This window comes from Sebastes umbrosus, chromosome 13, assembly GCF_015220745.1.
Source record: "Sebastes umbrosus isolate fSebUmb1 chromosome 13, fSebUmb1.pri, whole genome shotgun sequence".
NCBI lineage: Eukaryota > Metazoa > Chordata > Actinopteri > Perciformes > Sebastidae > Sebastes > Sebastes umbrosus.
In genome coordinates, this window is record NC_051281.1 from 7,196,994 (window position 1) to 7,257,941 (window position 60,948).

Here is a 60,948-nt window from a genome sequence, read left to right on the forward strand (position 1 = left end):
AGCAGTACAAGCTGAGCACCATCTTGTTCCATTATATTCGAGGTAAGGCAGACATCGCTTCGGATCCCCAACATTTGGCAACTCACACCAAAACAATTTAGATTGATAGATAGCGCAACAAGTAAGAGGAAAAATGTGTATTTTGGATTTTTGGATGAACTGTCTCTTCAATGTCACATTTGATGTGCCATAAAAACTGTATGTGCTACTGACTGACATGTTGTGGCCTTGCTTACAAGCAGTAAACATAGCAAGTGAATCCACAGTTGTAACAATTCAAGGTAATAATCACAAATAAAACATATGTTACATACATTGCATTTAGTTCCATTGGCAGCTGTAGCAAGTTTCTCTTCACAAAATGGGCACATTAGTTCACAATGAATTTGTCCGTGACAGTAACTCATCAAGACGCATCATCCTCTTGCATGACAGATACTGTCATCGGCTGGAATTGCAATTAAGCCAACAGGAGGGTTAGAAACTCCTGTAAATTACTGTAAATTACATTTAAATATAGCTCTGGAACTCGTGGAGAAAATGACGTACTGTTTGTTCATATTCAGTGAACATTTTGAGAAGAATAACGGTTCATCACATCGACACATTCCAGGAGTTTTCTTTTACAGCTATCATGCTGCTGTTACTTTTCAGTAAAAAAACAACAACAAAAAACATCAGCCTTTTTTTCTTACCACCTGTTTCCGCCATTTTATATTATTTCTATGTATTTCTCTCAAATGTTTCTGTGTGCTCTTTACCGGCTTCACTGTCATCAGTTGTGGTATATTCATGGTCACAGCAGGGAAATGGCACTTCACTGAAAATTCAGAAATACATCTCCATAAAGTCAGACCATAACAGTTTTCTATTATTGGCAACCGAGAGCACTATAGCATACAGCAGCCCTCCCTGAGAGCTGCTGAAGGTGATAAATGATTGTCTTCAGTGAGAGGGTCGATGCAGCAACGACCAACGCTGAAACACTCATTTTAGATGTGTACTGTTTGTTGCATTTCATCTTTTGGCACCTCACACTCCTACAAAATATATCCATATGCAAATCATCTCCATCAGCGATCAACAACATCTAACACCGAGGCTGAAATGTTTACATGGCGAGTAAGAAGTGTACCTGTGGAGGCTTCAGAGGTTAACAGACATTTTTAAACATCTGCGGCAGGGTTTTCTATTTTTTAACCATGGATTTTATGTCCTTTTTCACAAGGGGGGTTCAAGACATTTTTCCATTACTTGTACATACTGTCAGCGGGCAACCTCCGGGTCTGAGAAGTGAAGCCACTGCTGAAGTGTCTTAAACTTGCATTCTTTCTAACAGCCAGCAGGGGGCGACTCTTCTGGTTGCAAAAAGAAATCTGATTTTAAAGAAGTCTACGAGAAAATTACCCTACTTCTACCTTGATTCATTACCTCAGTAAACATTGTAAACATGAGTTTATGGTCTCAATCACTATTTTGAAGTCTTCTTCAATACAGCATGATGTTCATTTAGTAAATTATGGTCCCATTTAGAGTCAAATAGACCATAAAGCAGGGGATGCTTTAAGGCGTGGCTACGTGGCATGACCACTACCAGGTCACTACTATGGGGTTGTCCGGTCTGGGAGTTGTCCGTGTTTTCGTCTTACAACTTTACGCCCTTTCACAGTGTGTTTTCAGTTCATGAAAGTTAATTGTAACATTTTGGTCGCCTAAAAAGGCCAAAAACCAAAATGCCGAACTCGAGGCTTCCAAACGGCAGTCCACAAAGCAACAGGTGACGTCATGGTGACTACGTCCACTTCTTATATACAGTCTATGCATACAGTCAAACATTTGTTTTCTTCAGAGTTTGAATGACAGTGGATTGGGTTGGCACAGCTCCACCTACAAACTTTTTCATCAGTCTCTCCCGCAAGTTTTGACGTTAGACTACTGCTACAGCGTTTCCTCCTCATCCTCAGCTGTTGCACTGGTACTAAGAACAGGAAGGTTTTCCTTCAGCGAGATATCGTCCACCTGCTTGGGGCCGCTGTCCTCGGGTTCTTCAGGTATGGATGGATCCGAGCTACTGATCACGTATCCTGGGAGAGTGGCGTGCATGCTGATCATGGGGGTACCTGTGCTCCGATAAACACGGCTTGAAACAAGCGTGGTGGAGCGCGTGGAAAGGCCACCCCCTGCCAGGTGGGACTGGCTGCTGGTGCTGTTGTTGTTGATGCCGACAACGACGGAGCCGTAACGGTAGCGGCCGCAGACCACCGGGCCCTCCCACTCAAACGCCAGGTTCCAGCGTGTCCATGTTTTCTTTATCTCTGTCTGGACCTGTGGAGATGGGAAAAACAAAGGCTAGAAATATCAAGAATTATATTACAAAATTATCATCACAGTGCGACATATGAGTTTTATTTTGAAATATTGTATTGCAAATATCTGGATCATCCTGATTTGATATAGGGTAATTATTATTATTTTTTTTTATTTTAAGTGTCTACAATGCTGTTTCAACCTGGTTCATTTGTTTTAATTTTTTTCGTGTCAGTGTTGTTGATACTTCTTTGGCAGGAGACCGCTGTTCTTGTCCCATGTGTTAAGTTTCACTTCAACATTACAAACAGCTAGTGCTATTCCTAATACCATTTTTTGGGCTTTGAAGCTTCTGTGAGAAATATTCGAAGGTATTCGAAGCTCCGGGACAGTTCCACTGTTGCATTACTGTACACAAGCACCCCTATGAATAATGTATGATTTCATCAGTTATTTGGGGATTTATACATTATCATTACATACTTATATAAAAACAAAACAAAAAAAGGAAGCATTTGAATATAGATTTGGAGGTTGATTACTATGGCAATGGTCGAAGATTTTAAGCATTCAGTTTCAGCCCTACAATCAGCTGATCGTTTGTGTCCCATCTTCACGACGTCAAGTCACATTTTCACTCAACAAACATAGTAGATTTAAGCCCAACATGTTGTTTTTTCCTAAACCTAACTAAGTGGTTTTGCTGCCTAAAAATAAGGAAGTGTTTTTGTTTAATTCACAACGTTAAGCACGCGTTTACTGCAATCGTAAAGTGACGCCGAGGGGTCTGACCAAGCGTCAGTATGTGACGAGTTGGGATGAGAACGTGTTGTTTGGTCTCCACCAACTCCCGAGAAACAATAGGATGGTTTTGCATTCGCTAAATGTTTGCCTTCACCCGCATCATATTTTCAATCTCCACCACTTAACATTATGGCAGGAAGCTTGTTTGTCTGTTTTCTGTCAGCATGTTGATGAAATGGTACGTTTCAACTTTATTCTCTGTGTGGGCCTAATAACTAAAGCAATGCATTAAGAGCAGCTCAAATATGCGTAGCTGCAGAGTAAGGTGTTCATTCAAAGTGTTGGCTGAGACCCTTTCACATTACATGAGTCATTTGGTCCAGTGTTTATAAAGAAACGATGCTTTATTGAACTCAGATTCAACAGAAAATAAAACTCGTCTGTTTGATTTTGAGTTGCTTGAATTGCATTAACTCCAAGAGGTCCTGGAGGATGAAAAGAGTGCTGCACAAGATATAATGTGGATCACAAAAGGCAAGAGAGAAAAGGCATAAACACAGGGGGTTTTGTGAAGATAAAACTGGCAGAAAAAGCTATATCTATTGCCAATTGAGAGTGCTGAGTACAAAGTGTATGAGATAGTGGAGGGAGACAGAGGGAGAGAATGACTGATATCATGAGAGCTCTTTTTATCACATTTCAATTGTCACTTTTGTTATTTCTTCAGCCAAACCCTCTACGATGTGTGCCACTGGAGTAATTATACCCCTTTTCAGCGGCTATGATTAATTTGAAACCAAACTAAAGGTTTTGTACGTTTTTTTTTCTTTTAAATTGCTTAGTGTTGGTGTGTTCTGTGTGATCAGTGGCATTTGGAGAAAACAATCCACTCACCTCTCCGTTGCAGAAGCAATAGATAATGGACACAAAGAAACCCTGAAATGAAAGAGATTGAGATACAAGTTGTGAGCCGAGATTTCAGTGGGAGCAAAAGAGAACAAACGGCACACACAGATTACATGTCATCCTTATCTGACTTCAACACAAACCACTATCTATCATCAAAAGAAGATGATAAGGATGTTCCAGATCACCAACTATCTCTTGGCCTCAAATACAGCAGTGTTTATCTTATGAAAAGAAAGACAGAAATAGTAATGGCTGTTGCTGTTCCGACCTGTTTCACTCTGTGTTCCTGCTTCCCACCACGATACGAAGTTTAAGGGAGGGACACAGTGTCTTTGAAAATGATGGGTTATGGGAAAATGCAGGTGTGTGCCCATGTATGTGTGTTTTTGTTTATGTCTTTGCTGGTGAGCGGCGACCACAGAAGTCTAAATCAGCACAGTGTACGCTGATTCATCCTAACAATTGCTATTCAACTCTCATTTAAGACCCCGACTGGTCAGAAAATCACATTTATTCTTGAATGTTCTGGCACCATTTGAAATAAACAAAACAACCAAATTCAAAGTCAAACCAAAGTCATATTGTATGTACAAGAAAGGAACACTCTGATCTAACATTTATCAGTCGCAGTCTGAGCATCTTTGTGAACATATGTGAGTGGGTGCGTTAATTATAATCTGTTCATGAAGGCACATGCGGTTCTCATCTGTTGGGTAAAAGATTTCAGATAAACCAAATACTGCTGAGAGCAGAGTCGGGCTCGTTATAGCCCCTTAATTTGGCTGTGATGGAGTGAAAAGTAGCATGTGACTTTGGATTTTCATCACTATTAACATCTTTGTGAATGTCTTTTAGTAACCTTGGTCCTTGTTGTTTGTCATCATTTCAATACTTGTTTAATATACTATAGAGCCTTGGTTCCATCATGTACTTGGTTCTTTTTGACTAGATATCTTTTCTGCTTGCATAAACATGCAAAGATAGCAGGAGCACCAGCCTCCCAAAGTACATTGTCTCACAGGACACCGTTGTGGGTCCTCGTTTTTCTTTTTTTGGCGTCTCTCTCAATGTACACTGAAATAGATATAACAGCAAGGAACAAGGACAAAGCTGGACAAATAAAAGTAAAAAAAAAAAAAAAAGACTGGATTGTGATGTACACAAGTTGTGAAAAAATAAGTGTACAGATAAATATTATATAAATATATATAAAAAGCACCAATGACCAACATTAAGATAAGAAATAAAACATTTATATATAACTCAAGTGTTCTGTTAGTTGTAAACTATACAAATAGTGCAAAGAATTAAATACTGAATGGATATACATGGACTGGATGATTATGTACATGTAAAGATGTATTTGTGACTGTATGACTGTTATGAATATGTACATATTAAAAAGAAAAGACTGTAAATTATAATCTATGAAATATATTGAAATCAAAGTGTTTTTAGAAACGCAATGGACAAATGTAATGAAATGTAAGTAGTAAATATGAATAGCAAGCGGAGTCCTTTTTTTTTCAGAATATTGTTAACACTTGGGGGCACTAGGAAAAATGTTTTATACATAGATTTCCTTGTTTGTTTGTTTTTTATTTTCTAGTTCTATCTACTTCTAGCCATGAGTGTGCTGTTTAATGGTGCAGGACTTCTGTATTGATTTATAAAATGTGAGCAAAAACACCCTTAAGCGTCTGGGGGTCAAGATCTATGTTTGATGATGATAACAGACGTATGATCTGTAATTTACACACAGGTGCAAGGCCATTTTCATCAGGGACATCCCATGTTTTTGCAATTGTTTGGTAATAATATGGCTTCAGGCAAAGCTCCCCATGCTCAGGTGGGTGGATTGATGCAGCTGAGCGGGTTTTTTTTTTTGGCACATCGGGTGGCGCAGTGCAATTTTGACATTAAATGGTGCTTTTGTTGCGTCACCATCACGAATGCAAACACACAGAGTAATTTTTTGGCTTCAGTTGGCTGATGCACACACGCAGAGATCTCTCCAACACCACAAAACCCTGTCATGTGTGTGTTAAATTGGCTTCTTTCACTTTGATATAACTTATTTAAACTAGCAAACATCTAAATACACATCGAAAATAAAATTACTGTGATTTAAGTTCCATCTCGTTTGGTTAATTAAATACCCGTCAGATTTCACCAAGAATTATGTGCGCTCCATCTGCAGTCTCTAATTTAAGGAATAAGCTTCTGCATCGCTGACGCATTTTGGGTGCATTCATTAATAAGATAAATCTTCAGACTGGCGTCTAAGAACACAGGTACATGAACTTATGTGATTTTTACAGACTCTTGCATTAACAAAGTAAACATCGTCAACATGAGTCATACTTCCTGTTTGTGAAGACACCTCTCTGTGCTCTTAAGTACTTGTCATGTTTTTGTCCATTAGCCATAAATAGTGACTCCATTTTTCCTGGAAGATAACCGGTGTAAAGATGGCTGTTTTGGTCGGTTTCACTTCCAGCTCTCTATGTGACAGACCCCTGCTCAATCTGCTTGCCCTGATGGACGTTGCCGGCAAATATGCTTACTTAATGCAAATATATGTATATATTTATTATTGGAAATCAATTAACAACACAAGACAATGACAAATATTGTCTAGAATCCCTCACAGGTACTGCATTTAGCATAAACGAATATGCTCAAATCATAACATGGCAAACTGCAGCCCAACAGGCAACAACAGCTGTCAGTGTGTCAGTGTGCTGACTTGACTATGACTTACCCCAAACTGCATGTGATTATCATAAAGTGGGCATGTCTGTAAAGGGGAGATCCGTCGGTACCCATAAAACCCATTTTCATTCACATATCTTGAGGTCAGAGGTCAAGGGACCCCTTTGAAAACGGTGGCCCGTCGGATTTTTAAGATGTTAATTAAAAATCGCAAGTTGCGTTCACGCGTTAAAGAAATGAGTGGCAGTAAAATTCATTTGTGTTAATGCGTTATTATCGTGTCAACTTTGACAGCCCTATTATTCATACATATTCAGGATCTTTTCCTAAACCTAACTAAGTAGCTTTGTTGCCTGAACCTAACCAAGTTGTTTCCTGTGAAGATGGAAGTTTATTTTGAAATCACTGGAGCGGAAACTGATGCTGGGCATTCTGAGGAAAATGCACGAAAAATTAGAAATAACTTTTCGTAAGATATCATACGAACCTTTGAATGAAAATACAATGAGATGGTGGTGGTAGGAGTTGGACTGAGTTACTATGCGGACACTTAATGTGCACGAGTCAGCGACAACAGTAAAAAGCCTGAACTGATCTGTGAATGTGAGAATCAACCTTGAGTTGGCTCATGCTTGTGTGAGCGCTTGTTGTACAAATAGTGAGTTATGTATGTAACTGCAGAAGAGAAGGGCGTACCTGAAAGGAGTTGAAGAAGAGCTCACAGTACATGCGGATCTCCCAGCTCGGTCCCTCAAATGTATGAGGCATCCCAACAAAGATGATGTAGTGGATCCCAAACACCAGCACCAACACAAGGGTGGACTTCGCCAGTTTCCTATTGACACACACACACACACACACACACACACACACACACACACGTAAATATGTATACAGAGCACAGACAAGCTCTTACATGTTTATATTTGATATGTTAGTTGGTATATTTATAGTGGTTTCTAACATTCTTTATATTGTGTATGTGTATATATATATATAGTGTTGATGTGTATATTTACTTAATATCTATCTATCTATCTATCTGCCAACATATACATCAACAACACTTGACTAATAATACTGGCTGTAATATAGGTTTGATATGTATGTGGTTGGAAAATTTGCAGTTTGATAAGGATTTATTAGGTATTTATAGGAGGTATAGGAGGTATTTATTTGTCAGAGAACAACCTGCCGAAGTGACATACTGTATCATGGCACAACTTTGCAAAACTTGAACTTGGTCAGCTTCATGTGTGAATGCAAAACAAAAAAACACTGAAAACAATTTGAGTTTCACATTAAACAAGAATAAAGCAACCATGTTTAGTGTGTAGGGAGATAAATTATTAGCAAATTAGTTTCATGGTTACCAGGTTAATTGCTTCTGACACCCGAGATACGGAGATCAGTGATGCTTTTTTGTTGCCGAGCTCACATTCCTTTCACAGTTGTCCTTGAGGGAATATTCATCTCTAAGAGAATTTGCTCTGCTTGCTCAGCTCTATAGACTGCACTGAAGTGCAGGACTTTTTTTCAGCTTGTTGTTTATGCTTAGTGTTCAGGGGAAACCTGCATTATAAATCCTGCAAACTAACTCTGGGTCTCTATTCCAAAACGTATAACACCTTTTTGGTATTTTGCTGACTTCAGTCAGAATCCAGTCGGCTAATTTACACATCTAAATCAAAAAGTGACAGATGTTTAGATTTGTTCTGTAAAATAACTTTTTTCTCCAGGGACTATTTCCTGGCGGAGACATACATATTTTAGTTGAGGCGTCCATAAAGCTTTGAGTAGTTTTGAAAATTCATTATAATCCTATAGAGCATTTTGTTGTGCTGTGTGTGCTTTAGGTTCTTGTTGTGAAATATCTTGCAGCCCTGACAGACAAGAAATAAATATTTTCATTAGTTTTCTAACAAGCCAATCACTGCGGACCTCAGTCATACAGTATTTACCATAGACTGTATATAAGAAGTGGACGTAGTCACCGTGACGTCACCCATTGGTTTGAGGAAGCCTTGAGTTCAGCATTTTATGGTCTATTTGACTCATTTTCTCATAGGCTTCTATACAATCTGACTTCTTTTTGCAACCAGAGGAGTCGCCCCCTGCTGGCTGTTAGAAAGAATGCAAGTTTAAGGCACTTCAGCATTGGCTTCACTTTTGAGACCCCGGAGTTGCTCAGTGGTATTTACACACTAGAGGAGGTAACAGGTGTGTTATATGTGCACAGTGATCCTTTCAAGCAATATCTGAAACAGATGAGCATTACAAACACACAATGCTAAACTTCATCTCATCCTAGCTGTCTGATTTAAGAGCATCAGCATACAGTCCGTCTCTCTCGTGTCCAAACCAATCTCAGTGTCAAACAAGGGCAGGTAAAACTCAGACGTCCCTCCTGAGAATGTAATGCAGGGTTCTTCTTCTCCTCCTTTTAATTTATGGAGACCATGAGGATTGTATCTAGCAGCAGCAGCTCGAGGCACGCAATCAACCCGACAGAAGAGACAGATTCCTGATTGGAAAAGCAGTGTTTTTGCAGTTTGTCCCCAGAAAGAATTCAGATATCGACTAGTTGTTGCCTGTTGGGCTTGGGTTTGCCATGTAATGATTTGAGCATATTTTTATGCTAAATGCAGTACCTGTGAAGGTTTCTGGACAATATTTTTCACTGTTTTGTGTTTTTAATTGATTTCCAATTATAAATATATTCATACATTTGCATAAAGCAGCATATTTGCCCACTCCCATGTCATTAAGAGTATTAAATACTTGACAAATCTCTCTTTGAGGTACATTTTGAACAGATTAAAAATGTGCAATCAATCCCAAATTAAATATTTTAACCAATTGAAAGCCCTAATATATCTATTACACAGTTTGGGTGAAGTCTTTAGCTTCTTGTCTTCATGTAATGATCCATCCTGGAATGAAATAAAGTGCTTTTTAGCTTTTTGTTGCATCCATCCAAACTCTACTGGGAATTGAAGCAGTCCTGTGTAAAGTCCAGGAAAATGTTAATGACAACTCCCGGCAAAGAAAATTCCCTGAAGGAGGCTGACCATCCTCTTTACAACCTCTCTCTTTATCATGAACGAAAGGAGAGTATATGCATGCATTTACCATACTGCCTCCAGTCACTGAACAGACGTGATCGCTGTATTTCTCAGCAGGCTGTTACCTTTGTCAGGGAGAGGCAACTGATCTGTCTCCAACGGTAATACTCTGTTGCCCATGCATGTCCATTTCAATTTACTATGAGCATAACAGATGTTGTCAGTTCATTCAAAGCCTAACTAGCTAGGCCACAATGCTAAAAATCTGCATACATTTTAATAATGCAAAATGAAAATTAATTATAGGATGCATATTCATGGTTATTATGATTTACGGGCTGAAAAATAAAATGCTTGCCCCAACAAACAGGAGGTCAAACAGCTGCTGAAAATGTGAAAATATAGAATAAACACGGTTCCGCCTGTAAATAGGGGTAATGTAATGCAATCCGAGATGCAATTTGCAGTCAGTTTCACTACTCTTTTTTTTTTTTTTTTAGCAATCACATTATTTAAATTGCTTCCACAACATCCATGATAAACAGGTTGAAGGCTCCTGATTATTATTCATCAGGTATGGTTTGGCATTTAATAAGAGAAATGGTCATACACGCTTAAGTAACCATACAACTATATATCTTTGTAATTGAAAAATTAAATGGAATATTTACAATAATGTAAGCAATGATATATGAAAAGTTTTAATAACAAACATCAACATCGACTCAGTCTTTGCAAGTTGTGAGGGTCACTTTCCACTCAGCGGGCATGTTGGGTTAATTATCTCTGAGGAGAGGCAGCTGTGGAGCGTAATTGTCCGTGATGAGGATCAGGTGGTTGAAGCCTAAATCTACCCCTGGTATCAGTGCTCAGGTGCTGACTCATTGTCTCTTTGTCAGAAGTAGTGAGAGTCCTGTTTTTGCTTTATCTGTATGGGTGTGTGAATCTGCAGAAGTACCACGTGAACCTATCCGTGGGACTTCTTCTCAGAGCTGGAGTCTCTTAGAGTGGGTTAGGTCTGCGTGCCTTCGCTGGTTCTTTTGTTTCATTTATGTTCTAGTCAGCTGCTGGGCAGTAGTGTTTTAGTCTTTTCAAGATATATTGAGTGTAGGGAGCCTTCCTTTTAGGCCTGTTTTCATTTGGTGTTTCCCCTCTCCCTTTAAATCGCTTGCAATTTTTTTTGTGATTAACCTTCAGGATTAACTTTTAGACTCCTCTGATCCACAATTGTGTTTCTCTCTCCGTTCCTCTGACACAAGTTCTATTCACTTTCACATTTTTTCAAAAGAATTATGTGCCAGCTATTATCCCTCAACTGCTTCCTCTCTCTGTATTTCCTTTTTTTGGGGTACTCTGACTTCGCCTTAATGTTTCTATCTACGAAATGTGCTATATTCGGTTTACATTCATCTTCCAGCGTGGCTTCCAGTCTACTGCACCCGATCACTATCATCTTTTCTGACAGACAGCTCACCCACACAAAGCAACCTCGCTTGCAGCATTCAATATCCTGAAAATACTCTGTAATTATAATGTATTTATCGGACACATTGATGCCCGCCCCAGCAGGGGAGGAGAATAGTGATAATTGCAGATGTGAAAATGCTAGAACACATTATGTCTGTGTGTGTGTGTGTGTGTGTGTGTGTGTGTGCGTGTGCGTGTGCGTGTGCGTGTGCGTGTGCGTGTGTGTGTGTGTGTGTGCGTGCATTGCATTGCCACTATAAAAAACTTTTGGCTGTTTATGAAAGTTCTTGGTCTTCGCTGAACAGCTAAATCTCTTCCTTTGCTCTTCTTTCAGTGGGCTAACAATAACTTCATCTGGCAAGGACATATTCTGCTTACTCCGCTTGGCCTCAACAATTTAAACCTCCATTCTGTCACCTTTCCAATCACTTATTACTTAACATCAACACACAAAATTTTGCACACAATTCTGCAGCACACAATTTACGTCAAACTCCAACCCTGGATATAAATTGGGCCGCTGGTTTTACAGATACAGTCAGTTGAGTACGAACCTGTACTGTTTCCTGGTGTCATATCTCCCTGCGTTTGTCTCACGGATTTTAGTGGCCAACACCCGAACGATGTTCACAAACAAGATGAAGTTGAGCTGAAACAGAAGAACAGAGATGGAAAGCTCTTAATTTATGCAGTACATGTAAATGTTGTCAGTTCCTGTTACTATAGTTGATATATTGGGAAAATAAATAATTTTGAATTGTTAATGACTGGCTTTATACCATGCATTGATTAAAGAACATCTACAGGTTGGATCCAAACATGTACAGTATACTTACATACAAAACACATTACTGCAATTTGATCAAATTAAATAATAAAAAAAAACATATTATTAAAGCTAAAATCTGTAGATTTCCATGTTGTTGACTCGTGAATAAGATAGGGTTATATCTAGTTTGGAGCATTTCCAATCATCTCCTGGTTATAAATATCAAGCTACAGTATCTAGCAGAGTGAAATAGTTAATCGTGATTAATTGCATTTTTTATCTGTTCAAAATGTACCTTAAAGGCGGATTTGTCAAGTATTTAAACTCTTATCAACATGCTAGTGGGCAAATATGCTGCTTTATGCAAACGTATGTATATCTTTATTATTGTAAATCAATTCACAACACAAAAAAAATGATAAATATTGTCCAGAAATTCTCTCAAATATTGCATTTAGCATAAAAAATGTGCTCAAATAATAACATGGCAAACTCAAGCAGGGAGGTCAGAGGTCAAGGGTCCCCTTTGAAAATGGCCATGACAGTTTGGAGCGTTATTTAGCCTCCTTCACGACAAGCTAGTGTGACATGGTTGGTACAAAAACTGAGCCCGCTACAACTTCCGAAAGATCGATTTGTGTTAATGCGTTAAAGAAATTATGCATTATTATCATGTTAACTTTGACAGACAAACTTTAAAACAATCTTTGCTTAACTCCTTAGTTGTTAAACAAGATAAGATATTACAACTCTTTCAGTTATTAGAAGCCAATTTCTCACAAATATTTTACAAGGACACAGAAATAATAACTTTCCTGAAGTGAAGAGGGCTCAAAATATGTTAGAATTAATTGTAAGTAATTCACAACATGAAGATTGTTGAATCGAATCTCAAACATAGTAAGTAGTCTTTTTTCTGATTTCTGACACTTTGTGTGTCTTCAAGAGAATCTGTGACAGCCAGCAGTGCGTTAGTCCTGATAAAGCAATGCTGTCTCATTAGAATCTGCAGGAGATTTTTTCCAATCACAGCTTGGCAGCAACTTAACTCAAACAGCAGGCTCAAGGCAGAACATGTCTTTCAACAAATTGGTATACATTTTCGATAGTTAATTCATTCTGTTGTCAACACAGCAGGAGACTGCATAAACAAAACACTTCTGTCTCTATCTTCTCTTTCCTTAGTTTATGCTTTTATGGCATGCTCTAATGCCAAAAGAATCCTCAGCACATAAAAGAGTTGTGCGTCGTATTGAGAGTAAAAGACAGAGAGAGAGGGGGTTGTTAATCCCCATTGATTTGCATGATTTGCATTGGCAACAGATACTGATGCTTTGTGCCATAGAGCTTATTTGAATTTGAATTATAGGAAGATAAAGAGAGAGATGAGAAGACAAAGAGTATTTTCTGCATATTAAATATTTTACTTAATTACTTGATGCAACTCTACAAAGCACTTCCATACTTGCCAACCCTCTCAATTTTCCCAGGTGACCCCCTGTTTTTCATTGACCTCTCCTGGGATCATGCTTCTCACCTTTTTCTCCAAATTTTCACACCTTTTTTTTTTTCCTTTTCGTTATCTCAACCTGTTTCTGGCACTGTACAGCGTATATAAGCCTGATACTGTTTCCACCCGGACGACAATAGTGCTTCACCAAATGTCTTTTCCTGGCAGATGAGAGCTGCTCCAGACACACTCGCTGCACATCACAGTGTGCTGCAGCCAAAGTCGGGCTTTGCTCGACACAGCGAAAAGCCATTGTGGCGTGGCGCAAGCCATTGGAAATAACAGGTTTCAGAGCGCAGTGGTGCCGCTGTCACGTTGTGTCTGAAAGGGCCTTCAGTGAGAAGGAGAGAGAAGTGGAGAGAACTAAGAGAAAGAAAAATTCAAGCAGGGGCAAACAAACTAATGACTCAGTAAAAACTGATGAATATTAGTTTATGCCAGAGAAGTTTAGCCAGAGGGGCAAACTTTATGTTTGTTACGTAAAATAACTACGTTAGTTACAGTACGGAAAGTACGTAACAAAACTAGAGTAAAACCTCTACGTTGACTCCTGAGTGAAAGTCCTGTGTTTGTGTGACCCGTCCAACCGTGTTTCACCACTCCTCCATGAGGCTTCAGTATGTTGAATGCAAACAAGAAGGTCAACAAGCAGGAAACAGTTTGTAACCATTTAACAATTGTGAAACAACTTGTTGGACACTGGTACAAAATCCCTGCAAGACATGAAAGCTGACTGCTGAGTAATTGAAAGGAGAATAACGCGACTCAGCTACTTACATTAATTATATACAATTAAATATAATTCAAATCATTAATGCAATTAAAAGAATATTACAAATTATCATCACGATTAAACGATAGACTTTCACCTGTTGTAACAAAATGCTGCACCATGCTGTGAATTCATAATGATTACAAAAAGTATATGTGTGTATCTGCTGTGATAATGATTAATAACAATAACTATTAATCAGAGTGGCAGGCCTTTTATGAAATTATAATAGTGTTTTTGTTGAGCTTACTATTATAAGCAATTATAAGTTCATGCACGTCATAGACAGAGGGCTGTTTTTTGATAGTTACTGCTTGTTAATTTGGACATGCATTTTTACACACTACGTACTTGAACTCTTGCTTGGAATACAGCAAAAGAAGGGACCCGGAAGGGAAGTTTATACGAAGATTTATGTTGTCACAAGCTGAGAAAACTATTATTTGGATTTATACCCTCAGTCGGACATGCATACACAAAAAGGTCTCCAATTTGGGATGACTGTCCCCGTTCAAAAGGAGTTCATTCTTACTTAAGCCTCAGTAAGAACTTCGAAGCAACTTCTCAAGCTACAATCACACATAGTTATAGCACACTCTGTATTTCACACTCTTACCCCAATGGCTGTCAGGATGGGAACCTGGTAGATCCACTTAATGTTGCCAGCACTTAACTCCCAACACCTGCAGTTGACACAAATACAGAAGAGAGGAGGACGAGAGGACGAAGTTAGAGAAGCAGGAAAAATGACAATTAGGGCTGGGTTATTAAAAAGGCACACTGGAGGTGGTGCAGAGAAAGATGAGACAGAGTAGTAAAGTAGCACTAAATAAATTATTAAGTTCAATGGGAAAGAGAAAAAGAGAGGTTAGAGATTACATTTTGATGTCAAAAGTTCAAATTGTCAAATTCAAATTGTCCCAAACGTTTTGGTTTGTTAAAAGAATCATAGAAAAGATGACAGAGAAGAAGGTGATGTGGAAAAAGCAGATGCAAACAGTGGCAGAGAACAGCAGGAGAGGTGACTTTGTTTACAACCTGCATAAAAAGACAAATGCAAAAGTGAGAAGATAGAGAAATCTAATATGTTGTATGTTTTGCAGCTCAATGTCCAGGTTTCCTTTTCCCCTTTCCCGTCTGATATTTTCAATTTGTGGTTTTACATATTTTCAATCCAAGTTGTTATGTTGATCATTTTCCATTATAGATGTTTCATCTTCTTTCACTTTCCATTCTAAATTGAACTTTTTTTCATACCGCATAGTGTTTTCATTTCAGTTTCATGACATAACTTCCCAATCATGGGCAATCATGAGATTAATTGGAATTCAATATTTGAATCAATGAACAGCCCCTAATGACCCACATCTATAGTGCTTATAGCGACCGATAACGCCTATGTAATGGCCTGATAACAGTCGAATTGGGTGCAGCAACAGGCAGAGACTCCTTCAATTAAAGTTAGATGTCATACTGGAGGTGTGAAGGACTTTAGCCTGGCATTCTCTCCATATGTGAACCATCAAAAGGAAAATGTGCATCATAACACAAACATATAGCTTCCCACATTGCGGCTGTTCCAGAGGATTATGCAAACATGATTATGCACTTGTATCCCAAACATTGAGCAGATATCAAGCCAACCAGAGTATGTGCTTTGCATGATACACAAACATATTCTGTAGAAACATATTCTCATTGTAATGAATGTGGGGGAAATGGCCTGAAAGTAGATTTGCATGCATTACACGCAGAAACGTCCTGAACGTTCATTGGGATTAGAAGAGTGAATCCATGTCAGCTTTAAAAACTTCACCAATTCACCTACTGAAATAGTAGCCTAAATAACACTGAACAAAATGTGTGATCCATTCATTCACTACAGTACAAAGCTGACTGTAGTAAATCAATGTATTGACTTGAAAAATAGCAACCACTGTACAATGTAATGCAGTCCAATACATCAGCACTAACCATGGCCTCAACAATTACCACTTATGTCAACTCCTCTCTGACACCGTGTCAGTAATATCAGTAGAACGCAAATTAATCGCACATTTTTTATCTGTACAAAATGTACCTTAAAGGGAGAATTGTCAAGTATTTAATACTCTTGTCAACATGGGAGTGGAAAAATATGCTTGCTTTATGCAAAAGTGTGTATATATTTATTATTGGAAATCAATTAACAACACAAAACAATGACAAATATTGTCCAGAAACCCTCACAGGTACTGCATTTAGCATAAAATATGCTCAAATCATGGTAAAGTCAAGCCCAACAGCTGTCAGTGTGCTGACTTGACTATGACTTGCCCCAAAACTGCATGTGATTATCATAAAGTGGGCTTGTCTGTAAAGGGGAGACTCGTGGGTACCCATAGGACCCATTTACATTCACATAACTTTAAGTCAGAGGTCAAGGGACCCTTTTGAAAATGGCCATGCTAGTATTTCTTCGCCAAAATAAAGCGCAACTTTGGAGTATTATTTAACCTCCTTTGTGAGCCGGTATGACATGGTTGATACCAATGGTTTCTTTAGTTTTTGTAGTTTCATATGATACCAGTATCTTCACTCTCGCCTTAAAACTGAGCCCCCTACATCCTCCGAAAAATTGATTGCGTTACTGCGTTAAAGAAGTGCATTAACAGGTAGGCTCTACTAAATCTATGTATGTGCCTAATAAATCCTCCCAAAATTGAAGAATATGCAGATATTTTTTAACAGGAAGCAATAATTCATACTCAACATCTTACGACTTAGCCCAAAGCAGCTTGTCCAACCCAAAACAGTTCTCAAACTGTTTAAATTGTATGCTGTCATTTCTCATATCTATTCAGCTGCCCTTCAACAACTCTTGCTTCAATAGTGTGGCCCGTGTACAGAATCAGTATGAGAGGCCTTTTTCAATCTTTGAACAGGAGTGAACCAAATAATGAATGCAATCATCAGTTACTGAGAGGCAGAGGAAGGTCATATTTGGCAGGAAATACCATTACATCAGAATTTATGAAAATCAACACTCAACTCGAAACCGCTGATGATTTTCCTGTGAATAGATGATGAAAGCGGACCAGTGCAATCCAACAAATGCAGTACAAATTAAACTATAGTAGATTGTCTTGTAAAACCTCTGGACTGCTCCTATAATTTGATCTTTTGTGTTTCTGAAATGCACTTCATGACCAAAAGTTTGTTTACATTTTTCATCGTTTGGTTTAAGCCCCTAGGTTCCAATTAAGGGAAATCTTAATGGTACAGCATACAATGAAACTTAAGTCAACCGGCTGTGGTAACGGTTTGGGAAATGTCCCTTCCTGTTTCAGCATGCAGGCATGTGATTGGAAAAGGTCCAAAAAGCAGTAAATATACGGAGCATTCCGCATCCACCTATGCCCCGCACAAAATACAACCACGCCCTGGTCCTATACCACCCTCTTATATTGCTTTTTGTTGGTGGAACCTGCAATTCTATCTCTGTAGCACCACACATAGGGCTCAATATTAAAGGGATAATTCTAGTGTTTTGAAGTGGGGTTGTAAGTACCTCAACTTATCCATAGTCAGTGTACTGTACAGTAGACGGCACTCAGCACACCCCCAGTTTGGAGAAACAGACAGGAGTACCGACACAGGAGCAAAGCAATGTACTGTACTATATTTAGAATATTTTCACAGCTTTATCTTGCCGTCAGACAGCCCTTTCTGACGGGGAACTGAACTGAAAGTGAAACGTATGCTCTCTTCAAAGCAGGAAGACCACGCTAACAAAAACAGTATGATTCACTATCAGTTCAGTTCCCTGTCGGAAAATATTCTAAATATAGCGCATCGCATACATCAAGTGTATATATACACTTAAACTTATATTGATTTCTTAGGTGAGCCTTTCTTTTAGGTGGCTAAAATACGTTTTTCTGCCATCCCTGTCCACAACAGTATATTACTTTGGTTCTGTGCTGGTACTCCTGTCTGTTTCTCTTAACCGGGGGCGTGCCGACTGTCATGAGTACCCAAAACAACCCCACTTCAAAACACATGAACTATCCAAAAAGCTTTTTCATAATTGTGAAGGGTCACTTGAGAGGTTTTCCACTTAAAACTATGCAATTTCACATTATTTTTGGACCATTATTATTACCATAGATAACGCCCGAAAGACAAAACTTGCTATAGTTAAATAAGGATTTAATTATTTACACATATCACAGCCTTCGTGTGAATATTTAATTCTTCTGGCAATGTTTCCCCTGAAAAAAATCCTATTCTGTAATACAAAAGAGCAGATTCAGAAAACTTTTAATTAATGTGTAAATTTAAAAAAAAAGTAATGACAAAAAGATAGATGATATGCTTTTAAAAGCATTGCTGCAAATACAGAAATTAATTGCCTGAAAAATCTTGAAGGCCGAATGCATAGCACTGTGAAACAGTCGGGAGTTGAACCGCTGACATTGCAGTATGTGGTCATTTGCTCTCACCACTCTGAATGTGTTTGTTTTTCAGTGTGGAAGAACGAGACATGGCTTCACAGCACCCCCTGACCTCAAACCCATACAACGCCTTTGAGAAAGCCGACTGTGAGCTGACCACACAATGAGAATGGGAGAAAATCCCTGCAGGCAGGCTCCAAAAGCAAGTGGGAAGCCTTCTCAGAAGAGTAGAGGCTATTAAAGCAGCACAATAATGTCCATTGTTTTAGGGTGAGATGTTTAACAATCACTTATAGGTGTTATGTTCAACGTCTCCATACTTTTTTTTTTATGTCTGGATACCTTTTGGCCATAAAGTGTACCTGATATGACGACTTTTAAATGAGCTCTTCTAACAAAAATCTATTCATGGTTCTTTTGCATATTAAATCATGCATATTTAATTAGATTTCACTGATGATTCAAATGTCAGCACAATTAAGCGATAATTATCCCGAAATTCTCTTTGTGTCTCTTGTCATGTTTCTATTCAAGCTCATGCTTCAGACTCGTTGACCTTTTTATAAATCTTAAGTCTATTGTAATTGTTTTTGGTGTAAAAGCAGACCTGCGTTCAGACACAGTATGACTTCCTCTCTCTCACCTTGCATCTGCTAGCGTTGCCCTGACAATCGCCCACACTGCCACAAAAACAGCTGGAACACCTGAAATCAACAAACAGAAAAACAAACAGTGAGCTGAGCTGAGCTGTCTCGATGATTTGCTCGCAGGTCCTCAAAAAACCTACCGTGCACTGTAAAAAACAAAGCATAAGCAATTTTAGGGATAAGCATTCAAATGTTATTAGATAGAATTGCACCAGCAAAGTATAAAATACTTTTTTGTGTGTGTGTGTGTGTGTGTGTCTTTTTACCCTTTGTTTTGTTTTTGTTTATTCATTTATTTCCTGTCTACCTTAGTTATATGTCACCATGGTGGCTCACACCTTGGAAAAGAAAGTTATATTTAAAAAAAAAAGGTTATAACAATCTTGTGGAGGGGAAAAGAGAGATTTTAAGTTTAATAATTCAGCAATTACAAGTGAGAGAATTAGTTTTTTTCTCTAAGATCATCAACATTAACATACAAAATGCACAAAACAAACCAACCCTCTGAATCAACAGGGAGTCCTGCTGTTTTTACTTCTTTTGGGTAGCTAGTTGAATTGCAAATTTCCCATTATTTGGCTATAATAATTTACTGTACATCACCTACTAGGGAATGTGATAGATAATGTATGAGAAATGACTTATGTGGCCTCATGAATACATTACACAATCTTAAGCAGAATTCATTTGGATTGTGATTATGGTTGTTGAGGCCGACCTCGTCCCTCTATCATCCCACCGGATGAGCTCCTCATCTGAATATGTCAGCTTCGTTATGCTCACCACGGTCAATCAGTGGAACTTGAACTGCATGATAATTGATATTATACCAGATAGACACGTTTTAAATGAATGCTGCATCTTATCTGTAGCTATAACTGAAAAAAAAGAATATGTAGAAAAAGGAGAGAGAGGCAGAGAGCCTATGGGAGTGTGAGAGTAGAGGAAACTGCAGGGATGCATAATGTTACGCTGATAACTGAGCAGAGTACTGGAACAGCATGGGGTTTTATTATCTGTTCAAGGGGCACTTGATGGAAAATAAGAGCAGTTTTCATCTATTTTACCAGCTAGTCTGAGGATTGGGTTTGACAGCATTGATTTTTCTAACCTTTGGGCTTCTGCCATCCACGTTAACATAAACAGATAATTCCTTTAGGCAAGATGTTCGAATTATTAAACAGTAAGAAAGAAGTTTGCAAAGGACAGCTATTGAACACGTCCATAGGGTAGCTACATTCATATTGTCAGTGTTTATTAATTAAGGTGAGTTGCTATTTCTGTGAAATCTATCAGACATGTCTTCTCAGCATATATATGTCTTCTTTTCACCAGCGAGGAAATGATTCGCCTCTTATTTCCAGAGGAATTCACACTTTCAGTTCAAATTAGCACAACATATGTGCTGCAAAAATAAGCTGGTTCTTAGGTCTCCGGGGAGAAAATTAAGGGGTGGATGCATAATTTGACAGAGCTGTGTTTTTTTGACCTGTCGAGAAATCCATCTCATCTTGGGAGTGTCTCATGCATGTGAAAAAGGAGATGATGACACAAAGCAGTACCCCCCCGTGGAGTTGTATACCACTCTTAGCGCCATGGAGCAATGTTTTTATGTCACACCATACCTATTTCACTCTTTATATTCTACATTTATAACTATTAAAAACACAACATCAATTAGAAAGCAGCGATCTGTTAGCTTGTGCTATTAAGAATTTAATTGTTTTTTTCAACATTTTGTTGTCGTCACTCACGGGTGTTTGTATTATCGTGTCACTGTGTGTGTGGTTTTAAATCCGGAGGGAAGGCTGCTGTTGCAGAGCGGTGTGTGTGTGTGTTTGTGTGTTTAAGACATTGAATAAATTGAGGCAATAAATCACCTACTCACAAGTCACAGAATCAGCTCTCTATCTGTGTTCCCCCTTTAGGTAAACTCAACCCCACTGATCTTTAGCATATAGATATAAAAACAAAATCAGTATTCTGGTCAAGAATACTTGTTATGTTAGACTATACCAACAATAGCACAAAAAGTCTCAAATATTTTAGCCATAAAAACCCAGATATTGAGTCTAATGAACGGGACGCAGCCTCTGTAAGGAAATTGGATAATGCTTCTAAAATGAGCTTACCTGTTTTCCAATCATCACACAGTGGTAGACTTAACACAGAAGCATTAGCATTAAAGTAGGCAATAGCCCTAAAAGAACATTAACATAATCTCGACTTAATGTTAGCAGTGTTTAAAATAACATAAAAGGAAATCCCGCTAAGCTACTTAACTGTAAAGCATAAATTATGCCAGCTGTGCATCATTTACTGTCTTTAATCATTTTTCATTCTCGGTTCTTCTCTCTGTCATTACAAGCTTACAAGCGGGTTTTCTCAAATCTAAATACTGCACAGTATAACACTAAATTGATTGGTGTTATTGGGATATAATCAAACAAAAACCTGAAGAGCCATTTACATTTTGACTGGTGGTACCACAGTTTTGCACTCTGCAGCTACTGCAGATTCACAAGCGCGTCAGAGAACTACGGCAGCCCTCAGGTAACGTAAAAATGCAAAAAGCTGGCGGTATGTAGATATGAAGGGCTCACTCTATGCTAACAAAAACACAAATATTCTTAGTTTCAGGTGATTATACACTAATGAAAATATAGTTATGATTATTTTTTTCCATTTCTGCTAATAGATCCCCCTAAACTGTTATTTTAAGGATTATAACTTTAACATTAACACGTTTCTTTGCGATATGAACCTGCTAATTTGTTGACAAAAACATAACTGTGATCAAATGATGCTGATGCTGTTCAGTGTGACATTTGTATTGGAAAATGACATCTTTAAGATGCTCAAACTGCACTGTTCCATTAACAAAAGTTTCCGATGGGGGTGGGGGGTAAAAACCTTTCATCTACTTGTCTTGAAATAGTACCAGTAGTTCTGTTGACTTAATAATTACATTTGCTCTGTTTGAGTTATAAAACTCTGATGCCCGGGTAATAGATTTTCTTCCAAAATGCAAGTGAAGCACTTTGTAGAGTAATTTCTCCTAAATATGCAACAAACATGAGCAGACAATATTAATGACCACGGGGGAATTATATATGAGGGTGACAAAACTGTTTTTCCTTCCAATGTGGTTTGGTGCACTGCACAGAGAATATTAATTCATTGTATTGTCTGTTTATTGCTGATAAGGCAATCGTGACTGTATTGTACGTGTGTGCTCGGTATTACCTAAAGCTTTCAGCATCACCTACGTCGTTGCTGAAGTGCTTGGAGGATTGTTTAGTTGCACCATCTCAAAGGTGTTATGTGCGATATGAAATTTGAGTATTTTTTTCTGCTTACCCCATCCGATAAAGGTGAAGCCCCAGAGGTATTTGGAGTCCGATCGGAAGGCCATGAAGATAAGACTGTGGAGGTAGAGGCCTTCTACAAGGATCCAGTAGTAGTTGGTCGCCAGAAAATAGATGAAGAGCAGCACTGTCACCTTGCAGCCAATCTGATAACGACACATTAACACTTTTATCACACCCTATTTGTACCTGCGGATTCATGTTCCTAACTGTTGACACATTATTGTGTTCACAGTACAAACTATTCTTACACCACAAGGTGCCCCTATAGAGGAGATGATTTTAGCACCCTGTTGTATGATTTGCACAACAATGAGGAAAAGTACACAGCAGTGAAACTGTAGTTCAACTTAATTTTACTAACTCTAATCACTATAATTATTTAACTATAATTAATAATGATGACAAATTATATTTTATGTTTGGGAGCACAATCATGATAATAAATGAATATATTTATCTGCATTTCCTCTTACAATGTCTGTATCATCCACAACTAACACATATGAGGAATTCACAGAAAGAATGCATGAACACATAAAGTACCAAAGATACATTTTTAATGTGTATGCAAGGCATTCATGTGCAAAGCTGTAACGTAAGCAAATTTTACGCTTCAGTTTGCCTTAGTTTAGATTTCATAATCAGTATAATCCATAAAGCAAGCATGACCAAGTATATTGATTTCCAGAGGCTGTGGGGATGTGGGTTTAGGACATGCACTTGAGAGAACGCAGATAATAAAACGGTTACTGTCTGCACACGGTGAATGCAAGACTAGCTAGTAACGTGAGAGCTAGTGACATGAAGTAACTCCATGCTTGCTGCTCACTGCTCACTTAGCAGTCCCTTAAAATGATGCACTCCAAAGTATAAATAGTTATGAATACCTAAATATTAGGGTTGTCAATCGATTAAAATAGTTAATTTTTTAATCTGTTCAAAATGTACCTTAAAAGGAGATTTGACAAGTATCTAATACTCTTATCAACATGAGAGTGGGGATAATATGCTTGCTTTATGCAAATGTATGTATATTTTTATTATTATAAATCAATTAACAACACAAAACAATGACAAATATTGTCCAGAAACCCTCACAGGTACTGCATTTAGCATAAAAAAATATGCTCAAATCATAACATGGCAAACTGCAGCCCAACAGGCAACAACAGCTGTCAGTGAGTCAGTGTGCTGACTTGACTATGACTTGCCCCAAACTGCATGTGATTATCATAAAGTGGGCACGCCTGTAAAGGGGAGACTTGTGGGTACCCATAGAACCCATTTACATTCACATATCTTGAGGTCAGAGGTCAAGGGACCCCTTTGAAAATGACCATGCCAGTTTTTCCTCACCAAAATTTAGCGCAAAGTTTGGAGCGTTATTTAGCCTCTTTCTCGACAAGCTAGTATGACATTGTTCAATCGCAAGTTGTGTTAATGCATTAAAGAAATAAGTGCCGTTAAAACAAATTTGCATTAGCGTGTTATTAGCGTGTTAACTTTGACAGCCCTACTAAATATATATTTGTATTATGTCACCTAACTGCAAAAAAAAATGAAACGTATTTATCTCACTTCATTTAAATCTTTCAGTTGTTTTCAGTGCCATCTTATGAAAGATTTTCACAGACAGGGATAACACTATTTTGTAATTTGCACTGAACCATGATTGAGTGCAAATTAAAATAATTGCTCTCACTTTCAGGTTTGCAAACTTTACCTGACACAATTATTGATGACACAATTCTACTGAATGAAACAAGCAGTCCTTAGATGAACTAAACAAATACCACTCATTCAAAAGCAACATTTCGATCCCTCCTAAAGCTGAAGTGGGAAATGGGAGAGCTATTCCACATTCTCAGTCAGACTCAGATGATTGGAGCTGAGTTACCTGTTAAATTAGTTGTTGAATGAAATCAAACAAAAGGACAACATTTTAGAAACTGACTATTAACATTATCTGTTATTTTCGATCACAAAAGTCTTCCGGGAAAAAATTGGTTGTGGAGGTGCTCTGTCAGAACGAAACTGCTCCCTGCAGAGTTTTAATGATGAAAGAGTTTTCACTACAAAGCAGCCACAATTTTCTTTTCACTCTCTTTATGCAACCCTGCAGATGCCGAGCCATTAGATACTTCATTACACACGCTGTATGTGTCAGTGCATGATGGCAGAGGTGTGTTCCTTTCATCACTGGGATGAAATAAGAAAAAGTGAAATGTTATTTTGAGGCACAAAGTCCAACGCAACACATTCTCACTCCAAACTCTTCAAATACCACCGCTTGGTCAGTTGCCCCTTGACATCGGAGACCGACGCACAGGGTACCCCTCTTTCCTCACTTTTGGACGTGTCAGGGACAGTGTGTCAATACACACTCAATACATAAATAGTGTCCTTTCAAAATAAACTTCTGTCTTCACAGGAAGTTACGTTTAGGCAACACAACCGCTTAGTTAGGGTTTAGAAATGGTTGATGTTAACTTCACTGACTAACGACTCATGTGACTCGACGGTATTATCAGTCCCGCGTTTATTTTTAGTTCCACAGGGGACACGAACACCGGCCTCCTGGTTGACCCATCCACCAAACCCTCACACCCACCCTGAGGGGACTTTCATGCTATTAACACTACGTCATTTGCTCCGACTGTCGAATAACGCAGGTGGATTTCCATTGGAGTTAGTTGACATACTATCGCTAAAGAGTGCCTCTGTGTGTCGGTGTCCGATGCCGAGGGGCGTTGTGAAGTTGGGAGTGAGACCGGGTTGGTCCAATGAGGAAGGTTTCTTGAAATGCAGTCAACGTTTGCTTAAATTTGGAGCACACACCTGGTGTTTAGATTGTGATATATTGAGCCTTCTGTATCTTACATATATAAATTCGGAAAAAAAAGTTTGGAAATTTGTGTTTGGTGGATTATTTCTCTGTTGTTACAATGCTAATTGGCATTTTATTTTACATCGTTGGAAAGCCTGTTTCTTTACCTTCACAATGATGTCCAACTATGTAAAATATAATGCCAATTAGCATTGTAACAACAGAGAAATAATCCACCAAGCACAAATTCACAAACTTTTTTTTCCGAGTTTATCTTACATATAGAAATATCACTTCAACAACTTGTTACATGGATTAATGTATCATTAACCTGGTACACTATTTGATGGACTTGATGGAAAAAGCAACAAACAAAGGATAGAAAAATATTAAAAAAAAAAAAAAAAAGTGGTCTGGAAAATTAAAGAAAGAAATGACTGTACAACTATATTTTTTTCTTTCACATCAAGGTACATAGTAACCATATGCAATACAAGAATACAGCTAAGACTCTATTCTGTTTTTCTGACTCGTCTGATAACTAATTTTAGGGGCTAACAGCTACAATCAATCTAAAATGTTCTAAAGCAAGTTTCTTTAGTCAGAGCACGCAAAGCACTCACCACCTTACGAGGGTTGCCAACTTTGGTTGCCTGGCTGTGATGAGATTTTGATGACTTGACTGATTGCATATGTTCAAGAAAAAAGTTCTTCTAAAGTTTGAAAAATCTCATTATTATTGTGGATTACAGTCATTCTTAAAGTGATTTAAAAGTCAGGGTAAATTCTTTTTGTTCTTTGTGAACCACCTGGTTAGTCTTTATCGGTACTGTTACAACTTACCCCGCTGTAAACTGTGGAAGCAACAATACATTTGAATGCAAGGCACACAGTTTGAACAGAAGCAGAGCTAATCCAAGCAGAAGCAGGGGCTATTTGAGTGTGAGGACAGGGTTTTGAGGGAAAGCATTATAAAATGTGAACGTGAAATCAATAAGTCATGCTCTCAAATTGATTCAAAAGACCGAGCTCTTGAATAAAGATTGGAAAAAAAGCTCCATAAGCCTGAAAGCACGTCTTACGCCAGAAGCATGAAAGTTGGCAACCCTGACTCTACTCTTTATTCAGGTCTAACAGGCACTGACAGTAAGAAAAAAAGATTCAACAAGTAGAACTGGTACTTACATACTGAGACTTGTCCAGCGGTGCCATGCTAACTGTCTTTAAGTTGTCCAAGAGGGCAGAATCAAAGTCCTGCAGTCCAGCACTGGAATGGACGACTTTGTCCTTCACAAAGATGCTGACTCCCCGCAACATGAAGGAAACAAACAGGTGCATGTGGATGTAGTTTCTGGTGCAGTGGAGACGCCTGCCGTGAAAAAAAAATATGTTATAAATTAATAATTAAGAGCACAATGAGATGCAACTCAAACCACTAGACATTTGTGTAGATGGCTTATAAACAAGGTCACATGAACCTATTAATATTTCAGCTCATTTTGGCCTGAAGGTGATGCGTGTGCTCAGAATAAAAATGTTTCGCTGGAGGAACGAGTCCAAGGTTAGTCTTCAGGCACTGCTTAGCAGAGATGGAATAAAAGCCTTTAGTTGGGGCGCCTTGATGAGATGAGCCCTGATGGTATCACTCACCGTTCCAGCTGAAGGCTTCAATCACATCACCCCCCTTTTCCCCTGATTCTCTACTTCGACTACAACTATAGAGGTTTAAAAATATCAGTATTCAATTTTTCATTACCACGGGGGAAATATTGACACAACATTGAAGTCATAAAATATTAAATTTGTATTAAAAGATAAATAGCAGTGTGTGTGTGTGTGTGTGTTTGTCAACTCGCTATCGGGGAGAAGAGAGAGCAGAAATCTCATTTCAAATATGTATCCATACCTCAATATTTTTGACAACACTACAGCCAACCAGTTTTGTAAAAAATGCATAATCTTGCTTCAGTAAGCTGTGAATGCCTCACAAGCCTGACCTGCAAAAATCATCAGCTTATCAAGCACCGTGACATCGAGATAAAGTTTAAATCTCAGAGCCTCAAACTCTGTTTTTTTCTTCGGTTACATTTCTGCACTTGCACTGCTTTCACTGGCTCTCAAGCTGTCAGGGACTTTGTAACCCACTTCATGGCAGGTCTACAGGTTTAAGGGATCCACCATCACTGGACTCTGGCAGAAGCCAGCGCATCACCTCTCTATGCATCTCCCGCTTTCTGAGATGTGATGTGAAGTGTGGTTTATTGTTCTCAGTGACTGAAACTGTAGTGGAGGGTTGGCAGTTTCAGTTGACAGCTGAGCTGCTCCTCTGCAGTATATTTCCATTCTCATTAGCACTAGTGTTATTATTGTTGCTGCTCTTAATTACTGTAAAAAACTCTCTAGCTCCCATTCAATGAATAATGATGTCCCCATCTTCAATTGTTTCAAACTGGCTCTCAAGTATCTACTAATTATTTTCGAGAGCACTGAGTGGCAGCTATATTTGTGTCAAGTGCTGTAAATGTTTGCCTGTACCTTTCTAGCTCTTTCTACCTTTCTATTACGAGAGATATTGTTCTATATAATTAACTTTAAAGCATGTGTGCCCATACCATGGAAGCTCTTTTTTTGCTTATCTCGTTATGTTGCATAAGATATATCCTGGAAACCCCATAATGGCTCCACACTATAATAAGCTAAGTGTTGACTGTGGTTTGCTGAGGTTAGTGTATTGCAGCTAATTAAAGTGTCATATTGGGTGATGCACATTATTTACAGTGACAGTATATCTAAAGAGAGGCAATAGCAGAAAGTAGCCCAGTCTCAAAGCAAAGCATGTAATAGACCCGCCTTTCCACTGGAAGAAAGCGTGTCGGTGTCACTGTGAATATTACGCGCCTGCATGAAGGTGCAGTGTTTTGAAGTGACGGAAGTCTAACTTCAGAGCTAGTTATGTAGTATATAAAGTGAAAATAGCTACTTCTCACACCACTGGTAAGCGAATGGGGAGGTGGATGGGTCCAACAAACACACAACTTTCAAGCGGAGACCCGTGTTCGAGACCTGTGTTTTTGTTTTGCAATATACGTTAGTGACGTTTGTCACGTTTTTTCCGTACCGATGTTACGTTGTTCACATATATGTTTTACTTAGTTTACGTACTTAGTTTGAGCCCGACTATGACGTCTTCCCTAATCCTTAATGAGTGGCTTTGTTGCTACCTGCTAGTACTGCACGCAAATACAGGCAGTGTAATATTCACGCCTCGGCGAGGCAAAACGTGACACTGACACGCTGTTCTCTGGTGGACAGGCAGGTATATTATGCGCTTTGGTGTGATATCTTACTGCAGAGAGAGCAGAGAGAGCTGAGGGAGGCTGTGGAAGAGCCCAATTATAGATTCATAAAGTGTTTTATGATGTCAAACACAGAAGATATAAGACCTGGTTTTGTCAAAACGCATCTTGATGGCTGCAACTGATCCAGAAAATAAGCTCCGTTTGAAGTTTCCTATCTAAACATGCAGCTCTGATCACCTTCAGAACTTTCCTGTCTGAATAACTTAACTTTCTACTTCCATCTCTCCTAATCTAATACGGCAACCTCTTACTGTGAAAATGTTAGGATTCAAAACAGGAGACAGTCCCTTTTTACACTCGTACCCTCGACTCATTAACAGCGACACAGTGTTCACTATGATGGATTACCTTTATATGGAAGGTGGGAGAGATGCCGTAAAAAGAAATGGGCAACACTGTTCTACAAACTGGTTCAAGTGGACGGGGATTCCCAAAAGGTTTTGAAGTGCTGATGGGATGATTGTACAATTTCATAATACACCTGGAAATCCTAGCCGGTGGAATTACAAGATTAAAGACAATATAGAAGATCAATCTTTTCACTAAGAAGGCTGTTTGTGGTGCATGAAGAGAAATGCTCTTCTGTTTACTTCTCTCTTAGGTGCAAGTGGAGAGAGGTAATGCTTTCCTTTACATCAGTGCTTTTATTTTCCTCATCTCTAATTAGAAAATGAACATCATCTTTAGTCTTCTATCACACAATGGCTGTAAATTGATCTCTCATTATTTCTTTGTAATCCAGTTATGTACATAAAAAGTGGTTAAATCACAGGATTTGTGGAGAAACTGTACACAGCCTCACAAATTTAAAAAGTTAAAGGGGACATATTATGAAAAAAATACTATTCAGTGCTTGTGAACATACATTTGACTATCTGGAGTGCCTACCAACCCACTAACTGTGAAATAAGACAACCCAGTCTGTTATTTGTGGGTTACCTAGTAGGATGAGGCCATTGGACGATTATATCGGCTATTGGTGACTTGGCTGAGTACGTCGCCGGTTGTTGGTTTTGTGCGATTTTTGGGGCAATGTTTGTCATTTTAAATTGCTAATTTAATGTTCTGCCTCCGAAGAAGAATGGGAGACGCTGGTCTGCAGGCAGAGAGAAAGACAGCATGGGACAAAAACGTACAGAGCTGTCATATTTTCACATCTAACTCTGTGAAATAAGGATTTATTTCGATCAAACCAGAGTTGGCGATGGTTGGAAGATGCTTTTGTTGAGTTTTATTTTGAGTTTGAATGAAGTGTGTTTGAGAAGAACAGCTGATCTCACAGCTGAAACTACGGTGGGGGACGCACAAACACACCTATGTGAATATATTAGCAATCGTCGGTTGTTTGGCTGGCGGTGGCCAGTTGGAAAATCTAACATATTGCTCGGCCCTACAGCCTACATCAGAAAACATGTGATTCAACAAGCCATTCAGGTTTGGCTCCCCTTCCTATGTCACATTCAGGCTCATTGGAATATACCGCCCACAGCTTGAGAACTACCTTTGTAAAGTGTATTTTTCTCACAAGCAGAACAGACTGGGCTTTTTCAGGAGGGGGGCTTAAAGAAACAGGCGCTAAAGCGGAGCGTTTCAGACAGAGGGTGAATACAGGTCTATTCAAACAGACGGTATGAGAAAAATAATGTGTTTTTTGAACATTAAAGCATCTAATCATGTTCTTGTAGAAACCCAAAATACAAGTATGAACCTGAAAATGAGCGTGTTATGTTGTTAAATGAAATTAAATATTTAAATTAAAACAGATTTTAAATATTCAAGTCTTTAATGATACAGGCTATCTCTGTTCAAATCCTTTACGGAATCATTTTATTTGTACCCACGACTCTGGAAATGAAAGCAGTAAATTATTTTCCCTATCCTTATGGGCAGTTCTGAGCACTGTTTCTCCTTGGATGTTGCCTTTGTTGTATCTTGTCTATCCCAAGTTCATTAATTAACTGGTTAGACTTGACAGACTGGCGACATGTCGCCAGTGAAGTTTTAGGATTTAGCATAACATTAGAGAAAAACCTTTGTTCCACTTGATGCCAGACACGCAGCACATTCATCTGAAGGAACAAGTATTAGTAACTAAATTAATAAGTTCCAAGCAAATAAGGCAAATAAGGTCTTTGTGGTGCAGGACGTGGTACTATTATTTATTCATCAATTCGCCATTCATTAATTATTGTGGAGTTGGTTTAATTTTCCATCCATCCATCTTCAACCGCTTATCCGGGATCGGGTCGCGGGGGCAACAGCTCCAGCAGGGGACCCCAAACTTCCCTTTCCCGGGCCACATTAACCAGCTCTGACTGGGGGATTCCGAGGCGTTCCCAGGCCAGAGTAGAGATATAATCTCTCCACCTAGTCCTGGGTCTTCCCCGTGGTCTCCTCCCAGCTGGTCGTGCCTGGAACACCTCCCAAGGAAGGCGCCCAGGAGGCATCCGTGCTAGATGCCCGAACCACCTCAACTGGCTCCTTTCGACGCAAAGGAGCAAGGACTCTACTCCGAGTCCCTCACGGATGACTGAGCTTCTTACCCTATCTCTAAGGGAGACGCCAGCCACCCTCCTGAGGAAACCCATTTCGGCCGCTTGCACCCGCGACCTCGTTCTTTCGGTCATGGTTTAATTTTGTGCATTTAAAAAAGAAGTCATTTGTTTCCATCAAATCTCAAACAGACAACTAACTACTCTGACATTTGATGTGCTGAGTGTCACCTCTGAAACTGCTGATGACATTGTTTAGTTAATTTACTTTAATGTTCTCAATCAATCAAATATTTAATCAAGACTATATAAATATATATATATATATATATATATAATATATTGCATATTGTATTGATACATACAATAGATGTATCTGTGCATTGCATAATTGAAACCCTATAACCAGCCAAGAATGTCACGATTGGTCTTTTCCCAAACCTCTGTGTTCAATGAAAACTTGTTTTAACATCCAGTGTCAACTTTATGTAAGTTAAAGTTAATTAAAAAGGGAGCATTTATTGAAAGTCAGTGACAGAACTCAAACTGCATACCCTTACTTATCCATTTCCTGCATTCGCATTGAAAGTTGGAATTAGGACGTAAATCCTATAGGGAAATTGGGCTGCATAATTGTTGCTCAGTATTTCAGTGAACTCTTCTATTAGACTTGAATTTCTTTGTCGAGTGTGCTCTCTCCTCCCGCCCACACTATGTGTCTCTTTCGCTCTTAAAACTATGTCACCTCCACAGCACTTTCCCCCGTGCATTTACTGTTGCCGAGGATGGGTTTTCATTGTAGTTAATGGAAAGCCTGGTGCATTGCATACCGGCGCTAAAGGGTGCCTTGTGCGGTGCTAATCAAACGCCAACGGCCGTGACAATCAGGGACAACAAGGAGCTGGCTTACAGGGAGAAGGTGGAAGAACTAGTGGACTGGTGCAATACCAACAATCCGTCCCTGAATGTCAACAAAATGAAAGAGATCATCGTTGACTTCAGAAGGAACCGACCAGATCATCACTCCACTCTACATCAACGGCACCAGTGTGGAGTCGGTTACAAGCACTAAGTTCCTCGGGGTGCACATCGCAGACAACCTGACCTGGATCCTAAACTCCTCATCTCCAGCCATGAGAGCCCAGCAGCGCTTTCACTCCCTGCGACTGATGAGCACATCAATCTCCCCCTCCCTTCCTCACTGCATTCTATAGAGGCACCATACAATGTACTGACCACCTGCATCTCTATGTGGTATGGAAACTGCAATGCCTCAGACCGGAATAGCCTGCAGAGAGCTGAGAAAATTACCCAGACTTCACTCCCATCCATTCAGGATATAGCACACACACGCTAACCAAGATCACAGCAAGAGGTACTGTGGCAAACGGTGCAGAACTACCAGGTTCTGCAAAAGCTTCTTCTTACAAATGACACGCCAAAAGCAAGAAAAGTGTTTTCACTGCACGCTAAATGCCTTGCGCATTATCCTATCATTCATACGCCTTTTCGTGCAAACGGGCTGCACACACACTCAGACTGTGTCGGTCTAGTAACTACCAAGATGTGCAATTTTCATCTAATATGTGTGATTCTATTCTATTTTTACTCTGTCAGTTTTGTCATGTGTGCAATATACTCATGGTTTGTATACAGTATGTTTACATAATTTACTTATTAGTATATTTGTACTCTTTTTAGCATTTTGTATTACATTTCTGAGTCAGATGCAATGTAATTTCATTCTGATGTGCACCTTTGAATAGTATGAATGACAGTAAAGATAATCCTGAATTGAATATTGACAGTGAGGACATTAATATACAAGCTGAAAAGAGGATGAAGGTGTCACAATGAATATTAAAATCCCTGGGGGTCTAGAGACTTTTCAAAACCCATTGGACAGTTGAAAAGTGCATTTAGTTGCCAGGCATTAAACCTTGCTGTAGTGTTGTAGTCACTACAATGGAGACTTTTCAGGATACAAGTTAGAATGTGAAGACACCTCCTGTAGTTAATCCTGTAGTGTGTAGACAACACACCATAGAAAATCATTTCTTACCTGAAATAGCCAATGATGAATATGGCCACCAGCAGGGAGCTGAAGGACACAGCGTAGCCGATGGTATACATGACATAGAGCCGCTCAAAGAAGTCTCGCTGTGAACATACAGAGAAATATCCGCTATTCAGTCCACTCTTCAAGATGAAATGGAGTCGCAGAAGAAACACATACTGTACATGACTCACAGTTGCTGGGATTGCAACCCGATCTCATGGGAAGGCGTATAGATAGCACAACATAACAATACAAGGACATTCCACGTGTCATGAGAACGCATTTTAGCCTTTTCCGTGTAATTTATACGCATATTTTTGCCTGTCATTTATATGCCACACAACAAAACTACGATAACATCTGCAGTTAGGTTTAGGAAACAAAACCACTTAGTTAGGTTTAGGAAAAACGTCATTGTTGGGCTTAAAATCAGTACATAAACTAGGTAAAATAAGTACGGAAAACACATTACAAACATCATTAAAAAACATGTGACAAACTTACAAAATAAAACACCAGTCTCAAACACCGGTCTCCTGGTTGAAGGTCCTGTGTTTGTTGAATCCGTCCACCTTCCCACCGATCATAAGCGGCCTTTCTGACTCTTTATTCTACATCACTATCTCTGACTGTATCATATTTATGGATGCAGATGTGTTTACATTGCAGCTAGTACAGACTACATGGCGTACAAATGACCAAAACCAAGAATTCTTATTGCACACTTTTGCCTTTCGCATTATCATGTTATTCATATTTTGTGCGACCGGGTTGGGGATTAACAGGATGCTGCAATGACAAGAAAACCAGGGGTGTGATTATTTTGTATTTGCACTCTGACAGGAGAAGATGAAGAATATTAAATCTGAAACTGATGCTAATGCTACTATGTAGCTCCCACATGTCATATTAAAGAATGGATTAGTAACTCATTCCCAGAGCTCTTACTAAGTCCGTATCAAGTTAATTAAAACAGAAAAAAAGATTTAGATTTAAGATTTATAAGCATGTATGTTGTCAGTCTTAAATCCTTAATCCCTCAATGCTTACAAATTGGAGACAACATTAGGAGTTTAAACACGTTTGTCTGAAATCTAAGATAACGTCATCTTTTCAAGCTTTGGTTCGACTCAGAGGAGCCTGAAGATTTAGTTGATACCGTGAACAACAGATGGCTAGAGAAACCCTCCCTGGTAATATCTTTCCATTTTCACAGAGCAGATGATCGATAGGCCCTCAGGCAATATGGTTGCTTAGATGAATAGGTTGAACATCAAAAGGTCAGGTTGAATCAACTTAAAACTAGTGAACCTATATACAAATGCATTTTCAAAAGTAGTCAAGGAGTTTCATATTTTGTGAGCAAATAAAATACAGCAATCTTATAGGCAAATTTAAAGCCGCAGCAATGAATATTTTTAAAGTCTTAAATCAAGTCTGAAATCGGAGATTCAAATTTTCACGTCAACTGCACAACGGCTGAAATTCCACCTGTATGTGTCCAGTAATTCAGTGAGGGTTTATATGTAATTTATGTTTATGTGAATATTTATATACAGTTTGTATAGCCACGCGCTGTGTGTAGGGCACCAAGTGCCGGAGGAGCCACAAACGGCTCAATCAGAGAAGAGAAAAAAGAAGAAACTGCAGGATGACTCTTGTGGATCGCTTGCAGGTATGTTTAAGAATTAATTTATCATTAATTCATTCTTTCAAGCAGGTACTAGCCGTCGGGCAAACTGAGCAATCCCCGGTCACCAGTGGGCCGCTGCGTCCGTAGGTCGGTCGATTATATGTATTTATTTTTTATTTATACTGTTACCGCCTACAGCTAGATTTTATCTGCATAATTTTACGATCTGTTTGTAGCTTAGGCGACTGCACAGTGTGCTGCTTTATTCAGATTTAAAAAATGGGTTAGAATCAGAAAATTTAAAACAGTTTATTTAGTTTTTTTTATCAACTGCCTGCAAAGTGCTACACCAGAGGGAAAAAAGAGCACATTTCCTCAGAGCAACTGGGTTGTTGGTATCCTTGAGGATGCAAGATAAATGTTAGGTAATGAGAGATGATTACCAAGGAAATAAGAAAAAGCACAATCCTCTAACACAAGATTCTTTACTCTCTATATATATAATACTGTAGAGTTTGAACTCCTCTGGCCCAGAAAAAAGATTTCTAAAAAAGATTAGAAATAGCATGAAAAGGGACGTCCAATCTTCAAATGAACTGCTAACAAATCATCGACAAGCAGCCTGTGAGAAGGAATTAAAAGTGGACTTTCCTTCGTGTTAAGGGGTAATAGGCAACTGGCTACCGTTTCAGAGGATAAGAGCTGTTCATTTGTTGCCACCAACCAACATTGCACAAATTGTTCCAACATATGAAGCACACACGGTTGCCTAGCATCTGATTTCAGTTGTCAAATAACATGTTCTCTGACAGATTGTTCACAGGTAGCCTCCTCATTAACTCGCCTGAGAGTCCCGTGAGATTTACAGCTTTGACTATCTATCTATGTATGTATGTATGTATGTGGTTTAGCTAGTTAACCTAATGAGCTGCTGCCTCATACTTACTCTCCCTTCCTCATCAGTGGGCTGAAGGAAGCGCAGACACTCGGAGTAGTTGGTCCATGTTTTGTTCCAGTGGTCCACAAACACCCAGGAACCGTTGGCGTCGCACTTCCTGTAAGCATGCCCTGCAAACACACACTTTTACATGATTTGGGACATTTACAATACACACAAACCAAAAATGGTGATGATTACAGCATTTCATGCAGGTGGATCTTGTGGATTTAGCTCATTTGATCAGTCTAATGAAGTGAAATTTATACAAGCCTTGATATATTAAAGGACCTGTCTTCCCATGGTGAACCTACACAGGTCAATTTAATTATTTTGCCTAATTGCATCTCTATTCAGGACTGTGTGGGTGTGTACAGACAGTGCTTGACTGATATCTCCCCTGAATGTATCTTTATATCTAAAGTTACTTGTAATCTTCCAGTTTTCAGTGTTGGTGGTGGAACATCTGCGAAAAAACACATACAAATAAACTGTTAACCTTTGTGATTGAAGTCATAGATGTAAGACGGACAGGGAACACTGGTAACCAGCCCAGGGGAGCCGTGGGGCCAACAAATAAGACCGTCCCATTCTGGAGGGCACACCTCATCTACAGCGACAAGAGTACAAGTAAGAGGAGGTCAACATACACATCACATACTTTTCATCTGGTATCTGGTCTAGATAAGAAGCTTTTCTTTTGCTGTAAACCTGTATTGTTTTATTTTTTATTTGATCCATGCATTCACATTTGTACTGTGCCAACAGAGGCGAGCAGGTTGATGCTGCCGCTCGGTTGGCAATCAAATCATTATACATATATATATATATATATATATATAATTGTGAAAAACAATAGAAGTGATTATTTTTATGTGCATTTTTTTGGAAAATTGTTAATAATGACATTACTAATACTACTACTGATGCTACTATTATGGAGAGCAGGGGGCAACCGAACAGAGGTTGTCCATCCCACTCCTGTCCACATGAGATAAAGACTGCAATGCTCAATTTTGTTGGTTGTCAACAGAGAAGATTTAACAATGATTCTATTATTCTTTCTTTAAAATTACCTGCAAGAGAATATAAATATTAGCATCTGTTACTCTGTTAAATTCCATGTTGATTTTAAATAATTTGATTTTGCATTTTCATCTTTGTCAGACTTATAAACCACAGGGTCTGAAAGCAGAGAAGAAGGATTTTCACAGTTTAAAAATCTCCAAATCAAAACTAAGGAGATTGTAATAGTCTTGACTAGAAAAAAAAAATGTCTCTGGTGTGAATCTCCCTGAAATATCATTAAACCTTCCGAGAACCCAATTTTCTCTTAAATTAGCTCTGTAGACTTTAGATGAATGCTCACAACACTTTATAGGATACCAGGAAGTTAAGATGAATTTTTAGAAACTATTCTTGGTCTTTAAATCAATTGAGCACCTGCAACATGTTTGAAAGATAATGAAATGGCTTCATTATTTAGATAGTGAATGAAAAATATCAGTCGTATATTAAAAATCATCTTATCTTGTTATTATTCTCTGCAATGAGTATTCTCCCATCATATCTTAATAATAGATTGCATGTACTGAATCTTGGCTCAGTGGATTTTATTGTGCAGTATGGTTAAAAAATCAAAAAACATTAGTCTTGTGAGAAATGAGAGAGCCACTTATGGACATTGAAATGGACGCCCACAAAATAAATGTGAACCTCTGCTGACTAATCTACTCCATACTAAACACAAAAATACTCAACACAGTCACATAATTCAAAATTCACCACTGAACGTCCTTTCAAGAATATATAAATCAGTCCAAAAAGCTACATTTGAGAGTAGTAATTGGTCGGCTTCTGACCACGACTATGAGTATTTCATGCTGCGTCGTTTATGACAGTTGAGTTAAAAACAGTTTCAAGCTCTCAGTGGTTTTGTTAGGAAGTAACTGCAGCTTTGATGCAAAAGTTCCCCAATATAAAATGTTCATCAGGCCACATCGCACGTCCTTAGTTGACCATCTCCTAAACCTCTCTAGAAACTGTCCAATGATAGCTTAGTGATCTGAACAAGGCAGGGAAGGACTGATAAGCTTTGGATTTAAGCTGTGTGTGCAAATATTTTGGTTTTGGTCTGAGATGCAACATCTAGTGGTTCTGAATGTCGTATATAGAACCTTTAACAATCAAATCATTGGATTATCTAAAAAATTATGAAATGGGAGCAGCTAAACGGAGTGTGTACATTAAAACGTAGTGATGGAGAGCAGGACAGGACTGGACGGAGGTTTAACCAGCTGAGGCCGTCTCCTTGACACACATTAGCTGCCATCAACAGTTTGTTTTGTTTGCTGAACTAAAGTGGAACAAGAAAAGATTGGATGCCAATAGCATAGAAGTTCTATGGTCACTTCCCTGAGCTCCTGGCCGGATATGACAGACAGTTAGAAGAGCAGCAGAGCCGCACCGCAATCACTGCCCCTAGAACATTCGTCCATCTACTTCTTTAACATGAAGAAAACTCAGAGTACCCCAAATAATTGCGTAATTGTGTAGCATTTTAAGAAAATGTGACTTTCTGTGCACGTTTAGTACCTGTGGAGCCTGGATCAATGTTGGAGAGATTCTGGTAGCACTGCAGTTTGATTTCATAAAGGATGTACATCTGTTCCTGTGCAGAGAGAGGACCATCAAACCCCATCTGTGGAGCACAATAAAAGAAGATCAAATCGGTCACCTTGCATCTACAGTATCTCTGTGTAAATTACATTCTCTGCTTTTGGCTTTTCAATAACATTTGGGACATTTTGCTGGCTAAAGCCCCATCCAATTGTCTGTTCACACAAGCCTTTATTCTACTAACAATCTTTTCAAACTACCATCAAGCCAAAGACATTTTTTGGGCTTTTACTGTAACTTTTGAATGCTGTCATATATTGATCAACAGTTTTTTGATTCGAGCTCTCCTGACTTCAGTTAAGTGTTATTGCTTTGCTTAGTGGTCTACTGGGTTTGAAAAATAGAAGAATAATGTCAAGAGTAAATGGAACTGCTATTTAAGGTTCAAAGAACCCAAGGGGCTGTGTCACTTGCAGGGCTGTCTTGATGTCATATGAGAGTTATTACTGTCACCATGGAGTCAGTTAGATTCGCATGATTTAAAGTGTGAAGAAGAGGAAGGACATCTGTGTCCATGACAACTCCATCTGACAAACCAACTGAGTTTTACCTTCTTTCAAATTAAACTGAGAGGGAACACAGTGCTGTCTGTATGGCTGTATGTGAAACACGTGATTCTATAGAAGCATTAAAAACCCATTAAAACACTGCAACTTCAAACTTTAGGAACATTATTTGGTAAATTATAATATTTGATTTTTAACCATTGCTGTCATCCCTCCTTGTTTACCTTTGTGTACCTAGAACTATCTCACTGAAGCCATAGGGCTGACCCGAATGCTTCAAAGCTTCGACTGTTTGCATGGTAATCAACCTTCAAATCATTATTTGAATGCTTCTTTTTTGGGTTTTTTAGTAGTACATAGTAGTATGTAATAATACAAAATAGCCCATGAAATAAGGAATAATCCCACATCATTATTCATCTTCAACATAAATTATTATTAGTAATTTTCAGACGGATATCGCTGTTTTTTGTGTGTAGAGGTGCGTGTGTGTACAGTAGTGCAGCAGCGGCACTGTCTAAGGCATTGAAACCATCTGAGTACCCTCCACTCACTCCTCCCTTTCCAAGACTGTGGTAACATGAGCCATCGAGTGCAAAACCGTGGTAACGCCGTTCACCTCACTCAGAGGCCATCCTTACCATAAAAACACAATTCAGGAGCAACGGAAGTCAGACGGAGGCTGGCGGTACCACGGTTTTGCACTCACGTTACTGCAGCTTCACCAACGTATTGGAGCACTACGGTGGCCTTCAGGTAACGTCAAAACATGAAAGGTTCTCTCTAGAGCCAGTGTTTGGTTTATCCGCCCTGGGCTACTGTAGAAACATGGCGGAGCAACATGGCGGACTCCGTGAAGAGGACCCGCTCCCTATGTAGATATGAAGGGCTCATTCTAAGCTAACGAAAACTCAACGATTCTTAGTTTCCAGTGTTTTACACAATGAAAACATAGTTATGAATATTATATTCCATATATGCTACCAGATCCCCCGCAATGTTACACACTGTTCCTACTGGGCGACAATTCAGTAAGAGTAAATTACATGTTCACTTTGACATTTCAAAAAAGAAATAGGAATTTGCATTGTTGTTCAAAAGGAAAGGTCAATTTGTAGTAATAGACATCCATCACATTTTCAGTGTAACAGTCAGGAAAGAAAGTGCCTATATTTTTTCTGAAGGAAATTGTCAGAGCCAGTATAGGTAGCTCTGATTAGAGGCCACAGCTTCCTGAGATTTCCATGTGCATTACTTCTATCTATCTTTCAACGTGAGGAAATAAGAACCAATCTGCAACCCAATTGGGAAGATGACGTCAGTTACTTCTGCTCCTCACCACATTCCACATGGACGTACTGAGGAGAGATGCTGGACAGTGCTGGCGAGCTAGCCAGATGTATGGTGGACTGAGACAGCTGGAAGCTCCGCTTGAAAGCCCGTCTGAGGACGACCCAATGACATCAATTCCGATAGTTGTACTATCACTCTTTCCATCCACCGCTATTGGTTTTGTGTTATCAGTCCTACTTGTATTAGCCATTATAGCTGCTATGCTATTATTGTGGCTGCTTCTCTCTCTCTCTCTCTCTCTCTCTCTCTCTCTCTCTCTCTCTCTATCTATCTATCCCCCCAGCCGGTCTCGGCAGATGGCCGCCCGCCCTGCGCCCGGTTCTGCTCCAGGTTTCTTCCCAGTAATCAGGGAGTTTTTCCTGGCCACAGCGCGCTTGGTGGATCATGTTGGGTCTCTAAACTATGGTGTCGGTCTAAGACCTGCTCTATATATAAAGCGTCTTGAGATAACTTCTGTTGTGATTTGACGCTATACAAAAATAAATTGAATTGAATTTTATTGAATTCTGACCCAGCTGTACTGTTCCTGTGTCTCACAAAGGTGTCATGTTCTGGCTGTGCCAGTCTCTTGTTATTATTTACTTTTGTGATTTTGGATTTGGTGTCTTTTATATTATTCCGGTGTTTCCTGTTTTATTTTTGTAATTCACTCCTCTTGTGTCTTGTCTGGTTTTACTTCCCTCCTTTGTTTGTTTTCCCGCCTTTTGTTGATTGTCTGCCCCACCCTGATTTGTTTCACCTGTGTGTAATCATGTCTTGTATTTAAGCCTGTGTGTTCCCCTCTGTCCTTGTCGGTTCGTTTGTCTCTCCAGCCCCGTCTACCTTGTTCTCCATGTTTCCTGTTACCTCCTGCTCTGATCCTCGTGTTTCCCTGGTTAGTGATTTTTGGTTTTGGTCCTCTGTTTGGTTTTTGTTGTTTGTTTCTATTTGTTCTTTTGTACTTTGTTCCCCTCCCTGCATTTTGGTTGTTGTTTGAATATTCAGCTTAGTTTAATTAAAGCTCACTTTTATTTCAAATACTTTCCTGCCTGTTACTCTGCGTTTGGGTTCCATGTTAAATTCACCCCACATCACGACAAAAGGAGACAATCGAGATAACAAACTGTAATCTAACTTCAGACATTTTTCCCCAAACCTATTACTTTTTATACTACCCTACTATTACTAAAGGCACTATTTGAAATTTTCAGAAAAAACGACGGGAAGGTCTCAGTTTTTAAGTTACGTTACAATCCGTTGTTACTTAGCAATATGAAGCCATTAAGACATGTAAATTGTTATATACCTTTGAATTATAGGTAGGAATTCTGCGGAAGACTTTTGACTCATACTTAAACAAGACTAAGAGTCTAGCCTACAGCACAATGGTGATTGGAGCTAAATGCTAACAACAAAACAATGCTGAATATGCTGATGTTTAACAGGTATAATGTTTACGATGTTTACCATCTTAATTTAGCATGTAATCAAGCTAAAATGTATTAATTATCACTAGCATATAAGTGCAGCTAAGGCGGGTGGATGTCATTAGTTTTGCAGGTATTTGGTCATATACCAAAGTGTTACACAAACTCAAATTTTGACCCGATGGTGGCGCTAAAGGAAAAGTCAGCGAACACCAAACTCATTAGGATTCATTATCTGAGGACATGTTGCAACATTAGAGCACATTGTCCAACTGCGCTGCACTACATTGATTTTAAAGTCCTTTGCCTTATGTAAATTATAAATAAACTCCTTATATCAATGATTGTTTTTCATTTAAAGTAAGATCCTCATCTGCCTTTCTTTCCTTTCATTCACATTTTCTTCACACAGGCTACTTGTTGGAAGCCGATATTGAGCCCTTCAACTTGCCCCGAGACTGGATTGTTAGAATAGAAAGTTTGCTTATTATCTAAAGAGGCTATTACACCCTAACGACTTTGATTTGGAATAATAGTACTGTGCCTTATGTCCATGGATTTCATGTTTTAACCTCTGGTTTTCTAATCAAACCCATTCTGAAGTGGGAGTTACTTAACTACTGAAATCCAGGACATTGTTGAAGTCAGTGCAAGCTCTAATACTCATGAGTCTCCCTTGTGTGGCCATAAATGAGTTCAGTGAATTAGCCACACTGTAATGTCAGATCAATTAACAGATGTAGAAGAGTTAACGAATGATATATTTTTGTATTGCGCACCACATTCAGACATTGAATTAGTCTTGAGGGCACTGCCTCAAAGTTTTTACAACATATCTACTTCTCTGTAGAGATAGCAAAAATTTTAATTCCACACATGCACTGAAAATTTGAATAAAGACATCATTGTGAATTCATGCTGTCTCATAACCTGTCAACATGTCGAGGAGAATAACATTTTATTTATTTAAATCAAGCTTACTGAACCGTGTAAAATAAGATTTCTGACAGACCATTAAACAGACCGATCAGGCATACTGAATGTCCTTTACATCACCAATGTTAAGATGTGCATGCATAAAAGTGGGGGTCCATTAGACACAATGGAAGAGGATGGAAGTGTCTGTCATTAACTCGGACTGTTCATTATAATATACGATGACAATAATGTCTCCCAGTTTCATGAAAACAGAAACTGTTGTGGCAGGAAAGCTTAATCTGACCCGCCAGAAGGCCAGGCACTTTCAAAAAACACTTGGCATGTGATGAATGAACCATCTGTCAATGAAGCTCTTGCCGAAGCCGGTCGAGAGAAGAGAGAAAACCTGTTTTCCATCGAGAAAAGCCTTCAGTGCCATGGCTCTTCTTTCAGTGGAGAAATATTCTCCACTTCTGATAGATAGATAGATAGATAGATAGATAGATAGATAGATACTTTATTGTCATTGTCATTGAAAACAACAAAAAACAGTTTAGCAGCTCTTTGCAGTGAAAAACAAACATTAAAACATTCAGTCACAAGTAGAACAATAAATAAGTGGATAATCATAAAGTGCAAATTATGGTTCAGCAGCTAGTGTCCTCAGCCTTTGGGGGGGGGGGTTCTACACACTTGACAGCCTGTGGGTAAAAGCTGTTTCGTAGTCTGTTGGTGTGTGTTTTAATTGTCCTGTATCTCCTTCCGGAGGGAAGGGGAGCAAACAGTACATGTCCAGGGTGGGTGGGGTCTTTGGAGATACAGCTGGCTTTCTTACAGAGCCGACCAGTGTATAGGTCACTGAGGGGGGGTAATGTGGTCCCAATCACTTTTTCCGCCATCCTCACCACCCGCTGCAGGTCCCTCCTGTTCTCCACTGTGCAGCTAGCAAACCACACAGTGCAGCAGTAGGTCAGGAGGCTCTCAATGGTTGCCCTATAGAAGTTGATCAGCAGGTGTTGAGGAAGGTGAGCCTGTTTCAGCTTCCGGAGGAAGTAGAGTCTCTGCTGGGCCTTCCCCACCTGATGAGAGATGTTTTTGGACCAGGTGAGGTCTGACGAAATGTGGACTCCGAGGTACGTGAAGCAGTCCACCCTCTCCACCTCCTCTCCATGTACGCAGAGGGCAGAGTGCTCCACCCGTCTTGCTCTCCTGAAGTCTATTATCATTTCTTTTGTTTTTGTTGTGTTTAAATCCAGGTTGTTATGGGAACACCATTGTGTCAGATGTTGGATCTCCTCCCTGTAGGCTGTCTCGTTGTTGTTGGTTATCAGTCCTACTACAGCAGTGTCGTCTGCAAATTTGACCATGGTGTTGGTGGGGTGAATAGTTGAGCAGTCATATGTGAAGAGGGAGTAGAGAAAAGGACTGAGGACGCACCCCCGTGGTGTTCCAGTGCTCAGGTTCAGAGTGGCCGAGGTGTGGTCCCCCATCCTGACACACTGGGGTCTGTTCCTGAGGAAGTCCAGCACCCATGTGCTCAGTGAACTGCCTAAGCCCAAGTTGCTCAATTTTTGAACCAGTTTGTGTGGAATTATTGTGTTGAAAGCAGAACTGAAATCAACAAACAGCATCCTTACATATGTGTTGTTGTGATCCAGGTGTGTAAGGGCTGCGTGAAGAGCTGTTGTGATTGCATCATCCGTCGATCTGTTTGTCCGATAAGCGAACTGGTGTTGGTCAAGATCGGCAGGGATGACAGTTTTAATGTGGGACAGAACTAGTCTCTCGAAACATTTTGTGATAATGGGGGTTAGAGCAACTGGCCGGTAGTCATTCAGGCAGTTCACTTTGGTTTTCTTGGGTACAGGGACGATGGTGGTTTCCTTAAGGCATGTGGGAACAACAGACTGTTCAAGTGAGAGGTTGAAGATGGTTGTAAATACCCCTGTTAGCTGGTCTGCACAGGCCTTAATGATTCGTCCGGAGACCCCATCCGGTCCTGACACTTTCCTGATGTTGACTCGGCGCAGGACGGATTTGACCTGGTGGTGTTGGAGCTTTATCGGTTGGTCCTTCTCAGTTAGTGCAGGTCTGATATAACTCAGACTATTGCAGCACCTACTCTAACCTCTTTAGGAGCCGCCCTTGTTATTTAGAACCAGTCGTCTCTGTTTGGTCCTTGCTCTGAAAGCTCGGACTAACACTAGATTTATGGCTGAAAATGTTGAAGAAGGCCACTGATCCTTAAATGGCCACTCTTTGTTAAATCTCAAGTGCTATTAATATGCTTAATAGCATATAGCACTCTGGGTACATTTGCATTATTGTACATGTTTACTTGGTATGAATTTCCATTTCCCTGCTGTAGCTGTTGATGTGTCATCGCTGTTGTCTTTTTGTGTTCTGGTTTCATGTGAACCCTTGCTGCAAAACCAATTTCACCTAGAAGGACAATAAAGACAACCTTGAACGAGACAGGATGTGTTTCCAGATGGTTTCTTGAATAAAAGTTGTGTGCTTTGTACGTCCAATATCCAACACAACCACCTCGTGTCTCTTGTGCAGCAGAACGCAACACTTAATCCACTCGAAAAAAAAAAGAAAAAGTTGCCGGTGAACATAAACCAAGGAGCAACTACATTTCCTCCATGACATATAAGCATAGATTTTAGGAGATAGGGCTGAGAGGCACGGAGAGAGGAGGACGGGAGGAGAAAAGTGTCAGGAGTAAAGTTTTATTACAGAGATTAGGCGCAAGCTATTGTTTCCTTACAGTAATCTCTGGTTTGCAGTCACAGACAACAAGAGTGCATACTTTTTTTTTAGCAGCAATTCACTAGTTTTGTCTTCCCAGCATGACCATATATTTGTTGATCAGGTTGTCTAAATTACCCTACAAGTCAATATTGACAAGTTGTCTCAGTTTATCGAAAATGATGGTGGGGCCACTTCTGACTTTTAACTTATTCACATAATAATACTATATATATATAAAGAGGTGGTGCGCAATAAGTATGTGTGTATTGACTAAATTCACAACTCCAACTTTCAGTAAGAATATTCTGGAAATATGTAAAGCCAGGGTCAAGCATAGACTGTGCATAAGAAGTGGACGTAGTCACTGTGACGTCACCCATTGGTTTGTGGACTACCGCTTTGAAGCCTCGAGTTCGCCATTTTGTCCGTCATATTTTTTTTGGGCAACCAGTAGTGACAGAGAGGGTGGAGCTAAGTACAACTGAACTCTGTTTAAGACATATTTAGCCGACCAAAAATGTTACAGTTAACTTTCATGAACTGAAAACACACTGTGAAAGGGTTAAAGCTCTAAGACGAAAACACAGACAACTCTCAGACCGGACAACGCCGTGGTAGCGACCTGTCAATAACAAGGTAGCCACGCCCTAAAGCATCCCCTGCTTTATGGACTATTTGACTCTAAATGGGACCATAATTTACTAAATGAACATCATGTTGTATTGATGAAGACTTGAAACTAGCGATTGAGACCATAAACTCATGTTTACAATGTTTACTGAGGTAATAAATCAAGTGAGAAGTAGGGTCATTTTCTCATAGACCTCTATACAATCAGACTTCTGTTTGCGACCAGAGGAGTCGCCCCCTGCTGGCTATTAGAAAGAACGCAAGTTTAAGGCACTTCAGCATTGGCTTCACTTCTCAGACCCCTTCCAGAGTTGCCCACTCGGGCCAAGTATTATTTATGGACAGTAAGTTAAGGGTCAAACTGTAATTGTTTACTCCACACATATTGGCCTCAATCATTATTAAAGACACCCTCCAGGCACATTGAAAAACATTTCCAAATACTCTGCATTAAAATGGATGTTTTCTCTCCACAAAAAATGTTACCGGAAAGAACTCAAAAGCATGTTTCTTCTCCCTCACTGAGTTCTAGGATCTATATTCATATGCAAATATTAAGATGTCTGCAGGCAAAGTCACCAGTATCATTTCACAGAAGTACTCAAGGTGTGTGTGTTTCATGTCTGCACTCTCAGATATAAGCCGTCTTGTTTTAAAAGTATACTCTTTTTCATCAGAAAAACTAAATGAGTGATGTCTGCACGATCAGGAAGGAACCTGTTATCAGCAACACATTGAAACGGATTAACATTAGAAAATCCAAGTTAGAAAAATGATTCCCTTCTAAATCAGATGAGGCAAACATATAGATCACATGTATTTCAAAAAGCTTTGTAAACACAAACACTGTCCCATTTCACTAGCGAGCTAACAGAAAGCAGCTGCAGTTAATAATGACTGTCAATGGTAGTAACTATAAAGCCACTTAAGAAATTAGTTGCATGAAAACAGACTTGCATACAGCAGCTGTTACTGTTGTGGTCCAAAAATGAACAGCTGTCACAGTTCAGAAGCTTCAGAATCCAAAGCCTGTAAAACTTTGACATTTCTGTCTTCCTTAGTAGATAAAAATGTGTAACAATTTCAAGTCAATCTATCGTGACTAGGAAAAACAACAAAAAGCTTTTGCCAACATCCCTTTTCATTCAGGGTGTTTAGTGGCTCTTTGTGCTGAAGGTGCTGTCCATGGTGCTGATAATGCAGGAATACTCTCCTGCCTTCAATTCTAAATATAACACAACAACCAATTTACACTCTGTTCTGAACAACTCACAGGATCATTCACAGGTCAGTGACTAAAAACCCTGCAAATCTGGTGATTCACTGGCCAGAATTTTACTCAGCCAAGACTCACAATACACTCATTTTGCATGCAATATGAGCAGAGTGTGAAATAAATTGACAGATGCTGGTTAATGATGCAACTCCTCAAATTGGGAACTCATGAGATGTCAAGCTCATTAGAAACCCAAGTAGACTTTCTGCAATGCCATTGATTTTGTGACAATCTATAAAAAGATCAAGCGATGAAAGAAAGAGACGAATGTTGGCCAGATATCAACAGGTCAGACTGCTACAGAGCTGAAAACAAACTAAAGGCAGCCAGAATATACTAAAGCACAACATTTATGACTCATGGGTGATGACCACTTTTCTGTACCTTTTATATGAAGATGAAGAAGTGCATGCTATAACTCCATACAGAAATAGCAGTGTTCTTTATTATAGCTTGATGGTTGTCTGTATACTCAGAGGTAAAGTGAGCCATGTTACATACATACATAAACATAATATCAGGCTATTATGTTTATATTAAGCTTTTTTTAAAGGCTGAAGAGGGGATTGTTATAAGGCAAAAATAATATGACTTCAGTAATATAGTGTCTAAGTGTTTTGCATTATGCATGATGAGCTAGTCAAGATGAGGAGCACCTTCAGCCACAGACTCATCCCCCTCAGCACAACACAAAGCGCCTGGGTCAGTCCTTCATGCTGGTAGCCATAAGGCTCCACAACCAAGGCTGACCCCCTTATGAGAACTATGAGGACTTTGTGAACTTTAAACATGCACTATCTGCCTTTAAACATGCACTATCTACCTTTAAACATGCACTATATGCCTTTAAACATGCACTATCTGCCTTTAAACATGCACTATATGCCTTTAAACATGCATTATCTACCTTTAAACATGTGCTATCTACCTTTTAACATGCACTATCTGCCTTTAAACATGCACTATCTGCCTTTAAACATGCACTATATGCCTTTAAACATGCATTATCTACCTTTAAACATGTGCTATCTACCTTTTAACATGCACTATCTGCCTTTAAATATGTACTATCTACCTTTAAACATACACTATCTGCCTTTAAACATGCACCTTCTGCCTTCAAACATGCACTATCTGCCTTTTAACATGCACTATCTACCTTTTAACATGCACTATCTACCTTTAAACATGCACTATATGCCTTTAAACATGCACTATCTGCCTTTAAACATGCACTATCTACCTTTAAACATGCACTATCTACCTTTAAACATGCACTATCTGCAACCATCTTGAACTCTAACCACTGGCGCACTTTACACTTACTTTACACTATACATCCTATATACCACTTTATAGACTGCACATATGTACATATTAGATTTATTTATTGCACATGCTACATTTATTTATTGACGGACTGCACACACTGTGTTCACCCATTCACTCTGTATCTTTTATATCTCTATTATTGTTTTTATAATTTTTGTATACCTTTACCTCTCCTGTGTTTCACTCTGTTTGCTGATGTTGCTGCTTTGACACCTGGATTAATAAAGGTTAATCTTATCTTATCTTATTAAAAGCAAGTGAATAAATAATGAGCCTTTACCTGTGCGTCAACAGAAGTCCAGCACAAGAAAAAGTTTAAGACAAATATCCACACGAACAAGTTCATAGTTCATCGGTCTGCCTTCATCTCCAGCAGTGTAAAAAACACATGAACTGCACGTTCATTTGAATTAAAGCAACCTGATATGCTCCAGATAAACATCCCCTCTTCTGCAGCAGTCGCATCATTGAAATAAAAGCTTCTTCACATTATAGTAGAAAGTTCCATCGCAAGTTGTGGTCCAAACAGAAGATGCCCAGCACAGTGAGGAGGAGGATGCTGCAGAGGACTTTCATCAGATCACAGGTTTTTATCCACTCAGGCTCTCCTCTTGTACTCACAAAGCTTCTCAGAAATGAGCACCGTGACATTTCTGCCTGCTGGCACTGGAGGTTTCCACTGGAGACTTCCACTGTGGATGTGGAGGATGACACCGTTTATCTGTCTCTATCTGTCACATGTCTCCTCAGCACTGCGCGCACTGCCCAGATACCACACAGCTGGACGGTGCGTAAACGCTGCCTCCAGAGTCTCCACCATGTGATTGTGAATAAGACATTCTCTCGCTATTCTTCTTCATGGACTGAGCTGTTAGTAAAAGGGGACGAGGCACCCATTAGTGCGTCACTTTTGGCAGAAGTGGCTTTTGACAGTCACACCTGTGTTAAAGCTGCAGTGGGTACACTGGAAAAAGAAAAAATTGTTTTACATTTTTTTTTCAAGAAATTTTTACATTTTGTCTGTATTTCAAAATGACAGAAAAAAATGTAAAAATTACATGTTTCATTTGTGATTTATATGTAAATATAAATCTAATGGTCTTAGATTTACAGTATTCTTTGTAATCACAATCGTAATTATCTGTATTTAAGCTTTTCTTGATCATTTTTAAATATAATTATTCTGTTTTTTAGAGGTTTATGACTCTATTTTAACAATTAATTTATGTTAGAAGAAAAGGATTTCATGGAATTCAAAAAAATATTTCTTGTAAAAATACAGATTTTTTTTGCAAAACTTCTGAGTTAATGTAAATTTGGGCTTTTGCAACATAAAATTACATGTTTCATTTGTGATTTATATGTAAATGGTCTTAGATTTACGGTGTATTACTCTATTCTAACAATAAATATAGGTTAAAAGTAAAATATTTCTTGTAAAATTACAGTAATAAAGGCTAATTATATAAAGATAATTACTGTTTGTTTTTTTACAGTTTATTTATGTTAATTAACGGACAGAATTAGAGCAAATAGGATTAAAAAAAGTTATTTTTTATAAAACGATCACTATATCCTGACAGTAGTGCATGAGACAGGTAATCTGAAAAAAAAAAAAACATGTGCCTCTGTGTCCTCCGGTGCACATCTGCAAGATTTCACAGACCGGAGGAAAACAACCAATCAGAGCCGAGCTGGAGCCTTGCCATCTCTGAGCAGCTGTCAATCACTCAGCTGTAAAAAGAGAAAAAGTTTGTGAACCGGCAGCCATGTTGAGATCAGTTGAGGAAATACCAAGCAACGCCACAAGCCGGAGCAAACTTTCTCATTTTACAGCTAAACAGTACACTACAAGATGTTTCTGAAAACATTTGAGGAGAGAAATAGGCATTACAGTAACAGAATATTGATTCACATTTGATCAGCGCTGCCTAGTTTGACCGTTTGTTCGGAGTTCGCTAGTGCTTGATTGACAGCTGCCTCCGTTGAATGTTTAACACACTTCAACTGAGTGGATTTTTTGTGCTCCTATATGTTTCATTTGAAACTTTTCTGAAGAAGAAAGTTTTTCAGTAAAGGTTGAAAGACGAACAAGAACTAGAGAGCTTTCTTGAAGGATATGTCAGCTATTATTTGAAGTTTAAGTGGGCATTTCCAAGAAATAGATGGACAGTTTTATTAATGTTGGACAACGCCATGACCCAAATATTCATAAATCTCCATTGACCTTCCCCATTCATGTTAAGTTGAGTCACTGCAAACGTTTTACAGTCAATTCAATATTTCTATAGCTGTATAGCTTCTATAGCTTTCTATAACCTTCAGCTCTTATAGTGATGAAAGAGCTGTCCAAGGTGCTGACGAGGCAGATTAAGGCAGCAGCACACAAGCCTGCCAGCTTTCTGTCACATTATCACATTTGTTCTTTGACCAGGTTGTGATTTAAGAAGGCATGAGAGCGGATGGCACCTCACTTAGCAAAATTATTGTCAAGTTTTGCCAACAGTAACTCTGTTTGTTAGTTCACCTCCTCTCTCAAAGGTCTGTAACAGTTTATAAAGCACATTGAGCATGAATCTCTAATTATGTTGCCTAGGCTGTAGCACACAAGGGCAGAGCCTGTCTAATGGCTGAGTAATGGACTGATGAATTCAGCGGCATACAACACGTACTCCCACTGTTCAAACTGCTGATGGCATGCAGCTGTCAAATTGTCATTGGTTGGCCACCATTTATCCGACATGTAATGGGTGTAAATTAAACCACTTTACATCCTCGTATTAGCGGTGCAACAATAGAGAGGAGAGACAGAAAGAGACGGAGAACAAGAGAGAAAATCATTACATTTATTGTCAAAAACCTTCTGAATGCATTTTTGCAGAACTATAAAGAGATCCTAGGTGCATGCACCCGCTCTCATGAAATACAGTTTGAATAGGCTGTGATTATTGTATGATTTCACGCCAAAGCACTTATTTTTCCTCTGCTCAATTAGTGTAAAAAAGGTCATCCACTTATACTTTCTTGAGTTCTCTTCAGTATCTCACAAAGGACTTACACATTACACAATTACACATTTTTCTGGAAACGCTTGCTCGGTGTTAAAAGGGCTCTTTGGAAATCAGAAGCAATTCAATTTTATTTATATATATAGCGTATACTCATAACAATCATTGCACATTTCCCCACTGTGGGACTGATAAAGGAATATCTTAACAGAAGTTTTCTCAGGGCACTTTTCATACCGAGCAGGTCTACCGTACTCTGACATATTATTTACAGAGACCCAACGATTCCCACCATGAGCGACAGCGGCAAGGAAAAACTCCTTTTAACCCTCTGAGACCCTCAATAGACCCGTTTTTGTCTTTTTTAGGGGGATACAGGGGGTCTTTAGGGGGAGATAGCAGGTCAACAGTAGATGTCACATAGAAATGGTGAACATCATCTGAAAACTGGGAACCTGGAGATTAATTTGAGATGTGTGTCAACTTGTTCTAGTCATAAATCAGAAATAAACATGAATTAATTAATTAATTATCTAAAATAAATCGTAAAAGTGTATAAGAGCTAAGAACACTGTGATTGAAATATATGATGGACATGCTCTATTATGTCTCATAAGTTGTTGCAGCAATTTTTGGGTTGATACCATATGTTGCACAGATTTGGTGCTAAATTTAACCATTTACTTTTACCACTCGAGAATTGATGAAAATGATCAATAATCCCTCCAAAATACCACATTAAGACACCAAGATATTGAGGAACACCATAGAAAAAGCCATGCTGTAATTTGGTATCAAAAACATTTGACATTTGGAGATTTCTGCAAGAATTGCATTTTTTGGCGATTGGATGGCGAGCACTTCTGTTCTGGAAACTGCTCATAAACCCCCTTATTGTCAATCTAGCTAGGAAAGCCATCCATCCTCTGACTGCTCTAGGTCTCTAGTTTGTGGTTGTAAAGTTTCATGAGGCTGTGATTATTCTAGAGGTCAACACACGTCATTTTATACAGCGAGGTTAAATTAGTGGCGTTAACTTTGACAGCCCTAATTTTTAACTTAAACGTTAACTACTATTATTTATATATTTCATCACAATGTTGCAATGTTGCACAGCTCTGTATACACATTCCTTTAGTAGATCTTTACTTATCATATGTAGATATTTGCTTTTATTTCACACTTGCTTTGGCAATGTAAATGTATGTTTTCCCATTCCAATAAAGCCCTTTTGAATTGAATTGAATTGAATTGAAAATGTAATAAAATAAGGAACATTTACTTTAACAAGTTACATTTTGTAATTTCCGATTTCAAAGAGCTTAATGACCTCTGCAAATTAAAAAATACTCTTAGGAGAAGGAGACGAGGCATATGCAGCTGCCCAATATGTACCCTCATGCCACAGCCTGAGGGACAGTGAATGACAAATTGCATATTGATGCTTTGGCAACATTGTTCTTGAAACTTTCATGCCAATAAAGCCACTTTGAATTGAATTGAATTAAATTATTAATTTGTAAATTGTGTTAAGTGGTTGTGGGCAGTAGATGGCTCGCAATCATAGATCCGGACTCTACAGCTCCAGAAGCAGAGCTACCTGGAGAGAAGAGAGAAAGTGCAAAACTACGGCAGAGAAAAGATGTCAAGCAATTTCATTGTTTTGACATTTGAACATGATTGGCAGGGCCGAGAAAAGAATGTTCACATTTTACTTTTATTCATATGAATACTAGTCGATGTCTTTCCCTCGCTGGCTGTCATTCTCAATCGTTCATCAGCAGTTGAATCCAGCTGCTAACAAAAGAAAGACTTTTTATTTCAAAGGCTTTCCAATTCCCTGTGTGCTGATGAGAGCATGTCTTGAATATGAATCTGTGACCTCCTGTACATACTATACTATACATGCACTCACTGGTTCACCTCCCTCCGCGGATTCAATCAAATGCATTTTCATCATGTTTCATCTCTAAAGCCTTTCCGTCTCAGAGGACGCCGCTTGGACCTTGCTTTCATATTGGAGATATATGTGTAACACAATACTGATCTTGCTACTCAAAATTTTAAAAAAATTATGGACATGACTCAGTATGTGAGTTGGTTATAAACGGGGAAACAGGTAATGTGATTTTAAAAGCTGATAATTTCATGTCAAGCACACATGGTTATGCAGATTAATGGTTTCACAGAGCTGCTGTGCTGTTTGGTTCTACAAAGGTCGCTGTGAGCTCTTGGATTTTCAGTTTGCTCAGTGGACCAGAACAGAAAAGATGAATAGCAGGCACCGTAGAATTTACTGGCATATTTGATTGCAAAAAAAAAGCCCATCAATCCATAGCATTTATATATTTTAACCTTTAGATAAAAGATACAACTAGTATTGATGTTCTTCTTAAATTAGTCACCAAAATTGTGTTCATTCATATTAAGGGACCACTGTGTAGTATTCGGAGAACTACGGTGGCCTTCAAGTCATGTAAAAATGTGAACGTCTCTCTCTAGAGCCAGAGTTTAGTTTGTTTCTACTGTAGAAACATGGCGGAGCAACACGACGGACTCTGTGAAGAGGACCCGCTCCCCTTGTAGATATAAACGGCTCATTCTAAGCTAACAAAATCAACATCCTGTGGTTACATTTCTGATGAGTGGGCTCCCCATTTAGATCATATATTGTGTATTTAAAGGTGCCAAATTTGAAATACAGAGCATATCTACGATGAGGGATTGCCTATTACTATTATTTTACTATTATTATTACAAATATAAGAAGCGTTTTCAGTCCGAAATGGCGGCAGCGGCTGTTGTAAAAAAAACACAGGAGTTTTGTCTCTTTGCCTCTATACTCTTTGTTAAAAGCGCAAAAGAATTAGACGTCATAGCTGTGGTATCTTACGGCTATGAACCAATCAGATTGTTTGATTTGAGCTACTTGTTTTATAAACAGAAATATACTGTTACTGTGCATGCCTTGCTTGGAGACTTCAATAAAAAGAGTCTTATTTCACCAATGTAATGTAGATGAAAATCAAAAGAGTGCATGAAGACTTGTTTTTACTGTATAAATGGTATAAACTGGCAGAAGGAAGTAGCTATCATAGAAAAGCTCTTCAGCAAACAGGTGCCTCTGATAAATTGATACTCAAACATGACAGACACCCAGAGAGTGAAGCTGCTCTGCTGCTTCACGACTGAGTGCCTGAGATGAGAGGGAGCTGATTGAGGCGGAGCGCAGTAAGCCCTCCAAGCGAGGAGTTTGTGTTGTAAGGATGTTGGTGAACACTCAAAATGTTCATTCTCATAGTTGTTTGAATCATCCAATGTGTAAAAAAAAGAAGTTTCTATTCTAACACTTGCTATGTTTTCAATTTTACCATTGTTATCCAAAACTCTGTCACCCAGCATGCTGTAACAAGTTGGTTGGAGGAAAGATTGGAGGAAAAGAACTATTAACATGCCATGTGTAACACTGGTTGGCACAGAGCAAACAGAAACCCACAAGCATGAATCAAGAGCAAATTCCAGTACCTTAAAACAGAAAGAGGTCAAAACCAAACAAAGAAGGTAAAGGTAAAGGTAAATACACACATTTAAAAATAAATATAAAATAAATGTAAAAAAAATAATAAATTAAAAAAAAAAAAAAAATTTTTAAAAATACATAAATAAATAAAGGGGAAAATTAAACAGAGAAATGGAATTAATACAAAGATAAATGAATAAATTAAAACAGAAATCAATTTAAATCACCTTTTATCAATTAATTAATTAATTAATGGCTACATTTACTTTTAATATTATTTTTATTACATTTATTTATTTATTTATTTATTTATTTATTTATTTATTTATTTATTCATTTAGTCATCTATTTATCTATACATTTATTTTTTTTTATTTTGGCAGGTTCTGTCCTCAATAGAATGACTGAATTAATGGATCGATTGGTGTAGATTTGTGACACCATGACCTGCTCATCTAATACCTTTAGAGTGATGAAATAATCTTTGTTGATCAAACATACATAATTGAACATTTTTTACAACAGATGTACTCAAATACATGATTCAGATTGTGGCAATTACATGATTCAGATTCCTTTGTTGATTTCCTTTTATCACTATAGGAACTGTGTCGCATTGAAAAGGTGTTGCAACACTTACTGACACATCTTTACAAAACAAGGTTCTCGCTCTCAAAATAGTTCATATAGCCGTCATAGCTGTTTCGTCTTGCAAGATGTACAAATGATTGCACAGCACAATCTATGGAATCTTACCAGAGCACATTGTTTGCACAAATATAGTATACGTAAAGTGTGTAAACCCATTATTTTTTTATTTTGTATAAAACCATCTTTTTATAGTGCTACGTCAGAAACAACAATAATATCAAATTTATCAAAGACATTTATGAAGGTATGCAAGAGCCAGTCTGTTCAAGGACATAAAAACAGGCAGCTGAATCATGAAGTTCAATCTGGAAGGGACCTTGAGGGAAGAAGATGAGGTTTACTGAACAAGAGAAAAGAGAGGTTACAAGAGTTATCCTCGACTTCACAAAGAAACAACAACTGTGTGGTTGTAGTACTGTCAGGGTTTCTGCGGCTGGACCCAAATGCAGATACAGGACAACAGGTAGGTGTAAAGGTATTTTATTAAAGGAATTTTTGATATTTTAGGCTGGTGTTGGCGGTGGTGAAGGGAAAGGGGGTTTCCGGGGATGTGAGCTGGCGGGTAGGAAGAGAGCTGACTGGCGGGCTGGATAAGCTGAAGCAGCAGGAAGGTTTTTTGGAGGGTGGAGAGCAGCAGTTAGTTGAGGCAAGCAGGCAGGCAGATAGATAAACAGGAAACAAACTGGCAAAATCACTAGCAGGAGCTGGCAGCATGGCACATTGACGAATGCCAACAATCTGGCGGAGACTGGCCGTTGGAGCAGAGTTTATGAAGTGAAGAGGAGCTTGCTTAATTGGTTGGCAGGTTTGCTGATTGCAGATTAAGTCCAGGTGAGTCGGGAGAAAGAGAGAGAGGACAAGAGGGGAGAGGTGAACAAGCAAACAGACAGAGCCAAAACCAAAACACTACAAGCACACATCACTCATATAAAACGATGGCCGCTCCTCATTTGCATAAAGTTGAGGTCTAGGCGCGACTCGCCGCCTCTCGAAACTCCCTAGAAACTTTTAAACAAACCGTTGTCGATCCAAGATGAAGACAGATTTAGCAACTGCATGGCTTATTTCTCTCATAAAATGTTTTCAGAAACACATTCCGGTGAATTATTTTCGTGATATAAGAGAAAAACTTTTCCGAGGCGGCATTTTGGTTCCGGTTTGAAACCTTGGAGCAGCCGCCCACGAGGGAAAGCATTTGTCCAATCAGGTGCCTGGTGGCAGCCCATCAAGCGTCCAATGCTGAGAAGCGAGGCGATCTATTTGACTCTAAATGAGACCATAATTTACTAAATGAACATCATGCTGTATTGAAGAAGACTTGAAACTATCAATTGAGACCATAAACTCATGTTTACAATGTTTACTGAGGTAATAAATCAAGAGAGTAGTTGGCTCATTTTCTCATAGACTTCTATACAATCAGACTTATTTTTTGCAACCAGAGGAGTCGCCCCCTGCTGGCTGTTAGAAAGAATGCAAGTTTAAGACACTTCAGCATTGGCTTCACTTCTGAGACCCTGCAGGTTGCCCACTGTGTAAACCAAACAGTTTTATTTGCCTAAAATATGAAAGTTGAAATTGTCCAATATTTTTGTAGATTGCTGGGTAGGGGTTTTGTGCTAAACAGGCAGAACCAGAGAGAATCAAATTAGATTTGACACTGAACCCTGCTGGATACTGGAAGAGCTCTTATAAAATGTCATCTCCTGTGTTTAGTTTAATTAAAATATGAATAAATACCCACAGCTTTCCTCGTTGACTTTAACTTGCATGACTCCAAAATGTTCCTTGTGAGTGCAGAAGTGAAACCATAGTGGGTAAACCTATTAAAGCCGGAGTAATGACCGAAGCCGGAGTAAAATTGTGCCATAACTGCCGATGAGATTATGAGGATGCTTTATGGAATTATTTTCTGATGCTGTCTCCTTTTTTTCAAGAAATAGCATATCATCTTATTAGTTTTCAATTTGAGAACCCAAACTAGCGTAACCAAAGTAACTCAAGTCTCACTCTGGATTTTGTGAAAATACATTTTTCGTTATGTTTTTGTTTTTTTTTATGAGAATATGAAAAACAATATTTTACCTGCAATCACCCCCATTATAGTTCAATCAATCATGTTGCGACGGCGTGAAGGGAGATAAATGAGGGTTGTCTGTATGCATGAGAGAGGAACGCCATAAACATTTTCATGCATTGTGTTCTGAATGTAAAGGCCTCATGCACTTGAATGTAATTTACAAGCTTTGTTGGAGGCTATATGCTTTTAGACAGAGCGATTATGGTCTTTTGTAGAATAATAGAACACAAATTGCGTAGAAATAGCCTTTTTATTTTTCTGTATAACATCTCGTCTGTCATTCTTACAACTGTTAAAGACATTTTATTCTAATCCATCGTACCTTCTCGTACAGAAGACTGAGGGGTACTTTAATATTTTATTTTACTTAATACTCATAATTCACTATATTTCAGAGGAAATTATGGTACTTTTTTAACACCATTTATTCAACAAAAATAGTTGTCAAATAAGTAGTAATAATAGGAATAATTTGACAGTAATTCCAAAGAAATTCCAAATAAGTTACTTACTAATTATCACCTAATTACCATGAAATTTGCAGACCTGTAAAATGAAGTGTTACCGCTGAATGGAGTCATTTTACAACAAGTCATGCTCACTGAATATTTAACTAAAAATACAATGATGCTGTTAAAATTATTGAAATGATGCAGGCCAGTGCCCCTCACTGTTTCCATGACTGCAAAAAGCGTCCGGTCTGACATGTCCTGGACGCTGTCATGTTGTTGTGTTAGACAGTTCCAGTGTTTACTTCCCAACACTCAACATCAATACGATCAGCAGCTAACTGTCACTTTCAATGAACATGCCGAGTGCTGGACTACACCTGAACCTCTTACTATAGTAACGATGAACACTGTGACACTCACTCACCAGAAGAGCTAGTTTAAGTTTTGAGTTGTACAGTACATGCACTACACTGGGAATACTTTATTCCGTAAGAAATCAATATTTAATTGGCACAGTACAAAGGCAAACTGAGCACTATGACACCTCTTCCTATGGAGGTGAAGGAGAGAAGAGTTCAGCTCTTAATGGGATATCGCTGCATGGCCTGTATGCCTCTTCTCTTATACGATTTTGCTTGCGTTGCTTCTTTGTGTGTGTCCTAATATGTGGAATTGTTTTTATGTGGAAGAGATCTTGTATCTCAATGGGACCTTCCTGGTTATAAAGAATAAATAAATAAAAGTAAAATTAAATTAAAATTGTATACTGGACACGCTCAAAGGCAGAAGAGAGATTTTGTATCTCAACGGGACCTTCGTGGCCAAATAAAGGATGAATAAATACAATTTAAATAAATTAAAAATATTATAATGGAAATGCTCACGGGCAGAAGAGATTTTGAAAGCAGGCATAAATGTTTAACGCTGAGGGTAGCTGTGACCCAACTGCATAAGAGCTCTAACTATGTTTACGATTTGTCTACAATAGGGGGGGGGAAGTAAGTATGCTTAAAAGTGCTGTTGTGGATGAACATTGTTGTCCCAAAATAACTGAACAAAAAGTTTCAAAATAGCAGATAGTGGTGAGACAGACGTAGTGGCTGCTCAGAAAACAAAAAAAGATTAAGTTGCCATTAGCAACACAGCTCTGAGGTCACAGGTCAGCTCACACCACACATCTAATACCCTGTAACTGTCAGCAAAAGATGCTATAAATAGTTTTTCTAAATACTGCAAAAACAATGCAGTATATGTTGTGTGTTTCATCAAATTACCACAAACTAACTGGTTGGTAAAACATAATTCAGCTGCCTGGCCTTCCGCAGCTGTCTGCTGCGTGTACACTGTATCTGATGGGTTCATGGAGGCGACAGGATGCTCACACAAAGCCGAGCAGCGGCGGGTCAACGAGGGGCCAACTGTTCATTTTCTCTTGGAAAGTGGTTCTGCTATCAACTGCCTGCGTGCTTTCAGACATAAATAACACCTTAACTAAAGAAAATATATGTGCTTTTCATTCATATTATTATTATTATTATTTTATCATACTGTCACTTTCAATTTATTTACTACATAGCTGGATAACAGTAATTATAGATTTCAGAGTTTACACATCCACAGATAACAAACATCTTATCTTGTCAATGTGTTCCTGCACCAGAATATCTTCTGATAAACAAACTGGTGGAGAATAACTCAAAATGTACTCTTTCATACCCGCACACACATCTGTAAAAACCTCACTGACACTGACAAGTAAAGTTATCGTGGAGCGAGTTTCTCCTGTGTGCTACATGTGACAGCTGTTTCAGTATAAAGAGTGGAAGTTGCATCAGTATATTATAGTATAAGAAAATTGATAAATCTGTATGAGTTTCAATGTAGTTTTCACCAAAAGTGTTTTTGTTTTTTTTGCAAGACCAATACCCTGAAGAAGACTGTCAAGCTGAAACTTGGTAAATTATGACATCATTTTTTTGCATCATGGCTGTGCGACTATCTTCCTTCACACCTGTCAACACATTCCCAACTCATCACATACTGCATCAGAGACTGACGCACGGGGCACACCGCCTACGTTACTTTTGGACAGATCAGGAACGGCGTGTCAACACACCCTTGTTACATGCGTAGTTTCCTGTCAGCACCTCTCCACACCGGTGTGCGCTCCTCCTCTCTCTCATCGTGGGTTTTTTGCAAGTCTCATTAGCTTTTGAACCCACAACTCAAATATTCAAGACCAGAACTGAAACTTAATATTTAACTCCTGCATGTGTGATAAAATAATATTACAGACTGCATTTACTCTGCTACTACTGTAAGATAGCTGCAGAAACACCTGAGACAGATATGCTATAAATA

General features: G+C 38.8%; 1 protein-coding gene and 1 long non-coding RNA gene across 2 annotated transcripts; one reads left to right on the forward strand and one right to left on the reverse strand.

The window, feature by feature from the left end:
- Nucleotides 1-1,724: 1,724 nt before the first annotated feature.
- Nucleotides 1,725-49,581, reverse strand: pth2ra (parathyroid hormone 2 receptor a). The gene is given in 13 exon segments (XM_037790971.1): nucleotides 1,725-2,325; nucleotides 3,946-3,987; nucleotides 7,372-7,510; nucleotides 11,762-11,856; nucleotides 14,875-14,941; nucleotides 19,338-19,398; nucleotides 22,702-22,855; nucleotides 26,725-26,908; nucleotides 33,453-33,550; nucleotides 36,029-36,150; nucleotides 36,519-36,629; nucleotides 38,615-38,720; nucleotides 49,157-49,581. Coding segments are annotated over 13 exon segments (1,728 nt in total). The 5' UTR covers nucleotides 49,319-49,581; the 3' UTR covers nucleotides 1,725-1,938.
- Nucleotides 35,787-38,749, forward strand: LOC119500926. Its single transcript, XR_005209727.1, has 4 exons — nucleotides 35,787-35,968; nucleotides 36,046-36,139; nucleotides 36,533-36,649; nucleotides 38,612-38,749. It is a non-coding gene; the product is annotated as an uncharacterized LOC119500926 (long non-coding RNA).
- Nucleotides 49,582-60,948: the final 11,367 nt, after the last annotated feature.